Raw genomic sequence first — 70391 nt, 5'->3', positions numbered from 1 at the left:
AATAAAATATTAGTTTTGCTTAACATGAAGCTGTGTAAAACCAAAACTCACTAGTCCTGTCTTTAGAAGAGAGAAAGTCTTTGACTGATATTTACTCTTCTCTTGATATCCCCTTTCTTAAATACAATTATATAAAATTAACAATACTCAAATACTTATGTAAATGCAATTAATATTATGTTATAATAAAGCAATGAGAGAAGCAAAACCACAGATATTTGCTTAAAATATGTACATATATGCACAGATATATTCATAACAAAACCAGGAGAAAATACTTAGAACAAATTACAGTCCTCATTTCTGCAACTGGTCACCTGGTTGTAGCTGGTATGTATAACTATCTTCTACTGTTCTTTCTGTATTCCTTTTGTCTCCAGCAAGCAACTTAGCCAGTCATGTTTCTTTACCTGGTGGAGTGACCCAAGGTTGCATTCCTGAAGAGTCTGAGCTATTCATAGTCTTGCCTGAATTGGGTTATTACAGTTTCCCATAGACCTTAATCACAGGGCATAATTGTAACATTCTCCCCTGGGCCTGAAAGCTTAAGGGGATGAGTACTCCTGCCTTCTCAGGCCCAGTCTCAAGGTGTAAGGCCACTTGCATCAGCAGCATGTGTCGGTAAGATAGCGGAAGCAGAAAGAGAGCCGGCAGGAAGACAGCTATCCTGTGCAGAAGACGCATACCCCTGAAGATGGAGAGAGAGGCCATCCAGGTACAACACAGTAGTTATGTCAGAGTAGGACACTTCCTGTTTATAGGAGACTGTAAAACCTTTGCCCCGTCCTCATTTGGGGCTGATGCCATTTTAGGCCTCCTCCCACCTGCACCCAGGCACTCGTTAAAACAGCATGTTACTCCACACCTGTAGTGCTACAACTGTCCACTTTTGAGTGGTGCCTGCGTATAGTTTAGAACCATCTCTAAACCAGGCCCCAGTCTTTTCTTCCTTTGTGAACTGATCAGAAGATAGGCTTCATGTTGCCATAGGTGTAGGCTGGGAGAGAGAAGGTAGCATAGCAGGAGTAGAAACCATGGGCATTTTGGCCACTTCTTCATTTAAGTTACTCATACCTTTAGGATCTGCTCAGACTGGATCACATGTGTACCCATTCCATTTGATGATGGAGTGCTGATGTGCACACCCAACTTTACAACTTAGGGGGTCAAGTAACATCCGGTTCATGATGGGCAGCCCAAGTATCACAGTAAATTGGTGGTCCATGGTCAAGCCTTCAGCTTCTACTAAGATCTAGTAGCAGAATAAAATCTATCTCTTAAAAGATGAGCAATTATGTGCAGATAATGACAGGGCCTTTCTCCAAAATCCCAAAGATCTCTACTGTGATTTACATATACAGACTTGCCAAAGGCTCCAAACAGCACCCAAGTACCATTAGATCAACTGGATCATAATGCCCAGGTTGCAGTGCAGCTTCCACAGCAGCTTAGACCTGTTGCAATTTTTCTCCTGGTCTAGACCTCACTCAAAACTACCAGCTTTTTGGGTCACTTGGTAGATGCGCCAGAGTAACACATCCAAATGAAGAGACTGTGCCCTTCAAAATCCAAACAGGTCTGTAGGTGTTGTGCCTTTTACTTGGTTGTTGAAGGGGTCAGATGCAACAACTTATCCTTCAGTTTAGAAAGAATATTTCAACATGCCTTACACCAATAGAGTCCTAGAAACTTCACTGAGGTAGAAGGACCCTGAATTTTAGTTAAGTTCATTTCCCATCCTCCAGCATGCAAATATCTCACTAATAAATTTAAAGTCGTTGCAACTTCATACTCATTAGGTCTAATCAGCATAATGTCATCAATGTAATGGACCAATATGATAGCTTGTGGAATGAAAAGACACTCAAGTTCCCTGTGAACCAAATTGTTACATAGGGTTGAAGAACTGATGTTCTTCAGGGACCCCAAATGGAGAGACCGCCTGAAGCCATGACAGAAGAACATAAATTGTGAAGATTTCATGGACATTTATTAGTTCCCCAAATTTATACTTTCATAATTTTTTTTTTTTTTTTTTTTTTTTTTTTTTTTTTTTTTTGTGAGACAGAGTCTCGCTCTGTCGTCCAGGCTGGAGTGCTGTGGCCAGATTTCAGCTCACTGCAAGCTCCGCCTCCTGGGTTTATGCCATTCTCCTGCCTCAGCCTCCCAAGTAGCTGGGACTACAGGCACCCACCACCTCGCCCGGCTAGTTTTTTTTTGTATTTTTTTAGTAGAGACGGGGTTTCACCGGGTTAGCCAGGATGGTCTTGATCTCCTGACCTCGTGATCCACCCATCTCAGCCTCCCAAAGTGCTGGGATTACAGGCTTGAGCCACCGTGCCCAGACAACTTTTATAATTTCTTATGCCTGTCTTTACTGCAATCTCTGAACATAAATTGTGAAGATTTCATGGACACTTATGACTTCCCCAATCAATACCCTTGTGATTTCCTATGCCTGTCTTTACTTTAATCTCTTAATCCTGTCATTTTCGTAAACTGAGGAGGATGTATGTTGCCTCAGGACCCTGTGATGATTGCATTAACTGCACAAATTGTTTATAGAGCTTGTGTGTTTGAACAATATGAAATCTGGGCACCTTGAATAAAGAACAGGATAACAGCAATGTTCAGGGAACAAGGGAGATAAGACTTTAAACTCTGACTGCTGGTAAGCCAGATGGAACAGAGCCGTATTTCTCTTCTTTCACAAGCAAATAGGAGAAATATCACTGAATTCTTTTTCTCAGCAAGGAACATCCCTGAGAAAGAGAATGTGCCCTGAGGGTAGGTCTATGAACAGTCCCCTTGGAGGCAGCTGTCATTTACGGTCTTTTAGGGATGAAATAAGCTCCGTCTTCTGTAACTCTCCCAGGCTTATTAGGAGGAAGAAATTCCCACCTAATAAATTTTGGTCAGACAGGTTGTCTGCTCTCAAACCCTGTCTCCTGATAAGATGTTATCAATGACAATGCGTGCCTGAAAATTAATTCGCAATTTTAATTTTGCCCCATCCTGTGGTCCTGTGATCTTGCCCTGCCTCCACTTGCTTTGTGATATTTTATTACCTTGTGAAGCACGTGATCTCTGTAACCCACACCCTGTTCGTACACTCCCTCCCCTTTTGAAAATCGCTAATAAAAACTTGTTGGTTTTACGGCTCAGGGAATGTCATGGAACCTGCTGACATGTGATGCCTTCCCCGGAAACTCAGCTTTAAAATTTATCTCTCTTGTATACTTTCCCTTTATTTCTCAGACCAGCCAAGATGCTTAGGGAAATAGAAAAGAATCCATGTTAAATATTGGGGCTGGGGTTTCCCCTAATACACTTGATATACCACTGAGGTTGGGCTTTAAAGATGTATTACTAGTTTTTCCAGATGAAGGCAAACTGCTTCTGGTGAGCCTTGCAGACAGGATTGTTGAAAAAAGCACTTGAATGATCAATAGTTGCATACCAGGTACCAGGAGATGTGTTAATTTTCTCAAGCAATTAAACCACATCTGGTACAGCAGCTACAATTGGAGTCACCACTTGGTTAAGCTTATGATAATCCACTGTCATTCTCCAGGATCCGTCTGTCTTCTATTCATTAACCATCACATTTTTCAAACAGTATTTCAATTAATTTCTAGGTTACTCCTGCCCCGATTAATGGCCTATAACTGTAGGAAATCCATGCCTCATATCTCCATGATTTTGATTTGTTACATGATTTTATAAATTTACCCCAGAGATATAAAAGCCCTTTGCATTTTTCTATATTGGAGTCAAAGCTGTAATATAAAAATAAATTTATTTTGTCTGTTCACTGGCATTCCCAATATTTCAATGTTGGAAGAGACATTAGACATTTTCTGGTTTAACTTCTTCATGTTATAATTGTAAGTATTCAGGCCCAATTGAATTCTTAACCAAAAGTAACCTGTGGTCATCACAGCAATAGCCAGATAACATTTATTTAGGGTGATGACAAAAATAATGAAATATGATAGATGGTTTATTTCACACTGGGAAAGCTTGCTAAGAGAAATCATGACAGTCTCCATTGTGGGTAGTAGGGAGGCATTCACTACTTTAAAGGTTTAACTACTACCAAAACAGGAGGCCCATCATTAGTCATGATGCTAAAAAGCATGGGAACATACTTTTGATCGTTGAAATTTTTTTTAAACAATTGCTTTCTTAGTTATGGTAACTGGACATGAAATGGAGGGGAGTTCAAATTTAGGAGACTCTGATCTTATACGAAGTTACTGAAGATCAGTCCATCTTTCCCTGTGGAGAGTGAGAGATAGATCTAACTTTATTTTCAAAAGGAAGCGAAAGTCCCACTGGGAAAAATGTGACTATTTCCATAAAAATTGAACTCTACTTTAGTATTATATTTAAGTATTTATATAATTCTCAGTTCAGTTTATATAATTACACACATATAAAATAAATTTCAATTAAGAATATTAAACACAAGTGGAATAAACTTTTTTTTAGAAAAAAGTTAATCAGTAGAAATATAAAAACTAAAAAATTGTTCACTATTCTATGATTAGTTATCATTATACTTTCCCCAGTAACTGGGAAACCTCAGTCAATTGATTTATCTATTGATTGAACATAAGCAATACAAACTTCTACTGTATACATGCTTATAAACTTTGGATTTATTTCCCTGTGTGTGTGTGTTATATCTGTTTATTTGTGGATATGTGAATAATTTATTATGTAAATATAATTTTGTGATCGAAAATAAAATCAGGGATATTTAGTATTTCTTATTGATGAATTTTCAATTAGAAAATCAACAAAAATACTTGTGTCAAAGAAATATTTGTATACTGTTTCACTCTTACTAGATTGGAGATATGAATTTTAACTAAAGTCTTAGAAAATTCCTTAACTCAATTTGCTATTTACTTATATTTTTAATAAACATTATGTTTTTCTGAAGTAGTCAAGTTGGTATTAAATATGTATTCATTTTGTATTACCATTTTTACTTTTAAAGAACTAAGCTACCAGTTTTTACACAATAAGAAAATGAAAACATCATCAATTTCACCTAAGTTATCTGCCACAAAAGTTGCCAAACTCGTGGCTTAAACTCCTAACATATCACTCACTTTTGTGTAAATGAGTTGCAGAGTTGTAGGCTTTAAACATATCACATTTGCAAATATTTTCAGTACTAAAATTGTATCCTATCTTTAATAGTTGTTGAATTTAAATTGGGCTTCTATCAACTTAGTTTTTATTCTCCACATTAGTGCAGCAGGATTCAGACAGCTTAATATATAATAGAATTAGTGAAGACCTGTGTAGCTCCATCATAACTGACTTGTGGGTGTCATAATGCAGCTCTGATCTTAACAGAACTCATACTAGAGTTCTATACTGCTGGACATATATCTGCAGTTATACCTTGCACATTATAGATCATTATTATATAACATTCTCCTTGAAATAAGTTTCAAATAAGAGCAGAATCATATTAAGTGTTCTGAAAATAGTCAATTAAAAGCATTGTCATACCAATACAAAGAAGGAATGGTGTAAGAAAACTGCCTTTATTAATAGAAAATTGAAAGAGAACATTTTACATGCAAGATTTGGAAAACATCCCAGAGTCAACTCATGTATAAAGAACACTGAACCATGTTAAAGCAGGAAGGTTTATTTTCTCGTAACCTTCAATAACTAAGGATTCTATTGCGAGTCCTTCTAATGACTCACTGAAAAAGGTTATAGAAGGTGAATGTAGAGGTTACATAAATCAGATGTACTGATTCATCTATTTTGAACAGAAAGGAAAAAATAAAAATAAAACAGAAAACAAGTTAATGCCATTAGTTAAAAGGCCCAACAGAAAGATACTTTTCGAAAATCAAGTGTGCCCATATTTGTACTATAGTCATCTTTTGAATAATTTGGCTTTTTGGCTTTCCTCTGCTGGCATATTTGTGATAGGAATAGATGACAAATCTCACCTTACTTTGAAAAAGTATGCTTTTCCCAAATTCCTTCATCAATCTTGTGTATATACATATGTGTGTGTTAATACAAATGTATGTATATCTATGCACAGATATATCCAGATATAGATATACACTTTTTCTATAAGAGGATAATTTAGTTTAAAATAAGAAAATGTCACTAATTTTCTTTTGGTCTAGTTCTGTACAAATAAGTAATTAGCACGTGAATTCCTACTCTGTGGATTTCTTACTGTTCTTCCAAGTATTCAGGGAGTGTTTGTGCTCTATCAGGGGAAGTGTTGTATGTACTTTTCCCCTGGTTAAAAATGAAAATATGACAGGTCCTGATGGGATCGGTTTCTTCCTACAGCAGGTGTGTGGTATGAAAGCAACAGCCTGAAAACTCTCTCCTGAGAGTAGCAAGTTTTAAAAACACTACTGCTTGGTTCAGTAAAATGCCAAGGCCATGACAAATGGGCAAGATATCCATATTTGAATCTCTATTACTATCTGCTAATTACCTTATACTTCAAAATATATATTTTTACAGAGACCGTAATAAGTGTGTTTAGTCGTGAACCTAGAAGTGAAATGAAGTGTTAGAAAATAAAAGGAAGAATAAAGTAGTTGGGCCATAAAAGGTGGGGAACAAATGCTAAGAAAAGAACAGTCTTGAGGAAGGTGTTTGAGTTACTATAATAATCACCACCAGTGGGTAGATGCCATTATTACTGGCCAGTATATATGATTTAAAATATTAAGAAAAATCAGACCCAAAAGTATGCAATAGAGAAATGAGAGAAACATTGATCTCATCTGCTGGGTCTTCACCTAAATTTTGCTTCTAAAATTTTTCTTCTCTCATCCGATAAAGCTTAATTGTAAAGGCATTTAATCCAGGCGAATTGCTGTAACTCTTTTGTAGGTAGACAAATGTGAATTATAATATTCTTAAATATGTCTTATTTATTTTTTCTATTTATTGTACTGGGGTGTGTATGTGTGTGAAAGAGTAGGATTGTTATGTCCTAGAAATAGTATTTTGTAAACATAATTTCATTTATTTTCACAGAATCTACATTTTCTAAGTTTCAGTTGAGAAAATGAGTTTCAAATGGGTTAAATAATTTCTTCAAAAATACTTTCCCTGTACTTGTTAAATCATTTCGAGTATCTTAGCCTTTCTGTCTTGTAAATTATACTTCACTAGAGCTGGGTGTGCTACAGTATTTAAGCCTGCAGTAAGTTCTTTGTGGAACACTGCACTCAAAATTAAAAGGGTTTAAACATAGACTTATTTCCATAAATATATGCTTTGTTTTGAAGTATAGCCATACAAAAATATCATCATGAGAGTTTTTTTTATTTAGATACAGGATTTTTAAAATGCCAAACTTACTGTTTACTAAGTTATTCTGATGTGGTTGTGAAAATCTTCTCATTATGAACTAGTGATTATGCTGTTACCATCACCAGGCTCATCACAAATCCATCAGTTTCTTGTTTACAAGTAATCCTCTCCCCATGATTATCAGACGTGGGACCTCAGATTTTTTTTTTTTTTTTTGGTCTTCCCTTTCTCTAGATTTATGTCTAAGTAAAATTTTCCCAATTTCTTCAATAAGTTTTGGAAGCTAGGTTTCATTCTCCTATGCAAAAAACTAAATCACAGTAATATGCTGCATGTCAGTTTCTTCAAATGGGTTGTAATGGGTTTCTGATGAAAGTTCATAAGAAAGTCTTTTGATATTACTCAGAAATTCATTTTATTATGAATTGTCACTAAATGATAAGATAATTCTTTGTCTCAACTAAAGACTTGACTTTTCATAAAAAAAAACTAATTTTCAATAAAAAATTAGATTATTAAGGCTAAGTTTAGAAATAAAGGACTGTATAAAGAAAGGAATCATAACTTTTGAATTCAGTTTGTAATTATTGCTATACTCAGAAATAAAGGACCATGAAGATAAAAATAAACTTTTGAATTGAAATTGTATTTATATCTATGTCCACCCAATATTATTATTTAAAATAATCTCCAAGTTAGCATAGCAGAGATGATTATTAAAATTTTACATACACTACAGTATAGCTAAATTAACATATAACTTCAAACCATACATAATTATACATAATTTTATTTGAATTGGAATGCATATTTAAGCAATCTAAAACATACACATTCAATTTAAAGTAATTATATTCCTTCCTATATATGTTATTTCAATGTTCTTATAATAAAGTATGTGTGTACACACCTATGTAAAATACATATAGATTTGACCCTTCACATCTGTGTGTTCTGTATTCATGGATTCAAATCAATGATGGATTAAAAAAAATACTTAGGAGAAAAAATTCCACAAAGATCCAAAAAGTAAAACTGGAATTATGTATTCATCTAGCATTATGTGGAATCAATGCAAATGAAGTAATGTATAGGCATTGTATTACATATCATAAATAATCTAGACATAACTTAGAATTATTATGTGCATAGAATGCGCATAGGTTACATACAAGTACTGAGTCATTTCAGATAAGGGACTGGGGCATCTCAGGCTTTTGGTATCCACTGGGGAACCCAATACCCCATGCATACTGAGGAACGACTATATTTAGATACACATATATAAACTACATTCACCTAAAGATAATGTAATATAATTTTCATTGTTTTCTTCATTTATAAGGATATTACTTATTCTTTAAGTATACAACTTAAGAAGATATAAAAATAATACATGATTCAGAATTAATATATGTACATGGAAAATCACATGTGAGGTATTCAAAGCAGGGTGAATTTCCAAGAGTGTGTCTATTTTTTAAGTGCGGATATGGGTAACTTTTGGATGTATACTTTCTTCTGATTCTATAATCCCAACTCATTACCAGCAGATCCAGCTATTTTATAAATAGGGTCTAGGGTGGATTTCTAACAATGGCAGGATGTCCCCCAAGGGATTTCTGAGATCTCTGAGGCTTTCAGTTCTCGAGTTTAAGACACAGTGTTTAGGTGTCATTTTCTCGAGTTTTAGAATAGACTCTAAGGAACAGAAGTCTGAAGTGGCTAAGTTCTATGGCAGATCAAAGGAAAACACATGAATCTGAGGCTGTTTGAAGTGGTCAGACTGGTCTGCTGAATGGATACTACCAGGATCTAGAAAAGTCCTGACTTACTCACCTGCTTTGCACTGGCGTCCTGAAAGTCCGTGGTCTTATTTATACCAGTTTCATTATTGCTCTGAATATTCATCCTTGCAAGCTTTTAAAGCTGTCTGTATTCAAACAACATACAGTAGCCTCAGAAATAAGAGGCCCCTTACCATTCTCAATAGACAGGTCTATAATGGCCAGGTGCGATGATTTGAAGGCTATCTCCAAAACTTCTGTTGAAATTTAATTTCCATCTTGCTGGTGTTAAAGTGTAGGACTGTTAAGAGGTGATTAGGCCATGGGGGCTCCACTTTCATTAATGGATTAATATTGTTATCAATGGAGTGAATTCGTTGTCATGAGAATGGGTTAATGTAAAAGTGAGTTTGGCCCTCTCTCTCTTGCTTGCTCTTGTGTTTTCTTGTCCTGCCTTCTGCCATGGAGTGATGTGGCACTAAGGTCCTTATGAGATGTGAGTTCCACACTTAGACTTCCATGTCTCCAGAACCATAAAGTAAACCGGCTTATATTGTTAAAATTACCCAATCTCATGTATTCTCTTACAGTAAAACATAATGAACTAAGACAAAAAACTGGTTCACAGAAGTGAGGCTGTTGCTATAACAAATACCTGAAATGTGAAAGTAACTTTGAAACTAAGTCATCGTTAGAAGCTGGAAGACTTTGAAGGAGTATGCTAGAAAAAGTCCAGAGTGCCGAGAATGGAGTGTCAAGGGTGATTCTGATGAGGGCTCAGAAGTAAATGAAAAAGGTAGAGAAAGTCTAGAACTTCTTAGAGAAGAAGTTCTCTAACGTGATCACTTAAGTGGTCATGATCAGAATATTGGTGGAAGCAAAGGCGACTCTGATAAGGTCTCAGATGCAAAAAGGGAATGTCTTATTGAAAAAGAGAGAAATGCCCATTCTTGTTATGAAGTATTAAAGAACTTTAATGAATTTTGCACATGCTGTACAGCTTTATGGAAAGTGAAATTTCAGAAAAATGAACAGGAATATCTAGTGAAATAAGTTTCTAAGTAAAATATTGTAGAAATTGTCTACATACCTTTAACCACATACAATAAAAAGTGAGATAACATAAAAGACTTAAAGGTACAATTCATAATTAAGAGAGAAATGGCACAGAAAGATTTTGAATATTTTCAACCTGGTCTTGTACAGAATGAAAGAGCATACTCAGGAGCACAAACCAAGGACGTGGCCAAGCAACTATCTGCTAAAAAGATTAGTACAGAAAGAAGGGATCATAAAAATAATGGCAGAATGTCCCTAAAGGGGTTTCTGAGATTTTTGAGGCTGCTTTTTTTATAATGGTTCCAGAACTGGAGGAAGGCAGAATAGTTTGCAGAGACAGGCCCAGGTCACCCTCTAGGACAGGCTGCCCATAATCACCCCATGTCAATGCTCCACAAATTTTAGCACAGCTCCTTGGTTGCTCCAATCACAGCTCAAGCGGGTCCAAGTGCGGCTCCATCCACCATTCTAGAAGGTACAAGCTATAAGCCTTGGTAGAGTCCATGTGGTGCTAATTTTGTAGGTGTGCAGAATGCAGAGCCGTGGGGGCATGACTTCCTTCACCTCGATTTTCAGTGTTGTCCGGAACAGCCTAGGGGCCCAGTCAGTGACTTGTTGCAAGAGAAGAGTCACCACAGAGAGCCCCCACTAGGGTGATGCCTAGCTTAGCTGTAGTAGTGAGGTCACTATCATGACCTCATAACTGTAGAGCTACCACATTGCAGCATCAGCCTGGGAGAGCTGCAGGCACAGGATACCAACAAATGAGAGCTGCTGGATGAACTAAACATAGCAAAGTTATAGGGGTGGGGCTGCCTAAGGTTTTAGGAGTCCAACTCCTGTTCCACTGTGCCCAGGATGTTAGACTTGGAGCCAGAGGAAATTATTCAGGATCTTTAAGACTTGAAGTTGTTTTCTTTGTTGAGTTTTGGACTTTTGGGGACCAGTTACTCCTTTCTTCTTGTTACTTCTCCCTTTTGGACTCGGAATGCCTACCCCATATCTGTCCTATAATTCTACTTTGGATGCATGCATGTTAATTTCACAAGCTCACAAATAAATAAAAGTTCCCTCAGGCAGAATTGTGCCTTGAATCACACCCGTATCTAAATCAGATGAGAGTCTGGACTTTGGACTTTTGAGTTGGTGCTGGAACAAGTTAAGGATTTGGGACTCTTGGGGTATAATACATACATTTTGTTTGTGAGAAGGACATGAGTTTTAAAGGGTCAAGATTAAAATGCTGTGGTTTGACTGGCTCCTCCAAAAGTTATGTTGAAATTTAATCATCATGGTGACTGCATTAAGAATTCAGATTGTTAAGGGTGGTGAGTAGACAACAAGGGCTCCACCCTCATTAATGGATTAATGTCATTATTGTGAGTGTGGGTTGTTAAAAAAGTGAGTCTTACTCTCTTGCTTTCACATTTTCTTCCTCTTCAGCCTCCTGCCATAGAATGATGCAGCATAAAGTCTTTCACAAAATGCCTGCCCCATGCTCTTACAGATTTCATTCTCCAGAAACATGAGCTAAATAAACTTCTATTGATCATAAACTACTCAGTCTCAGTCATTCTGTAATCACAACACAAAGTAGACTAAGACATAGACTATAAATTTCACTGCACTCTTTTAAAAAGAATATCATGCTAAAGAGTCATAGTTTGCCAATTCTCTGAGATATGTATGAAAAACTCCAATAGTATGGCTGATGAAGTATCCTAAACTTTCTGATATAGGCAAGCCAAGAAAAATTATAACTACTAAAATAAAACTCTGCAGAAAAATCCAAGCAGTGAACTCCTTTTGAGGTCATTAAAAATCAAATAACAAGACTTCTTAGGTAGATATAAAGATATGATATACAGGTAGAACACATAAAAACAATAAGCAATTATGTAACTAATTTTCACCCTAAAAAATTCAAAGACAGAAAAAATCATGCTGCTATAAAGACACATGCACACGTATGTTTATTGTGGCACTGTTCACAATAGCAAAGTCTTGGAATCAACCCAAATGTCCATCAGTGACAGACTGGATTAAGAAAATGTGGCACATATACACTATGGAATACTATGCAACCATAAAAAAGGACGAGTTCGTGTCCTTTTGTAGGGACATGAATGCAGCTGAAATCCATCATTCTCAGCAAACTATCACAAGAACAGAAAACCAAATACCACATGTTCTCACTCATAGATGGGAATTGAACAATGAGATCACTTGGACACAGGAAGAGGAGCATCACACACCGGGTCCTATTGTGGGGAGGGGGGAGGGGGGAGGGGGGAGGGATACCATTAGGAGATATACCTAATGTAAATGACGAGTTAATGGGTGCAGCACACCAACATGGCACATGTATACATATGTAACAAACCTGCACGTTGTGCACATGTACCCTAGAACTTAAAGTATAATAATAATAAAAAAAAGAAATACTTTAAAATGTTAAAAAAAAAAAAGAATGTTGAAATTTAGTTGTTGAAATTAAGTGATGACATACTACAATTTTTTTAAAAAATATATGATTGTAAGGAGACATAGGAAACAAATGCAGGATGCTAATATATTAAAAATGAGGCCGGGCGCGGTGGCTCATACCTGTAATCTCAGCACTTTGGGAGGTTGAGGCGGGCAGATCACGAGGTCAGGAGATTGAGACCATCCTGGCTAACACAGTGAAACCTTGTCTCTACTAAAAATACAAAAAATTATCCTGGTGTGGTGGCACGCTCTAGTAGTCTCAGCTACTCAGGAGGCTGAGGTAGGAGAATCACTTGAACCCAGGAGGCACAGGTTGCAGTGAGCCAAGACCACGTCACTGCACTCTAGCCTGGGTGACAGAGCGAGACTCCTTCTTAAAAAAAAAAAAAAAAAAAAAAAAAAAAAAACTTCCAGGAGGAGAAAAGAATCAATTAAATGAGGAAAAAAAGTAAAGGAAAATAAACCTATAGTAAGAAATATGTGAATATTCATATTAAGGCTGAAAAAGTACCATATGAGATTAGTAAATATTTAAAACACATATATGTGAATATCCTAGGTATTTTTGCACTTGCAGTTCCACACTAAATTGTTATCTTAACCTTTGTTAAACAATGGGAAAGCACAAATTGCGAATTGGCATTATATCATAGTGATTTCATAACTATATCCTAGTGCTTAATTTCTTTATATTTAAATATAATTGTATTTTCCTGTATTAAACCTAAAGTCTGTGCTGTAGGATTTTAAATGTATAATATACAAGAAAAATAACTGAAATTACTTCATTTTAGTGTATCTGTCATTATTTGCTATATTCACTAAAATATCATCACTTTTATAGAAAACATATATTTAAAATATAATTATTATTTTCTGAGAAGATGTTAATATTCATGAGCCAGATTTAATTGATTCCTTGGGGTTTGACAAAGAATAAATATTCCTTTTTATATTTCTAATATTTCCTCCTATATAATGATAAATATTTATACACAGGTTTTACATTAAATTTTTCATGTATGACGTCAATTTCTTTTACTAATGTTCAAAATTGGAATTGTATTATGTATGTATGTGTACATGTGTAACTTTCAAAAATCATGAGATTAAGATCTTTACTCAAGTTTATTTTAGCATCTACTTAATGTAAATGAACTATGGAAGATAATTTGTCATTCCTTATGTTATTGTTTAAACACAAGATTTTGAATTATAAAAATCTGAACTTTTCTGTGAGCCCTCAGTACTATTTTAAACATAGACAGAAAAATCATGTAAAATAAAGTGGGAAACTTTTAATACTGAAAGAGTATTCTTCCATTTATTAGAAGATCTAATGTGTTAGACTAATTTTTTTTTTCTTAAAGAGGATAATTTGACAGAATAATTTACAGAAACCCCAGTCTACTAAAATTAAAGAGAAGGAAAAAAATTAAAATTCCCAAACACATTTATAAAGATTGTCAGAGGCCTTTGTAAAAATATTTTAACCAAAGTGCTTTTGTCTCAGTTATGAGGTCTATTATTTTAATTAAATTTCTGCTTTTAGGCTTCCTATTTCCTTTCTTTTAAATTTATGTTTCTTCTTTTGTACTCCACTGTTAGAATTATTCTTGCTGTGTTTCTTTTTTTCTGATGACTTGAAATATATAAATATTGTTTTTATTCCATTGTTTTTATGTTTATTAAATAAATTTGTGATTATATACATGAAAAGGGACTAAGCTATTGCAGGGTGGTATTAACACAGTATATATACAGATATATACACATATCTATATGTTCATAGGAAGCATGCAATTTATACCAACAATTTTGTTTTACATTTAAATTAAATGACATGAAAAGTTGTCTCGGTCTTTCTGTGGAGGAAAAAAATATATTTATGCTCCAGACACCCAACACTTACCTCGAATTGTAATAATCCCCAGATATCAAGGGTGGAATCAGGTGGAGATAATTGAATCATGGGAGCAGTTTCCCTTGTGGTGTTCTCATGATAGTGAGTTCTCCTGAGATCTGATGATTTTAAACGGGGCTTTTCCCCACTTTGCTCTGCACGTCTCTCTCCTGCTGCCCTGTGAAGAAGTACCTTCCTCCATATTGTAAGTTTCCTGAGGACTCCTCAGCCATGCAAACTGTGAGCAATTAAAACCCAGTCTTGGGTATTGCTTTATAGTAGCATGAGAATGACCTAATACAGTACATTGGTACTGGGAGTAGTGGGGTGCTGCTGTAAAGATATCCAAAAATGTGAAAGCGACTTTGGAACTGGGTAACAAGCAGCGATTGAAACAGTTTGGAGAGCTCAGAAGAAGACAGAAACATGTGGAAAGTTAATAATTTCCTAGAGACATGGAGGGCTCAAAAGACAGAAAGGTGAGGGAAAGTTTGAAACTTTAGTCTAGAGACTTGTTGAATGGCTTTGACCAAAATGCTGCTAGTGATGTGGACAATGAAGTCCTGACTGAAGTGGTCCCAGATGGAAATGAGAAACTTGTTGGGAACTTGAATAAAGATGACTCTTGATATGCTCTAGCAAAAAGACTGGCAGCATTTTGCCACTGCCCTAGAGATCTGTGGAACTTTGAACTTGAGAGAGATGATTTATGATATCTGGTGGAAGAAATTTCTAAGTGGCAAAGCATTCAAGAGGAAGCAGAACATACAAGTTTGAAAAATGTACACCTTGATGATGCAATAGGAAAAAACCCATTTTCTCAGGAGAAATTCAAGCCCTTGCTAGAAATTTGCATAAGTAATGAGGAACCAAATGTTAATCACCAAGACAATGGAGAAAATGTCCTTGGGGCATGTCAGAGACCTTCATGGCAGGCCACCCATCATAGGTTTGGAGTCCTAGGAGGAAAACATGGTTTTGTGGGCCAGACCTAGGGCCCCCTTGCAGCCTTGGGACGTGGTGCCCTGTGTCCGAGCTGCTTCAGATGGAGCTCTGATTAAAAGAGGTCAAGGTACAGCTCAGGACATTGCTTCAGCCTTGACGGCTTCCATGTGGTGTTGGGCTTTCAGGTACACAGAAGTCAAGAATTGACGTTGGGGAACCTCTGCCTACATTTCAGAGGATGTTTGGAAACACCTGGATGTCCAGGCAAAAGTCTGCTGGAGGAGCAGAGACCTCATGGGACACTTCTTCTAAGGCAGTGCAGAAGGGAAATGTGCAGTTGACGCCCCCACACAGTGTCCCCACTGGGACACTGCCTAATGGAGCTGTGAGAAGAGGGCCACTGTCCTCCAGAACCCAGAATGGCAGATTCACTGACAGCTTGCACTGCACATGTGAAAAAGCTGCAGAGACTAGACACGCCATTGTATCTAGGAAGTAACGAACTTGCTTTTGATTTTACAGGCTTATAGGTGAAAGGGACTTGCCTGATCTCAGATGAGAGGTTGGACTCGGACTTTTCGGTTAATACTAGAATGAATTAAGATTTGGGGGACTGTTGTAAGGGCATGATTGTCTTTTGAAATGTGAGGACATGAGGTTTGGCAGAGGCCAGGTGCAGGATAATATGGTTTTGCTCTGTGTCCCCACCCAAATCTCACCTGGAATTGTAATAATCCTCACATGTCAAGGTCAGGACCAGGTGGAGATAATTGAATCATGAGGGTGATTTCCCCGATGTTGTTCTTGTGCTAATGAGTTCTCAGGAGATCTGATGGTTTTATAAGGTGCCTTCCCCTTTGCTCTGCACTCTTTCTCTCTCCTGCCACCCTGTGAAGTGATGTCTTCTGCCATGATTGTTAAGTTTCCTGAGGCTTTCCCAGCTATGTGCCACTGTGAGTCAATTAAACACCTCCTTTTTATAAATTACCCTGTCTTGGGTATTTCTTCATAGCAGCATGAGAACGAAGTAATACACAAATGCACATCTTTTCAAAGGAAGAGAGAGAAGGAAAATAAAAGGATTGACAATTAACTGTATATAAAGCAAATCATTAAGGAACCACATTTTCTCAGGATCTAACCCATTGGTCTGGTGTTTGGTCAGAAGACCAGCGACTTTCAGATTTCTATGTTGATTTAGAGGCTTTAGACCTACTGAATTCAGATATATTTCCTAAATTCCATGCAATATACCTTCGATTTCATTGTGGTAGGAAATATATATAAATTTGTGTTGTATTTACAATGCTGAATTTTTTTTTATTCAAAATTAGAAACAGGTAGTGATGGTGAGGAAAATATATGATATATTCAAATGCTTTATAATAATATAAATTATTAAGAAAAAATATAATTCATGTAAATAAAACAGCTTAAATTTCTGATTTAACTTAATATAATTTTCTCTTACTTGAACTTAAGCTGCATGAGTACAAAGACTTTTGAATATTATCCATAGCACATATAATGGAGAGAGGTACATATTAGGCCTGCAATGAAAATATGCAGGAAATGAATATGCAGAGAATGAATGAGAGAATCAAGTAGTTATGACTCAGTGAAATGACTGAATGCTATAGGAGAGAAGCCAGTTGGAGAGGGCAGGAAAAAAAGAAATAAAACAAAGGAAAGAGTATGATCATGGAAAGGAGGGAAGAAAAAAGAAAAAAAGGAGGGAAAAATAGTATTATGAATTTTTTTGTCTTCTTTAAAAAAGCTATTACATTGTATATAAAAATTCATAAGCACCAAGCTGAATTCCTTTTCCCAGTTGGAACAAAAAAGATTCTTATGTCAATTTCAAATTGAAAATCTCATTCAATTCTTCAAACAGTTGGTAACCTGAATGTTTAAAATTTGAATAAAAAGTAGGATGATTTTGAAGGAGGAATTCAGTTTTTAAAATTCAGGTCTCTCAAATGGGAATAGAAGAGCAGTTCTCTGTGCAATGCATTGCCTGCTGTTTTCATTAAACAGTAACTGTGCTTTCTTTGAACCTTTGCCTCGTAAAAATAGAAAAAAAAAATCAAGTGAATTCAAGTCAAACAGTTGTAGTTTTTGGTATAGCTGTTGTATTTCACCAAAATGTCAAGTACTTAAATGCAGATGGTTTATGTGTTTCCTGCTATTTTCAGAATGACACTCCTTGGAATGAAGCTGGTATTGATGAAACTGATGCGCATTACCACCTCCTCAGGAACTGGAAGAACTCACCCATAGGAGAAGTATAAAAGCAATGAAAGCACCTGCTCTGAGCCAGAGAGGAAGCTGCCTGGAAATAGAAGCTCTGTTTGTTTCCTTATCTATGTCATCCTAACGACTTAATAAAAAGCTTCTAAGCAAATAAATCATGTTTGATCACAACTTACAACAAAAGCAGATAATTCAACAAGCACCCACATTTAAAATGTGCTTAATTATTAATTTATTTGCGGTGAAATTTGCAAAACTTCCTTATAATCACACACTTACTCTTTATTTTTCAACTAATTTAAATGTTTAATTTTTATAAATTGCTAAATAATAATATTGTTTAAAAGAGTTGATTACAAAATAGTAAGTTATGTTTTCATGTTTCACATTTTCAAACAAATGTTTTGTATTTAACCACAAATTATTAACAAGACCTAATCCTTGTATTTGTCTGCTATTTAAATTATGGTAACATGTTCTAATCTAGATATTTGGATAAAATATTTGGAATCAAATATTTTGGTAAAAGTAAAGAACTCATTTTCTAGTTGATCTTGAAAGGCATAGAGATTGGAGAGACTTTGGAGCCCAAGTGTCCAGAGTCATCCCCTTCCTAGATCCCACACTGACTAGCTTTATTCCTCTAGATAATTTACTTAATCATCTCTGAGCAAAATCTTCCTGGTTTCCAAAACAGAGATAAAACATTAAGTAGATCCCAGGTTTATTGTAAGTTAAAGAAGATACATGCTTATAACAGCACCTATGAAATAGTAATATATACATTCGAGCCTCATTATTTGTGAATTCTGTATTTGAGAATGCACATGCTAGCTAAGATTTATTTGTAACATCAAAATCACCTCTCAAGACACTTTTGCAGTCATTTATGGACATGTACAGTGGTGAAAAACTTGGGTCACTTGAGTACACATTCCCAGATGAAGTTAAGGCAAAGCTCTGTTGTCTTATATTAACTGTAATTTTTTTTTTTAAATATCCTTTATGCAGTCTGTGTAGTATCACATTTTTTACATCTTTTACTTTCTGTTGGTGATTTTGCTGCTTAAATGACCTGAAATATAATGCTTAAGTGCTTTCTGGTGTTCCCAAGCACAAGACAGATATAATGTGAGTTATGCAGAACATACTGTACTTGTGTTAGATAAGCTTAAATGAAGCATGAGTTATAATGCTGTTGACCATGAGTTCAATGTTTATGAATCAACACTACATTGCATAAAATGGCTTTAAGGAAAAACACACATAAAGCAAAGTTATATATTGATATGTTGAATAAAATGTTCCGATTAGAAGTTCACAAAAATCTAAGCTTGTAGTTTCCCTAGAAGCAATGTTCTAGTATTCACTAATTCAGAGTTAGTAACTATGCTATAGAACATAACTGCTAAGAACAAGAATCAACTGCATAAATAATATGATATACATCATAAGAATAACAAACACATTATAAACGTGTGTTTGCTACCTATGATGGTTAATAGTTTGTGTCAGCTTGATTGGGCCATGCAGTACTTAAACACTTGACCTAACATTATTCTGGCTGTATCTTTGAGGATGTTTCTGGATGAGATTGACATTTGAGTTGGTAGGTTTAGTTAAGGAGATTGCCTTTCCTAAAATGAGTTGGGCTCATCCAATCAGTTAAAGCTTTGAGTAGAACAAAAAGGCTGAAGTTTCTCGCTTAACTACTTTGATCTGAGACATTGGTCTTTTCTGGTTTTTGGACTTAAATGTCAACTCTTCTTGGGACTTGAGCCTACCAGCTTTTGGACTGGAGCTACACATTGGCTTTCCTGGGTCTCCAACTAGCACTGACTTCAAATCTTGGGACTTCTCATCTTCTATCATCATGAAAGCTAATTCCCATTAATAAATTTCAGGGCCCTTTACATCAGAGTACTGCAATGAATTTCTGTGGAAGGAGGAACATAAAGAAGAAGGTATTTACAAATAAATTAGATTCACATGGTTGCCACATTTTTTTTAATTGGCAACATTAGATGTTAATTGTAAACTCTAGTGGGGAAATAATTTAAGACTGGAATTCTGTATACAGGAAAAACAATTGTATAAGACTAAGTCAATAGTTTTGTAAAATGTATAATAGTAATAAAGAGTTAATTATGGTGCCTAACTTAAAAAACAATATGAAAACAAAGCAAGACTTCCAGGAAAGATAGAATTAATTTTTAAAAGGTAATTGAAAGAATGCTGAGTATTGTGATATATATTATCGGGAGAACCCACTCCTGATGTTTAAAGTGGGTTCTTTTCTATTTCCTGGGTGTCTTGGCTGGTTTCAGAAATAAAGGGAAAGAGCACAAGAGAGAGAAATTTAAAGCTGGGTGTCCGGGGCAGACATCACATGTCGGCAGGATCCGTGATGTTCCCCAAGCCGTAAAACCAGCAAGTTTTTATTAGCGATTTTCAAAAGGGGAGGGAGTGCACGAACAGGGTGTGGGTCACAGAGATCACATACTTCACAAGGTAACAAAATATCACAAAGCAAATGGAGGCAGGGCGAGATCACAGGACCACCGGATGAGGTGAAATTAAAATTGATAATGAAGTTTTGGCACGCATTGTCATTGATAACACCTTATCAGGAAACAGGGTTTGACAGCAGGCAACCTGTCTGACCAAAATTTATTAGGCAGGAATTTTCCACATCCTAATAAGCCTGGGAGCACTACAGGAGACCAGGGCTTATTTCATCCCTTCAGTTTCGACCATAAAAGATGGCACGCCTTGAGGGGGCCATTCATAGGCCTACCCTCAGGGCACATTCTCTTTCTCAGGGATATTCCTTGCTGAGAAAAAGAATTCAGCGATATTTCTCCTATTTGCTTTTGAAAGGGGAGAAATATAGCTCTGTTCTGTCCTGCTCACCGGCGGCCAGTTCAGTTACCTCCCTTGTTCCCTGAACATCACTGTTATCCTGTTCTTTTTTTAAGATGCCTAGATTTCACATTGTTCAAACACACACGCTCTACAAACAATTTGTGCAGTTGACACAATCATCACAGGGTCCTGAGGCAACATTCATCCTCCTCAGTTTACGAAGAAAATGACGGGATTAAGAGATTAAAGTAAAGACAGGCATAGGAAATCACAAGGGTATTGATTGGGGAAGTGATAAGTGTCCATAAAATCTTCACAATTTATGTTCAGAGATTGAAGTAAAGACAGGTGTAAGAAATTATAAAAGTATTAATTTGGGGAACTAATAAATGTCCATTAAATCTTCACAATTTATGTTTTTCTGCAGTGGCTTCAGCCAGTCCCTCCGTTTGGGGTCCCTGACTTCCCGCAACATATTAAGAAATAATTTTGTTCAAATTCTCACAGAAATTCAGACAATTCAGCCAACTCAGAGTACAATATCTTTAAGAAGAAACTGGATTTTTATCTTAATGGAAATAATAAAAAGGCATATACTTATTCTGTGAACAACCACTAATCAAAATGAAATTCAGAGGAAAACAAATCAGAAAAGGGCAAGAGATCAGGTGCAGTGCCTCATTCCTGTAATTCCAGCACTTTGGGAGGCTGAGGAAGGAGGATTACGTGGGCCCATGAGTTCAAGACTAGTCTGGGCAACTCCAGGAGACCTCATCTCTACAAAAAATTTAAAAAATCTAGTCAGAGGGGATGTGGCTGTAGTCCAAGCTACTTGGGAAGCTTAGATAGGAGGATCACTTTAACCTGGGAGGTCAAGGCTGCAGTGAGCCATGATTGCACCACTGCACTCCAGCCTGGGTGTCCAAAAAGATTCTGTCTCTTCAAAATAAAGGGGACATGGGTGGCACAAGAAAGATATTATCCATATAGAACATAAAACCTTTGGTATAGAACTTTAATTATAGTATTAAATACATATAAAATATGAGAAGGAAGATGAAGATTAGTATAAAAAGTTAAAATCTTTGTATTTCATAAGTATTTTTGTGGTTATTAAACACAAAATTCTATAACAACTTTATTAACTTTTGTATGAACAATGCTCACTATTAGGGGATTAATCAGTTAACGGCTGAATTGTGTCTCTGTAAAATTCATGTTGATATCTGAACCCAGATGACCTTAGAATGTGCCATATTTTTATACAGGGTCTTTACAGAGGTAATTAATTAAATTGAAGTCATTACTGTAGGCTCTAATGCAGTAAGATTGTTATCCTTGTAAGAAGAGAAAATCTGGGCACAGGTACTGAGGGAAGACACAGGGAGAAGTTGGCCAGCTACAAGCCAAGGAGAGAGTCCTGGAACAGATCCTTCCATTAGCGCTTCAGAAGGAACCAACTCTGCTGACACCTTGATCTCTGACTTCTAGTCTTCCAAACTGAGAGACAATACATTCTGTTATTTAAGTCACCAAGAATCTAGTAGTTCGTTATGGTAGCCCTAGCAAACTAACACAGGAGGAAGAGCAGAATCGGATCAATACAATTACCTCTAAAGTTGGGCCTGAGAATAGGGCAGGAGAATTTATCTATGGTGTTAATATATATTTTTTCTCTCTCTCTATCTCTGCCTCTAGTTCTACCTCTACCTCATATAATTGGTAAAATTAGGAAGCCACAGTGATAGGAGAGAAGGTGCTAAGATGAAAGAATCATTTTCTTTCTCCCCATGGACTCTTTCTGTTTTACTTCAGAGCATATGACAGATAAATCTCAATAGCAATGAAAACTGTTTTTAGGTAAGTTTGTCTGATTCTATCCTGAAGATGTTTTCTATTTCGCCTTTTTTAGGTTCACTTTCCATAGTTTTTTTCATTTTGTTTGACAAAATACTATTTGAGATTAGTCTCAGAATTTGTCATCAGAAACATCCATTATAAATGGGACTTGAAAGATAGATTGAAATTGGATCTATACTCTATATAATAGGAAGTTAAGTTAATGTCTTTTAATTAGAAATATACTACCCTAAATGACTGATTATTTTCCAACTATAAAATGTTCTTTTAGACATTGAAATGATAAAATTTTCATACATTTTACTAGCAAAGCAATCTAGTTATCTTAGTAAGTATAACTGACTTTTAACTTGTGACCTTTGCAAAAAAATTGTCCTGACTCTATGATCATTTACAAATATCCATATAGAAAAAAATAATCGTTTGTATTGATAAAAAATTTAAGTATCTCAGTGCATCTTTATTTTATTTTCACAATTAATATTCTTTAAAAATATAAATATTCTATATCACCTTTCTAAAATAAAAGATTCCAAAGGTACTAGAAGTATGACTTTGAAGGAAAAAGTTACTGGCATTTACATTTTTGAAAAATATTACCAAATGACAGCTCACTTATTTACAGAATGCTAAGCTAAATGATTTTAACTGACAGAATAAATGGTAATAAGTGATGATTCTATCAGGAAAACACAATCGCAAATCTAAGAATGATTATGGTAACATAATACATTCTCTTTATAAAAAGGAAAAAAAATACACTGAATGTGCCAAAAGATGTTACTATGTTTTTCTTATTATATATTAACAGTTTAGTGAAATATATTTTCTTTTATCTTTTTAACCTATACGTATAATAATTAAAATCAAAATAAAAATTAGGTTTAGATTTAAATTTATGATTTTTACCCTTAAATAGGCTCTACTAATTATAATCTTACCAAACCCAGAGACTACTCCTACTAATAATAGTGCTATTTTCATTCATTCAGTGTCCATTGAAATGTTACCTGTTCATATAATTAATCCTGCTGATCTTCATAAATCTCTTTGTTACAGATTAGGGATTATTTTTTCTTTTGGCTTTTCATGAGGAGGGATAGATCTGATTCCATAATTGCCATGTGTGGCAGAAGGAAAAAGAGTAGAGGATGCTGGGATGTGACAATGAGGATTGTTGCTATGTGGTACATGCAGAAAAGATGAGGCAAAGATTCTCACACACACACACACACACACACACACACACACACACACACACACCAGAGATTCAAACAGGATCACTTGAGAATTTTTTAAAAAATGAATCAAAGAGTAGATGAAAAGCAGGAGATATCAACTAAGAAGACATGGAAATTCAACTTAATCTTCTATAGCGCTTTGCAGTATTTACATTTTTTATTTCTCTTTCCAAGCCACTGCTGTTGCCACAGTTTCTTTAACACAGGTACAAGAGTGGTTTTCATAGAAAAATACCATTTGTATAAATAAGCAGTTCTTCAATTAAAATAGCAATGTCAATCACTATGGGCTATATTTAGGTTACATAAATTTAATAAAATTTATGTAACAAAAAGATATTTTAAGTAATAGAGAATTATAGGTTAACTTTTACTACAAAAAGAAATTAAATATATGCTAATTTGGGTCCTATGTCAATACTGATATGCAATGATATACTATTCAATATTACAACCAATAATTATAGCATATAATGCTATAATTATACATATATACATACATGATAAATAAAGTCTCAATATATCTTTGTTATATTTTCATACATACATATATACATATGCTATAATTAACTAGTTTGTTATATATATGTATATATACATATGCATGCTTAGATTACACTTGGATGTTTTTGTTTGTAACTTACATTTAAAATCTTCAGGGCCATTAATTGTACATGTTGTTTCTTTGCCTGTCAATAACTATTTAAAGACAAGATTAACTGTGATTGTCTGGAACCATCTATTCTCACCGTAATAACTAACATATGTGTATTTGTGTATTATATGCTTGATAGTGTGTAATATAACACTGGCTGAGCACTTAAAATTTGCCAAACATTGAACCACGTGTACTTTAACTCTCAAAACAGTCTTATATAAAATTATACTTATTGCCCCTCTGTAGATGAGGAAATGGAAAAGTAATACAAAGACAAATCTCTCTGATGACAAAGACCACTGATAATTACAATCCTCATCTATATATAAATATTTCAAAAAACAAAATTATTTTTAAAATACTGTATTTGTAATATTCTAAGAAAAGTGTAATGTCATATCTTTTTAGTACATAGACGTGCTTTATTAATTGACGACAAACTGAAACCACCTAAGTAATAAGTATAACTTATTACTTACCACCTTTGACCAAACTGTTATATGGTATTATCAAGACTCATAACTCATAGTATTGGGATTAACAAAACTAAATCTGTTAAATCTCCAAGACATACAATTGGAAATTATACAATTAAACTTAAATATATATATGTACTTCACTTTGGGAGGCTGAGGCAGGCAGATCATGAGGTCAGGAGATCGAGACAATCCTGACCAACCTGATGAAACCCCATCTCTACTAAAAATACAAAAATTAGTTGGGTGTGGTGGCGTGCACCTGTAGTCCCAGCTACCAGGGAGGCTGAGGCAGGAGAATTGCTTGAACCCGGGAGGCGGAGGTTGCAGTGAGCCGAGATTGCGCCACTGCACTCCAGCTTGATGACAGAGAGAGACTCTGTTTCAAAACAACGAAAAAAGTATGTACTTAATGATCACTTAATACTTGTTAAAATTGTGGATCCCTTGGTTTCACTTCTAAGAATATTAATAAATTAGGTTTGACAGAACTTTCCCCAAATTTGCACTTTTATTTGGGAACCCATATAATGATTCGTGTGATCCATGATTCATGTGATTCATGGATCACACTCTAATAAATAGTGTTATGAGTAAAATGACATCTTTTATCATCAACTTGGAAATAAGCTCTCGGTTCTTTTCAGTTTGCATTATCTTGAGCTACAGGACATGAGTGAATATCAATTGTCATAACTTTGTTGGGTCACAGGTTTAAGTTGCCTGTCTGGCCTAGATGCCCGTGGTCTACACCCTGGTTGACCCCTGTCTTTCAAGGAGGAGATAGAAGAAAGTGATTTTCCCCTTGTTTTATTGTTTAAGTATTGTTTGGGATCCAATTAAAATATATTATTTTCAAAAAAGTAAGAAAAGGATTGTGCAATGTTTTTTACAATAATGATTCAACTGGCTTTTTACCATATTTTATTGGCTATATTTGAATGATTCCTGATTCCCAAATGAATTTTAGTATTATTTCAGCTAGATAATCCAAAATTCTATTAATAATTTTAAGCATACTAAATATTTAAATTAATTTATATTAATAGCTTTATAATTTTACCATAAAGATAAAAGATTTTCACATTTTTGTCTTTTATATCCCTTTGTAAACTTTGAACACTCTTTTTATTTAAAGGTAGACATACATACAAAATTTGTTTATAGGTATTATATATCATGTTTTAATTGATACAATTTATCTAATTTTAACATTTCTGTGTTTGTTTTAATTGAACTTCAGGATTGGTAGAATAAAACAAATGTCTAGTGTTCTTTTAATATTTATTTATTTATTTATTTATTTATTTATTTATTTATTTTGGGGCAGAGTCTCTCTCTGTCACCCAGGCTGGAGTACAGGTGTAATTATGGCTCACTATATCCTTAATCCCACAGGCGCACGTGATCCTCCCACCTCAGCCTCCTGAGTAGCTGGGACTACCACCATGTGCCACGACACTTGGCTAATTTTTTTGTTTTTAATTTTTATGTTGTAGAGACAGAGTCCTACTATGTTGCTCAGGCTGGTCTTGAACTTCTGGGGTCAACTGATCCTCTCACCTCAGCCTTCCAAAGTGCTAGGAATATAGACATGAGCCATCGAACTTGGCCTCTTTTGAAATTTAGGTGTTTAATACTGAATGATCATATTTCACAATGCTTGAACACTTATATAAACTGTTACTTGTTGATAAGGCCAATGATCTTCTCTGAGAGACCTAAATTACATATGGAATGTTGTGCATTTTGGCCTATAACAATGACTTTCACATTTTTGTCATTGCACATACCTATCAGTACAAAGCAAATATTAATCATGCATCTGCAATATTAATATATTTACACATACATTTATTCTAATGCTAATCCATGCATTATATTGTCAAAATTTTTGTATTGCTTATTTCTAGATAGAAGGTAAACATAAAATTCAGTGTTGTCTTTCTATGCTTGTATGTTGTCTCTTGGCTGGATAACATTACCTAAACAATCTCAAAGTAATTTTCTGAACATATTCGTTCATGTCATTCACTTTTCAACTGAAGAAAAGTGACCTTTCAAGTATTTACATCATGTCACAGTGAATTGATGTAGCTTACAATGTAGGTTTTGTTCTCTTAATTGTTTTCCTTTTCTCTTCATCTTTTATCACTTCCTAATATCTGACAGCTCTACTCCTATAATATAATTATATTGAACTAATTTAAGATCCTTTGGAAATTATATTCATTCACCTTCCAATACCTTATATTTCTTATACCTGATTCATTTTTGTGTGGATTAAAATTTACTTACCACTCTAATCAGAAAATCTCCCCTTATCCTTGATGACTTGGCACAGCACTCTCACAGCATCAGAAAATGGTACTTTTAGAACACTTGATACACGGTATTTCAATAATTAACTCACTCCACATCTTTTTACTGCCTTCCTCCCTCACAGAATTCAAGCGTTTCTACACCCGTAACCATGCATGTAGTGCATTTGCAGTCAACAAGCTGAAGTCCCAGAAAACTGATGTGTAGTTTTATTCTGAAACTCAGTAGCTTTGAGATCCAAAAAGAACAGATTTTTCAGTCTGAGTCTGAAAAGACCAATGTTCTAGTGTAAAGCAGTCAGGCAGAGAGAGGGAGAGTTGACTCTTACTCAGTCTTTTTGTTCTGTTCAGGCCTTCAGTTGATTGGATGAGGCAAACTTGGCCCACCCGCCTGTTTTTGCAAGTAAAGTTTTACAGGAATGCAGAGATGCCCGTTTGCTTACGGATTGTGTGTGGCCGTTTTTGCTCTGAAAGGTCAAGATAGAGTGAGGTCTAAAGCCTCGCCAGGGCTGGTCCCCGGTCAGAGAAGAGAGCAGTGGCTGTGATGGGGCACCTGCTGCCTGGTCTCTCCCCAGCCCTGTTGTTAGCCACCAGGCATCCCAGGGACTCCTTTTCAGATTCTCGTAGGCACTTTGGTTCTTTTAGCAGATCCCCCCTCCACATCTCAGGTTAGCAGTCCCCAGGCATGGTCTTTAAAGGCTGGGGAAGAACCTGCCTGCGTGGCACCATGGGAGGGGTCCTCATAGCGGAGGGGCCAGCAAGCCATCTCTCTCCCAGGATGTGCTTGTTCTCCGTGGGCGTCAACTGGGCAGCTCTCCCTGGACTGCAGAGCACCTAGAACATTCTGGCCTGGGGTTGGTGTGACGGAGCATCTTCCTTGGAGTTGGGGAGCCTGGGTTGGACTCTGCCCACCCCGGGCCTGCCTCGTGACTTGGGGTGATTTCGTGTCCCTGTGAGCTGTAGTTTCTTCCTCTGTAAAGTAAGGGTGACATCCTCTCCCGAAGATGACAGATGTGGTGCCCCCGCCCCGTACCTGGTGCCAGGCCAGTGCAGTCAGGAGAGGTTGTGCCTGGCAATCTTCATCTCATGCTTATACTTGGTTTTTATTTTTAAATATTTATTTATGTATTTATTTGAGATGGAGTCTCGCTCTGTTCCCCAGGCTGGGGTGATTTCGGCTCACAGCAACCTCTGCCTCCCAGGTTCAAGCAATTCTCCTGCCCCAGCCTCCCAAGTAGCTGGGATTATAGGCACGAGCCACCAGCCACCATGTCTGGCTGATTTTTGTATATTCAGTAGAGATGGGGTTTTGCCATGTTGGCCGGGCTGATCTCGAACTCCTGACCTCAGGTCATCTGCCCACCTTGGCCTCCCAAAGTGCTGAAATTACAGATGTGAGTGTACTTAGCTTTTAGAAAGAGTATGCCAAGAACGCTTTTTTCTTCCTGCAGCTGCACTTAATTTCTTTTTCTTTCTTTTTTTTTTTTTCCGAGACAGAGTCTCGCTCTGTCGCCCAGGGTGAAGTGCAGTGGTGCGATCTCGGCTCACTGCAAGCTCCGCCTCCCGGGTTCACACCATTCTCCTGTCTCAGCCTCCTGAGTAGCTGGGACTACAGGCACCCGCCACCACGCCTGGCTAATTTTTTTGAATTTTTAGTAGAGACGGGGTTTCACCGTGTTAGCCAGGATGGTCTTGACTTCCTGACCTCATGATCCACCTGCCTCAGCCTCCCAAAGTGCTGGGATTACAGGTGTGAGCCACCACACTCAGCCAGCCGCACTTAATTTCTGTTAACGTCCACTTCTGGCCACACTCAGCCCTGTCAGCTTTTGGTGATGCGCCAGAGGCCGCTGAAGGCCGTGTGTATGGCCAGGAATGCCTCTCCCTTCCAGTCTCCTTGCTGCCACCCAGAGCTCTGGCTGACCCTAGCAGGACAGGCCCCCACAGGGTGTGTCTCCACCTCTGGGTGCTGGTGCTGTGGGAAGGGCAGGGCTTCCTGGGCAGCCCCCGAGTTTTCTTTCAAGAAACCTGAGACCCCTGCTTCTGAGAGGGCTCCAGTTCCTGCCGAGCAGAGCAGGACCCTGCAGCGACCTCAGCTTGGCAAGACCCCCTGTGGTGCACCTGAAGCATGTTTCTTCCCAGAGAAGCCGCTGGACCTCGTGTGAAGGGCCAGGTCATGAGACCACACACGTCTGCTTCTCACTAAGCTTTGAGTCATGCGTGGGGCACGGACCTCCCAAATTCCAGTTTCTGTGCTGGGTGAGGCCCAGAAGCAATGGAAGGGAGGGGTAGTGGGGAGGCAGCAGGCCTGGCGATCAGGGCGCAGGGTTCCCCCCGCTCTCCGAATCTGGGTGCCTTGGACAAGCCTCCTTGCTCTCTGGCCTCAGTTTCCCCATTAGTAATTGGTGACATCAAAGGCCTCTCATGGGCCAAAGACACCACACATCTGCATAAAACAAAACAGAAGAGAGAGTAGTGGTGAAGCTTTTGTGTGCGAGATCGGATAATTTCAGAGTAAAAACTCAGTATTTCTAATTAGGTTGATTGCGGATGTTGGTGCACAGAAAATTCTATGCCTTCGCGTCTAGATTTCTGTGGGGCAATTTGGCAGAGTTGGCTCAGGGCACCTCACCCTCTTGATTTCGTCCCCTCTGGTGGCACGTGTCTCCGAGCGCTGGGAGTGACTGAGAGCCGCAGGGCTGACCGAGCCTCTGTGCGGAGCTCCGGGAGCTGCGGGAGCAGTGGGCGGCAGCAGGGTTATGTTCCGTTCAGCATCTGGCGTGAGAGTTTGCCAGTCTCCACCCTCATTCCTCACTGCGGTTTTCCTTTTTTTTTTTTTTTTTGAGAGGGAGCCTCGCTGTATCGCCCAGGCTGGAGTGCAATGCACAATATTGGCTCACTGCAGCGGGGCTCTTGGGTTCAAGCGATTCTCCTGCCTCAGCCTCCCTAGTAGCTGGGATTACAGGTACCCTCCACCATGCCCAGCTAATTTTTGTATTTTTAGTAGAGACAGGGTTTTGCCATGTTGGTCAGGCTGGTGTTGAACTCCTGATCTCAGGTAATTCGCCTGCCTTGGCCTCCCAAAGTTCTGGGATTACAGGCGTGAGCCAGCATTCCCAGCCCTTCACTGCCATTTTCAAGGCTGCTGGTTGCATTAGGGACGTGTGCCTGAGAGGCTGGGGGACCCCCACGTTGCCCCTGCTGCTTTGCTGGGCAACAGCATGGATGGTGGAGAGCTGCAGCCGGAGTCTGGTGAGATGAACAGAGTGGCCAAGCTTGTTACCAGACTACTCTGAGCACTGCTTTCCTGACCAGATGTCCATCTGCAGCTGCCCTGTGGACTTGGGGAGTGGGCAAGCAGTCAGCTCTGTCCGCGGGGTCTTTTCTCCATCTCCCAGGGCTGTGTGTGCCCTGGCTCGGCGCTGCCTCCCATGTGCTCCCGTGTCCAGGGTCACCCTCTCCTTTGTGGTTTGGAAACTGCCCTGCCTGGCCTACGGCCCGTGGCTCCAGCTGAAAGCTGGGACCCCTGGAGATGGGTGGCTCAGCCCAGTCTGCTGGGCCCACTCAATGCCATCTTGGGCCTGGCCACAAGTAGGTCAGATGCCAATTCAGTGAGATGCGGGGAAGACGAGGGAAATGACTTATCAAGAAAACAGTCTTAATTATGGCTCTTTTACAAAAAAAAAACACCATGAACCTTCCTGAAAATCAAGTGCAGCCTGTGCTGGTTGTGTAAGCCGTGGAAGGCACTGGAAAGCCAGGAAGAAGAGCGCCCCCACGCCCGGCCCGCAGCATCTCGCTGGCTTCGTGGTGGCCTCTCCTCATCCCAGACTTAGAGGCGTGACCAGGCCGGGGCATCTTTCCTTCCTTGTATTGTGGGGGCTTGGGCAGGCCCTGCTGCTGGCCTTATGGGCAGCACAGGGGCCCTGCCTAGGTTGGCCCAGGCGCTGTTCTAAACCTCCCCAAGGTGACCTTGCTGCCTTTGTCTCCGTGAGCCTAGGAGTATATCCTGAATTTTGTATGATTTTGTGTTTCCCATTTTCCCATGTTCCTTAATTTTTTGTTGTTTCTGCATCAGGGTGGAGGCTACCGAGCCACATCCCTAACACCAGCAGTGAGCTGCCAAGGCCCTTGCGCATGGGCTAGGCACTGTCGGGGCCTGGGCTGGCGCCACGAGTAGCCCCCGCACGCGCTAGGCCTATCTGGAGCACGTGACTCACTTGAGCTGGGAGCACCAAGACCTTTGCCTACATGTGTGGAAGCGAGTCAGGCCACAGCAAGACCTGAACCCTGGTGGGATTTGGAGGTCCTGGTTTAAGACCTTGGCACTTCCTGTGGATGTGGAAATCTCCCATTGAAAGCACTCAAAGAGTGCAGTGGTGAGAGCAGCACCTCCACACGCCACTGCCTCCCTGCCCTGGCGCGGATGTCCCTGACCTTCCCCTCTGCCCAGACAGGGCCTGTTTCTCAAGGAACCACACCAGTTAGAAGGAATCCACAGGAAGAAATGGCCGGAGAGCTATAAGGCCAGCCACAGAGGAGCCAGTTTTGGAATTTCCCACCAAGGGTTCAGCCTGCTGCTCACCCTTCAGCCTCTGGTGCCCCACGGCTCAGCTGGGTTCTAGGGTCTACGTGGTCTCAGGGCAGGCCATGCAGGGCTCTGCAGTGTCACTCTGGGAGAGGGCTGTGGAGGCAGCTGCAGGCCCAGTGTGCCGAGTCCACAGAGTCTGGATGTGTCCTACATAGGCCCAGAGGTTGTGGGGCTCAGAGAATTGAACCACGTGGGAGGAGTGTAGTGTGGCAGGGGCCCCATATGAAGCCCGCTGTCCTGGAGGCACTGGGGCGGCGGCGGGGGTGCAGAGCGGCCGATAGCCTCCAGAGGATGTGGGTGAGGTTTTCATGTGTGTTTTCCTAGAGGTCTTGCAGTTGTGAGGACAGAGGTCCAGGGCACAGTGGCCTCACCTTGGAGTACACAGAGCCAGGCTGTCTCCATACAGAGAGACTTAAACTCACTTAGACCTGGGATGGTGGCTGGTCAGGGTTAGGCTGTAGGTGGCAGGACGTGGCCACACCGTCAGGGGTTTCCCGAGATGCCGCAGGCTCAGGTCTGTTGGGGAGAGGCCTGGGTCACCTGGTGCCTCCGAAGCCTCCTGATGTGACCGGGCCTTGGTGGACCTGCAGGAACTGTCGGCTTCTCACGGAGGACTCACCATGCTCTGCTCTCTTTAGGACGAAACAGGTGCCTATTTAATCGACAGAGACCCCACCTATTTTGGGCCCGTGCTGAACTACCTGAGACATGGCAAACTGGTGATTAACAAAGACCTCGCGGAGGAAGGTAAGCCGACTTTTGAGCATAGGTGCCTTAGCTTTGGGGGCAAGGGCCTGACAAAGGTGCCACGGGCTCCACTTAAGACGCAGATGCCTGCAGCCTGGGCCCCCAGGGAGGAGCAGGCCCTGTACTCTGAAGCTGGGGCCTACGTTCTGGTGCTGAGGCCACGGGCAGCGGCGCAGCTGCCGGAAGGGAGGTCTGGGGACCCTGTGGCTGTGGGGTCCTCCCCGGCTGCAGCTCCTTGGAGGGCTCCCTCTGTGCAGGCTCCAGCTGGCGACACAAGGGGGCGAGGGGCTCCTCCCTGCTGTGACTGAGGTGGTCTGAGCAGGTGTGTGAGGCACATGCCCGGTGATGCCCACGGTGTGGCTCAGGGCCCTGGTTCCCTGGCCTGCTCTCCCTCAGGGACAGCCCAAGGGTGGTATCTCTGTGCCATCACCTGGACTGTGCCTGCTGCTGCCAGCTGCCGTGTTCCATTCTGAGTGGTGGTGGTGCAGGGACGGCACCCACACGCGTGGGCCCAGGCTGGCCTGCCTGTGTGCTGTAGTGCTGGCTTGGCTCAGAACAGCCCGAGGCCTTGCCATGAAGACTGAGGGTTTCTGGGCACCTGCGTGCAGGCGTGGCCCTGCTCCCCGGCGTCCGTGTCTGTGCATCGGTCTGTACTGGGCAGCGTCTCACTCCGTTTTTGCTCTGGGTCTCTGGGCCTCGGTATCTGCCTGCCTCCTCCGAGTTCACGCGGGGCGCAGGGTGACGGGAGCTGTGGCCCAGCCCTGCTCCCGCTCTGAGACTGTGACCCACGCTGCCCACTCCTGTCTCTTTGGCAGGCAATGTCTTTCATATGCGCTCTCTCTGGTCGCCTGGGCAGCCCCTTGTGTTCTGCCATGGAGCCGTTTGAGTCCAGGCTTCACTTTATCTCAGTCTGCCCCTAGTGGGATTGGCTCAGAAACAGGCGCTAGACACAAACCGCCTGGGCTCGCTGGCCCGCCTCTAACCCGCCTCCGACGCGGCCACTCGCCCTCGGTGCTGGACAAGGGGGCTGTGCGGGACCCGTGCAGGGCTGGGAAGCCTGTGACTCTGAGGCTCTCATCTCTATCCTGTGTGGCTCTGTGCTATGTAGGTGGCGGAGTGTTGTCCTGAGCTACCATGTCCCATGTGTGGGTTCGTCTGGAGACCACCCGTGAGGAAGCCCTGAGGCTAGACCTGTGGAATCTGCTCTTAAGGCTCTTAAGGGAGGTGTGCAGTCCCTAAATGCGGCACATTTAGGATGGCAGACTTTGGGAAGAGCTGGAAGTGACCCTCTCAGCCAGCCACAGTCTTCCCTTTGAATGGGGTAAACTGAGGTGCCAGGTGACTGAGACATATACACAAGGCTGCAGGCCTGAGCCCCACACAGCACCCCACCCAGTGGCGTGGCCGTGAGCAGGTTCCCAGCAGGAAGCCTTGGCCTCCAGGCTTGGAGGGAAAATGCCAGATCCCACCCCTTGCATGCCGTGGCCTCAGTTTAGGCATGCACTGAGCTGCATGTAACCAGTGACTCCATACCTGGTGGGCCACTGGAGGTTGCTCGAAGTTGCCTAGGGTGACCTGAGCTGGAGGTATTTAGTCCACACGTCGGCCCTCTCGCCACAGCCCCTCCACCCATAATCCTGGAACCCCGCAGGGCTAACGTGTCTGCAGGAAGCCTGTTAGGATGGGGCCTGAGCAGCTCACGCTGGGCCGAGCCATGGGTCCTCATTGCAGGGGATTCTTTGGTTTCGTTTGGTTTAGTATAGACAATTTATTTTTCTTTATTCCAGGAGTATTGGAGGAAGCAGAATTTTACAATATCACCTCGTTAATAAAACTTGTAAAGGACAAAATTAGAGAACGAGACAGCAAAACATCACAGGTAAGAGAAATAACTAAGGCTAGAAGCTTTTATGGCTGGTGTGAAGGAATGGCTCCCTCTTACTCCCCCGATCGGCTGCCTCCCACATGAGTCCTGCAGTCTGGGGCTCTCCTGCCCTGAGACCCTTGTCCTCTGTCACCACCCCAGTGCCCGCCAGCTCCGTCTACAGCCTCGCCCCAGGGTCCCTTGAAGGATCCGTTCAGCCTGCCTGGCCCAGCCTCTGGGAGCCCCCAAAGGATGGTTGTAAGGGAGTTGGGCATGGGAGACGCGTGGAGGGAAGGAGGGCCCCATGAGGGCTGGTCTGGGAGACCCTGAGGTGGATGGCATCTTGTAGGGAGCAGAGGGTGCCAAGGGCCTGCAGCTAGCATGACTGGAGGGAGACAGCAGAGGGGTCATGTGGATCTGCACAGGCGTCAGAAGGACCTTGGTTTTATTGGGAAGAGGGGCGAGTCGCCACAGACAGACCTCTCACACCTAGCGCAGCCCTTCTGCAGCCCGGGGAGCCCAGGTTGTTGGTGGGCTGTGCCCAGTACCTCCTGTGGAGGGGCCACTGCTGGGCCTTGGGCATCAGTCTTGTCCCTGAGAGCTGAGCCTGCCCCGGCCCCAGCTTAGCATCCTTGGGAAGGCACCAGGAGTGGGTGTGGGCCACACTGTGGCTGTAGCTGCCATCAGAAGTCTCGGTCCACTTAGAGCCCTGGGCCCTATGCAGAGACTCCTAGCCTGGCCACTCAGGGCCACTGGCCACCTAGCGACATGCCCAGTTCCCCCTCCTGCTGGAGTTCCCTTGGCACCACTGAGGGATCTGGAGGGGCTCCTTATCTGTGGGGCAGGAGCTGTGTCCCACACCCTGGGTCACCTTGTCCAGCCTGCTTTTTTCCCTGTTGTGTGACCGGGCTGTGTGGGTGCTCCCTGCCTCAGTCTACCTGCCCGTATGACACAGGTGGGTGAGAAATGGTGCAGGTGGGAGAGTCCTTGCAGTCCAGTCTTGCTGTGACACACAGTAGCATCTTACTGTCTTGCAGAAGAAGGCACTCGGTTGTGTGACCTCGAGGCCACTGTGTGCCTTTGTCACTCATACATCCCTGGCATGAGTCACCATCTTAAGGTCAAGGACCAAGGATCCCTGAACCCTTTCTCACTGCTGTGTTTCCATCCAGCTCTGTCTGCAGCCGGAGTCCTCTGTAATGACTGTGTCTGGGACATGGGGCCGCCCTGCCCACTGGGGAGCAGCTCCATGCAGGCGGGTGGCCCTGGTGGCTCACCATCACTTCCAGGACCACAGCTGCCTAGAGGGGCATAGCAAGTGTGCCAGGCAGGTGGGGGATTAGGAGGTGGATGGAGTTTTGGGAAGCAGCTCAGCCTTGAGGAGGCCTGAGTCCAGGCTGCTGCGCAAGTTCAGGAGCCTCTTCTGGTAGCCGGGAGTGAGCTTTGTCTGCCACTGGCTCTCAGGGCCCTGCCTGCCAGAGCCTTTCCTGACCAGTGAATTCAGGGCTGCATGGTTCCTGCGTGCGGAGCAGAAATGGACGCTCTCGTGTCGTCATGTGGAGCCACAGGTGCTCTTGGGATTTCAGGAACATGACTCATTTTATTTTGGAACTTAGAAATAGAAATATTTTTGGAGGCGAACGAGGAAGCAGAAAACAGCAGCTGTTCGGGCCGCGTGTTTTGATTTTGTGGATGTGCTCAGGGTTGCTTTGGGCCTCGTGCCCTGCGCTGAGAACTGGAGAGTGAACCTCAGCCTCCCTGGGTCACCTGGGCTGGGGCCACAGGCAGCAGCGGGACATGGGTGGCCCGCCCTTACTTGTGCCCATTGTTCTTGCAGGTGCCTGTGAAGCATGTGTACCGCGTGCTGCAATGCCAGGAGGAGGAGCTCACGCAGATGGTGTCCACCATGTCTGACGGCTGGAAGTTTGAGCAGGTGAGGGGTCGTGGCCAGGCTGGCGGCAGCCATGCTGCAGCTGAACTTGTACTCACAGTGGCTCAGGGCTCAGTGCTCCTGGAAATGCAGACTTCGCTGCTGGCATCTTCCTGCAGTTCCGGGGGTGCTCACGACAGTGGCCTGCGCCCTGTTTCCACTGGAGGAGCCGTGGGAGTTCGAGTGTGGTGGGCAGAGGTGTCTCAGGCTCTGCCCCGTACCTTTCCCTCCTCCCTGGCCTGCCTCTTCTTCCCAGCGCTGCACTTTCTTCACATCACCTGGCACCTCTGTGTGACCAGGGGATTGGTGTCCCCAGAGCCTCCTGGCAAGCCCACCACTCAGTGCACGCCCCCGTCCCCCACAGCTCACTCCAGTGAAGCATATGGAGGCCCTGATGCCCTTCTCAGGCTGCCTCCCTTCCTGCCTGTGCTGGAAGGTGCTGCTAGGCCCCCGTGCCTTCTTTCCACCTGGCTTTACCAAGCTGTGGCGGGTGGGGTCTGATGGGTCTGTGCAGGGCGTGCCTTCTTCAGCAGCTTCCATGGGAGCCACCTGAGTGCTGCATGGGCCACTGTGCTGTGGCCTTGTGGCTTGTCATCGGGGACCTCAGGACACATGAGGCATGGCCTCTGAGTGGGGAACCCTTGCCCACGGCCTGGCTGCCACTGTTCCTGGTGCTAGGCAGACACTGAGGGTGGGGACAGTGACCTTGCCCAGCCCTCCCTGTCCTAAGAGTTTCCTCTGTCACTTGCTTCTGTCTGGGGCAGATTCTGTCCATGACCCAGTGGCCCTGCCAGGTTGTGGGAGTGACAGGCTCAGCCAGTGTCCCTCTGAATGAAAGCTACCTTTTCCTTTGAGTCTTTCAAAATAATCACATTGTAGGGTACTCTGAGCCTCCCCTTAAAATGTCGCCAAAGACATTTGCATCCCACCGTCCACCCTGAACCCCTAGGCTGGGGGCCGGGGTGACTGTGGGTCTCTGTGCTGACAGGGCAGCTGACCAGCAGCCTGGGCCCTGCCCTGCACTGGCGGCTGCATGTTTCTCATGCTCTGACCTCACCAGAATCGTGCCAGAGGCTCCCATGGGAACAGAAATCTCCACTGCTAGGCAAGCCCCACCTCCCCATTGTCAAGAGGCCCTGGGAAGCTGTGTCAGCAGCTCGGGGTCCGTGAACAGGGCTATCCCCATGTGGCACCTGTGCTCTTCTTGCAGCTGTCTTGTGACTTTTCTGTCTGGGAGGGAGCGATGTGTCTTGCCCGTAGTGGGCACCTCCCTTCCGGGGCGGCTTCAGGTCTTTGCCCTTAGCGCTTCTGGGTGGATTCCGAACCCATTGCAAAGAACGGGTGTCCTCCCTGTTCCTTGATTATGACCTGCTTGGCACGCTTCATCCCTTGGCGACCCCTTCTCCCAGTTCATGTAGGGAAGCTGCTGGGCTGACCAGCTGCCCCGGCTGTGGGGTGGGACCCTGCGGGGTGCTGGGAGGTGGCCAGACCGGACCTAGGGTCCCCAGTGGTCAGCAGGGGATTGCGAACAAGGCTTGGGAAGTGGCTGGGGTGCCTGTGAGGACACAGGGGCTCCGGTGGGCATGGCCATGAGTGCTCCCAGGGATACCCTTAGCTGCTCGGGCCCATGCCAGCACCCCTGTGGCCGCCTCACTGGGCTGGGTCCACTGTTGCCCACTGGGTCAGCCGCCAGCGGCACAGGAACAGCAGCTAACTGCGGGTTGCTCTCCCGGCCATTGGTCCAACTGTGCAGGTCATAGTGAGGCCAAACTGTGAGTGCCACCCAGCTGCTTTTTGGCTTGGTGGTGTGCTGCTGGCATGCTTTTTGTGATTTGCATATTGCATTTTAATTTTCCCTTTAAAAGCACAGAAGTTCCTAGGGGCCCAGATTAGCCAGCCATGGGCCAGATGCCTGGCCAGAGAGACAGGTTGGCCCTGGGCCTGCATGGCCTGGCCTGCCTGGTCACCTGGAGGGAGACAGGTTGGAGTGGCCCAAGGGTGTGCCCAGCAGGCTGCAGCAGACCCACCCTGGCCGAACTCCTGGGCAGCACAGCTCCTCCAGCGGCTTTTGGTCCAGTCAGCGGGCCCCAAGCTCTTCCCTCCAGGCTATCAGAGCTGCCCTCCACTCTCCTCCCGCTGCCCCTCTCCCTCCACCCCAGTTCAGGGACCCTTCTGCGCCCCTCCCCCTGGGGCAGCAGCCCCTTTTGTCCCAGCTGGAAGCGCCAAGGAAAGCTCAGGGTCCTCGCAGAGGACGAGTTCACCCCGTGCCGTGCCATGGTGTGGGGGTGCCGCACGTGTGCTCGTGCAGGCGTTCTGGGGCTTTGTTTTCCATCCATTTCCTCAGGCGTCGGCAGTCTTTGCTGCGGCTTTCGCGGTGGCAGGCACGTCCTGAGCCTGGGCCGGTCAGCCTGGCTGCGTCTCTCTCAGGCTTCAATGGGCTGCATCTCAGGCTGTGTCTTCCCTTGCAGCTGGTCAGCATCGGCTCCTCTTACAACTATGGGAACGAAGACCAGGCGGAGTTCCTCTGTGTGGTGTCCAAGGAGCTGCACAACACCCCATACGGTACAGCCAGTGAGCCCAGCGAGAAGGCCAAGGTGAGAGCTGGGATGGCCCCGGCCTGGGGCAGGCTTGGGTGGGAAGGCTCTTGCCCTCTCAGAGCTTCCTCCTCTCCTGCCATTCTCATCAAGCCCCCAGTGTCCGCCCCTGTGGCCTTGCTGACTGGTCAGACGCATGGTCTCCCGTGGGACAGGGTCTGTCAACACAGGCTCCCAGTAAGCTCCTGCGACCTCCCAGCCTGTACACAGAGCTGCTCCTGGAAGGGGCCCCTGGGCCTACTGCAGGGGCTGTGCTCTTAGGAATGCCACTGAGGGCTGTGTCTCAGGGGACCCAGGGTTCTCTGTTCCCAGGGCACAGCCTTTGCTGTGTGAGTGAGGACTTGGGACGCTGAGGCCTGGCTGGCATAGGGATCTGGGCCATCCCTGAGTGCAGGGATGTGGGGGTCCAGTTGTCGTGGTGGGGATCTGGGCCATCCCTGAGTGCAGGGGTGGGCACCCTGGCTCAGCCACTGTCTGGGCCTCATCTTTGTTGAGAGGAGGGTGTCCTGCAGGCCCTGGGATTCTCAGGCTGCACAGAGTGGGCCCTGTGTGGCACCCAGCCTGGCAGCACTGGCGCAGACTCTGCGGGGGTTCAGGCCCTTCTGTTTTCTGTGGGGCAGGCAGCTGGGGTGAAATTCAGGGACCCCTGCCTCATTTGCTTTCAGGTTGGCCCCGTGGCCCTGCCCACAGGTGACCCATTCTGGTGGCATTTCCTCTGGGCACATTCTTAAGGTTGAGACTCCAAGATGGACAAATGTGACCATCTGAGCAGAATCCGGCCTTGGCCTGGGCCAGCTCCACCTGGCAGGACTCCCGGACCTCAGAGCCAGGTGGTGGCTGGAGAGCCCTTGGCTGGGGTCTGCATTGGTCTGGGAGAGCCTGGGTGGTGGGGCAGGCTCTGTGGGGAGCCAGCCTGGGGTGAAGGCTCGGGGCATTGGCAAAGGATGTTGAGTGGGTGCCATGAGAGGCCAGAACTGGAAGGTTTTTAACTGGTGGCATTAAACCAGGGACACCTGGGCAACCGCAGACTCTTGGCTGGGGGCCTCTGGCCAGCCACCAGCAGTCCAGGACTGTCCCTGTGAGCCTCTCCGAGTCGGCCTTTGGAGGTATGCCTTTGGGAACAGAGGGGCGGGGCCACCAAGCACGTCTCCTGGAGGCCTGTGACCCGGTCACTGCAGCCTTTCCACCACGGGCAACTGTCCTGGCCCAGAGCCTCCCTTGCTGGCCGCCGGTTGCCCTCTTGCTGTGGGCAGAGGGCAGTCCTGCTCCACCACTGTTCCTCGAGGCCGGGGCAGTATAGGGCTAGGACAGGCCCTGGCTCGTGACAGCCAGGGTGGAAGCTGGGGTTTCACTGCCAGGCTTGGAGATGCTCTTCCATTTGAGTCTCAAGCCTAGGAGGCAACCCCTGGAGCTCAGTCACAGGGAGGCGCTTCTCTTCCTCTTGGAGCAGTCGTAGGGCTCTTTTCTAAATGGTTTTATTTTTAGAAGTTTTTTATTTCTGAGCTTAGTTTTTATAACCAAGCTCCCCTGGGCTCCTATCCCTCAGGTGGCTTGGCAGCTGCAGAAAGGACATGCTCTGTACTGTGAGGAAGCTCCAGGCATGACCCCAAATCCATTTGTGGTTGAGAATGTGGCCCTATTTCATTTTCCAAAAATACCTGCTCTGAAGTGGGGCAGCTGTGGTGGCTTCTTGATGGGGGTGGTGTCAGCAGTGCCCCGGAGGCAGAGCTCAGGCCAGGGCCTCAGGAGGCCGTGGGGAATTGCTGGGGCCACAGCTGGAGGACTGTGATGGAGGCACCCGAGTGTGGCTGGGCTGCACAGGCCGCATGGTCTGCAGGCCCTCGTCCCTGGTGTCCCTGCAGCATGTGTGGCCTGGTGCTGCTGGGCAGCTGTCCACACTTCAGTCAGCGGTGGCAGGAGCAAGGGGTTGCACTTGTTGCAGGCGAAGGTGGTCCACACATGAGCACACCTGCTTCCCACGCCAGCCCCTCAAGAACTTGTTAGAAGGACGCGCAGAGCTCACAGAGCGCTTGAACTCGGGGCTGCTGTTTATTCCCAAGGAACAGAGAGACAGGTTCAGATCAGCAAGGGCGGGCGCCTGGGCAGAGGCCAGGGTCTCCCCCGGCGTCGAGCAGTGCCCGGGCGGCTGAGGAGGGGGTTTTTGGTGTTTTTGGGGCTCCATTCCATAGCCACGCTCGATGGGTAGGTCCGCCGCCTGCCACCATGGCTGATCCCAGTCTTACCTCCTGTCACCCAGGGCCCCACCCTCTCTCCCGCAGCAGTGGGGCCAATGCAGTGGGGTCCACAGAGCCCAGGCAGCAGAGGCCCTCCTATCAGGCCAAGATCTGCGAGCTAGCGCCATCTGCCAGGAGTGGGGCCGGAGGCCAGGCGCCTCTGGACAGGGTTCAGCCCCTCAGCATGTGGTGGGACAGGACCAGCCCCAGATCACGAGATGCAGCTGCCTCACACAGGGAAGTTTCACCTCTGAGATGTGGCAGAGCCCCTGAGCCTGTGTGTCTCTTCATGGCGTGGCCTCACTGGAGGGTCACCGGGTGTGGGGGTTTGGGCCCGGGGTAGCCGCCCACCCGCACTGTCCTGACAGCCTGTCTTCTCCCCTACTGCACGCTGCACGCCGCCAGAGTGACGACGAGGACGAGGGGCACCCAGGGAGTGGCTCAGATTAAGTGTGAATGTCATGGTGAGCTCCGTGGCCTCCTTGACCCCATGGCCCCAGCTGACCCTTGCTGCAGACCCTCCCTGTGTGTCTGTCTCTGCCCCGTAGTTGACAAGAGCCCTCCACACTCCACGCCAGCTGTAGATCCGAAATAGCACTTTCTGGGGGGCGGTGGGGCTGTTGCTGTGGGGGCAGACGCCCAGGGGCAGTATTGGGGCGTTTGTTGGGATGACTGGAGGGTGCCTGTGTCAGGCCAGGCTGTGGACGTCAGTAGTCGCGAACACAAGAGCCCTTCCTGGAGGCTGGGCAGGGAGTGCCACTCCTGCTGGCAGCCCTAGTGGGTGACCTTGTCTGGCTCAGGCCACAGGCTCAGGGCCAAGGGGTCAGGACCACTGCAGCAGACAGCAGACCCCGATCTCAGCTGCCAAAGCCCACGGCATCCCTGCTGTGCTCAAGCCTCCCAGACCAGCGTGTCCTGCAAGCTCCTCAGCCACCCGTGCCTGCCTTCCTGTGGGGTGCCTGGCCATGGGGTACAGCCTCAAGGGCCCCCTGGTTGGTGTCTGCAGTTGGGCCTTCCTGTGGAAGATGGCTTAGGGCGAGAGTGTGTCCAGAAGACGTGGGTCTCAGCCTGGGGTGAGAGTAGACAGAGTAGCTAGTGCTGCCCCGGCCAGTCTTGGGAGGGTGAAGGACAGCACTTTGGCTGCAGGTCTCCAGGGGGTCTCCTTCCCGCATCAGGAGGGAGCTGTTGGGGCTCCCGGATGCTCCGATGCCACGCTGCTCGTGGCCTGTCCACTGCGCTGCTTAGTTTTACACAGGGCTGGTGGGGGCTTGGGAGCTGCACTGTCTCCCTGAGTCAACTCCAGACATCCCAGTAAACTTGGGTATCACCCTGGCCCAGGGATGTGCTGGCCTGCGGGATGGGCTCCTCCGAGGCACTGGAGAGTGAGTGGGAGCCTCGAGCTGGAAGTGGCCCAGGGCACTGAGCCTCAGGTGCACCGTTGGGGGTGGAGTATTGGAGTTAGGCTGAGCAGCTCAGGGGACATGGCCTCCGGGAGCCTTCGGAACAAGCCTGGGGCGGCATGCACCTCTCACCACTGCCCTCTTTCTGGTCAGTGCAGCATGGCAGTGACCTTTGGGAGGCTGTGCCCGGCGAGGGCCCGGGCATTGCTGCCCCACCTGGTGTTTCGCAGCCCTCACGTGACACATGGAGACAGCCGTTGTGGGCCACGCACAGTGAGGCTGGCTTGCTCCGAAGCTCCCTGCCCGGAAGCGTGGGCTGGTTTCCCCTCCACATGGTCTCTGGGGCTGCCGTGGCTCATTTTGGGAGTTCAGCTTAGCAGCATTGACCAGCGCCTGAGCCTGTTCTCAGGGGAGCCCAGGCCGACTTGGGGGTGGCCTCGGGGGGTTCCTGGATGCTGGTGAGGAAAGTAGGGAGGGTACCCCAAGGAAGAGTTCTGAGGAGGTCAGAGGGTGGGGAGGGCAGGGGCCGAGGGGCGGTGGACTCTGCAGGGCTGCCGTGGTCCAGATGAGGAGGGGTCCCCACAGCGTGATCTGCACTTGGGGTAGGCCTCTGAGGGCTGGCCGGTGTTCCATGGGGCAGCCGGGAGGGGCCGGCATACGAGGTGGACTGGCCAGGCTGAGGTGCGGGGCCGAGGGCTTGGGCAAGGGGCATCTCCAGGAGGGTCTGGGTGTCGGGGTGGGGGTGGGGGCTGCAGTAGGCATAGAGGAACGGAGGGAGACAATCGGGGAGCGGGGACTGCTGAGGGACCCACGGGCCGAGTTGCATTTCATGTCTGAAACCCAGGACTGAGTGGGTGAGAGGGCCAGGAGTCAGCACTTTTGGGTGGGCCTGGGAGGGGCTGCCGTGCACAGTGAGCACTTCCTGTGTGGGGCCTGGAGATGTGCCGGTCACCCCGGTGAAGGTCCTGGGCCTGCCAGCTGAGTCCCCAAGAGCCTGGCCGGTGCTTCTGGGTTCTCAGGGCCCCCCGAGCTGACCCCAGGCCTGTGGGCTCTGTTCTCTGGAGCAGGCGCCTGGTCAGGGCCACCTCCCTAGCCCAGGGCCCAAGTCCTCATTTTATGCATTTGGTGTTTTTCAGATTTTGCAAGAACGAGGTTCAAGGATGTAAGGGACATAGTATTGACAGCTGAAGAAATGATTTACGTTTTCCCAAGATGTAATGAACTGCCATGTCCAGGAAGCTTGGCTGTGAGAAGAAACCTGCTTTTGATCATTTTTCTAGAGATCTGGGTGTGAATCCTTTTTTGCCTCTGAGGTGGGTGGTGAGAGACGGGCCCAGCTGTCCAAGGCCAGACGTCCCCAGGTGGGGGGAGCGCAGCGGCCGGGTGGGCACTGCCTCTCGGGGGGGCCTCGATCTGTTTTTTCCAAGTGCCACATGGGACTGAGGCAGACGCTCCCAGTCAACCCGCTCAATACTGAAGATGGTGTGAAGGAAGCGTTCTTGGTGCTACACAGTCTGGAAAAGCAGCCTGGGCTTCACTGGCAGGAAGCGGCCGCAGCCGCATCGGTGTCCAGCGCGTCGTGGCCTCTGGTCCAACCGCCAGGCCCTAGTCTCAGTCAGGGAGTCTGCTCTGCCTCGCAGGCGGGATCGCTGGTTTCTCTCCACCTCGCAGAGCTCCTGACACAGGTGGCTTCTACGTCGTCACTACTTCCCGGTGTCATTCCGAGGCTGGGCCTTCTTCTGACACAGGCTCCAACCCCGCCTGACCAAGCCTGGGATAGTCAAGGCTTCTCAATTTGTATTTCCCAGGCGAGAGAACTTTGTACCCCTTTTCCGTGTGGATAGACTCCCCAGTGTTTATACTCTGGAAATGCCCACAGGGCTTGCTGCGTGCAGACTGATCTGTTCCACCCGTTAGCGTGAGGTAGCAGTGTCGCCTCGTCCCTCCCACTGCGGGCTCACGGGGAGCTGGCGCCTGTCAGTGCCTTGTTGCGCCTGGCATAGAGGTTGAGCTGGAGGCCTGTCCACTGGCTTCTGGAGCTGAAGGTCTGGGTCACGGTGAAAATTCGGGATGTTTACAGAGCATCACAAATGCCTCTCTCTCGCCGCTCTCTCATTTTCTTTGTGTAACTATGCAGCCTTTCCTCTCTTTCTGGGATGTTTGGGACTTTACTCGACCTGCATGGGCTCTGCCCGACATGCCGTGGGAGCTGCTGGGATTCCTTTAGAAACCGCTGCCCGCATGCTTTGAAAACAGACCTTTCTCAGCTGGCTGTGGGGACCTGTCAGAGTCTGGGGACCTGGTGTGCAGGGCAGGCTCCAAGCGCTTTGCTTCCGGACCTCAGGCTTCCCAAGGGGCGCTGTGCAGACTGACCACCGGCCTCCCGCCTGCAGGTCAGAGGCTCTGACACTGTCTGGTTTCCAATGCTTCTGGAGACTTCCTGCCTAGGCCTCATCCTCTTCTTTGCCAGTCACCTGATTAACCAGTTCTCCAGCATTAGGACTTACCTCCTCGTTTTTGTAAGGTCTCTTGTATGTTGTTACATGTTTGGCTTAAACAATTTATAAAAGCCTTTCTAGAAGGCAGACTTAGCCACGGTCGACCCTGTCCTCCCCAGCAGAGCCCGGGAGGACGACGGCCGCTGGGGCTCCTGGGCATCCTCTCTGGGGAGCTGCTGGCCGCTTAGCGTTGTTTGACTTTTGACCTTGACATAGTAGATAGGCTTGTGGTTTTTTTAATTTAAAGATATTAAGACTTAATTCACTAAAATTTATTCTGAGGGGATATTTATACTTTTATACTTTTTTAGGTATTGTATTTTATCAGCTTACAGTTTAATGCCTAAGTTTCCCCTGAAAATAGCAAATAAAATTGTGTATTTATGAATGAGCGTAGCAGCTGTTAATGGTCTTAAGATGCAGGGAAATGCCAACCCGGGTCGCTTGGACCAAGGTGCTGCCTCTCCAAGCCGCCCAGCCCCACTGGCCGCCACGGCTCACTCGGGGCTCTGCCTCTCAGTCGATGACCGGGGCAGAGCCGGGCAGTCCACGGGGTGCTAGCTTGGCTGGGGCCACTGGATCAGAGCTGCACAGCCTATCCCTGCATCCTGCTCCGCCTGGACACCTCACCTGCCTCCAGCAGATATCATACCCCCATCCTGGGGGACTAGAGACCATGTACAAGGGCCTTTTTTTTTTTTTTTCCTTAAGAGACAAGGGTTTTGCTACGTTGCCCAGGCTGGTCTTGAACTCCTGGGCTCAAGTGATCCTCCTGCCTCAGCCTCCCAAGCAGCTGGGATTCCAGGCGTGAGCCATTGTGCCCGGCTCAAGTGATGTTTTTTTTGGAAGTCCTGATACCTCAAGTCAATGTCTCCTCCCTCACTTTAGCCTGCAGCCCAGGTGGTGACAGCAGGAGCTTCCTGAGAAGGTCCTGGGGTCCTGGCACCCCCTCCCCAGCTGCTATGACTTCCCCTGGTGGCTGCTCTGCGAACCTGGTCCTTGGACTCCCTGCCCCCCTGCAAGGAGATTCCCATTCATGGTGTCCCCCAGGGCCTGGCTGTCTGAGGTCACAGAGCCTCAGGCTGTAGTGGCCTTGTCCATCCTGTTTCCAGGTGTGTGGCTGGCCCAGCCTGACCGCAGCACCCTGGTGAGGGGTGGAGTGGGTGACTGGGCTTCCAGGAGCCCAGCATGAGGCCGGCACAGGGGTTGGGAGCAGGGGAGAGACCCAGATTCTGCTCCAAGGGGTCTTCCCACTGCCTGACTCCCACCAGGAGCCTGGCTAGGCCTTGCAACCCCTTGACCGGGTAGAGTTGTGGGCACTTGGGAGAGGCCTCAGCATGGCAGGCATCCCTAGCCAAAGCCCAGAGCAGGTCTCCCATCCAAGCAAAAGGCTGGAAAGCAGACAAGCCGTGCAGTTTGGATCCTGAAGCCGAGGACGCTTAGGGCCGCTGGGTCTGCTGGGCAGGGAGAGAGCCCTGTTCCTCCTCAGACCTAGGGCTCCGGCATAGCCCACCCACTGTGGGGGCTGGGGCCCCGCCCCACTCCAGGAAGCCCAGTGTGAGGGCAGAAGAGGAGGCAGGGGCGGGGCACGTGCAGATGCCTCGCGTGTGTGCCCATCCCCCCAGGCTTCCTGCAGAGCCCATGACTGGAGCCCTCCAGCAGCTGGCACCACCCTCGACATCCCTGCATTTATTGGTGTCCATTCAGCAGGGACTTCTGGCACCCTCCTTCCTCCTAGAGCGCATGGCAGTGGCTGGCTGGGGTAATAAAGAGCTGGCCCCACAGTACGGCCACCAAGGCCCTGATGTGGCGTCTGTGAGGGGTGGTGACTTCCGGCACCTCTGCACTCTGAGCTATGTCCCCCAAGATGGGTCAGTTTGCCCTCAGACCAGCCCTTCCTCCCCAGCGTTCCCAGGCCTGGGGCTTGGCACAGGGAGGCCCAGCCTGTGGCTGACCCCTCACCGCAGTTCACCGCTCCCGAATGGAGCCCACAGACTTCTTTCCCGGCGCTCCCGCTGTGTGTGTGGTGTGTGTGTGTGTGTATATGTGTATGTACGTACTGGCTGTACATGGTGTGGGTGTGGTGTGTGCCTGTGTGCGCATAGTGTGTGTGGCATGCACATGTGCTGTATGTGATGTGTGGCATGTGGTGTGTGCCTGTGAGTGGCATGGGTATGGTGTGTGTGTGTGTGTGCGCGTGCACACATGGGCCAACTGAGCCTGGGGATGAAGGCTGCCACCCGCTCTGCCTGCCTCCCTGGGAGCCACAGAACTTGCACAGTCCTGTGCCAGGCTCTCCCTCGAGTTCCTCCTGGAGCTGGCAGGGGCCCTGCTGCCGCCCACCTGGCAGATGGCTCAGAGCCCTGCTTGGTGGCAGCGTGCAAAGTCTGAGCTGCACCCCCGCCCCAGGGTGGAAAAGCGACCTGTGGCAACCTGGACTGGTCCCTTCCTAGCGTCCTTCTCACAGCGTGCTTCGTGGGAGCTGTTAATTGCATGGAATAGACCTGTTTTCCCTTCTTAACCCCTAGTCTCTGCAGAGAGTGTTTTCTGCTCCCCTCCCATGGGCATCCGCCTGTTGACATCCTGGGTCTGGGATCTCAGCACAAAGCAGGGGCTGCCCTCCTGAGACCATCTAACCTGTAGCCTCCCCCTGACCATGGGGGCATGGGACTCCTTGCACAGCCCAGAGCAGGGTGCAGGTTCACTGGGGGCTCTCCAAGGCTGCGAGGCCTGGCCAGTCCCTGCTCGGCTAGGACCACCCAGTGCTGCTGCTCCCCGGGCCTGTCTCTCCCTCTGCCTGGGCTTTGTGCATCTGCTCCACCATGGGGCTGTGCACACAGGCCCCCTAGACCTGCCCGCCCACCCCTGGGCTAGATGAGTGCAAGAAATGGCCCATGGGGACCACTGGGCAGCCCTTGGGGAGGTGGGTTGGGCCCAGCGGGGAATTCCTTCTGTTTTGCTCCCCATGGTGTCCCCAGGGCTGGTCCCCAGCAGCTGCTTGCTGAGTGGGTGTTGGTTTGATTCCTCGGTGAATACCCCGGGCCTGTGTGCATGTGAACAGGTGTGTGTGGGTGTGATGTACTCGTGCGCATGTCCAGCCTAACCCCCTTGCCACCCCCTTGCCACCACGTGCTGCTCTGGACTCCGGCATGGGGGTGGAGACTGAAGAATGGGGCAGAGGAAGAGGAGCCAAGGGTCAAGGGGAGACACCAGGACACGGAGACAAAGGGTGCCAGGAGCAGGAAAGCACAGGTGTGGGCACCCACCCGAGGGGACAACTGTCACCACTCCTGCTGAAGTGGTTAAGAGAAGTTGGGTGGCACCAAGACATGGGCAGCCAGAAGTGCAGGCTTGGGAGGCTGAGGTGCTCCTGCCCAGCCAGCCCCTCCATGCCCTCCTCTCCCCCAGGCACGGCTCCTGCATGGCCCTGAGGGCCTTTCCACATGTGTCTGTCGCTGTCCGCAGTGTCCACCCTGGGGCGGCCTTCGAGGTGAGGGAACAGAGGAACAGGTGGCAGCAGGGGGCCTCCTGTGCGAGGCGCCTGACAGGGGTCCCATGCTCTGGTGCCGCCCTCCCCTCAGACACCAGCTGCAGCTCCCTTCCGCTGATTCAAAGATGACCAGAGCCCTCCACATCTCCCGCCTGGGCCTTGTTCTGCAACTCACAGCTCCTCACCAGCTGGGGTCGCCCAAGGATCCCCACGTGGGCAGCTGGCACACAGGCTGGGTTTTTATTGGAGGAAACATAAATAAAATAACGGTATTTGAGAGGGGAGGAAGGAGCACTATTTACAAATGAGTCTGGTGGGGCTCAGAGGTGCAACAGCAGCGCTGGGAGAACCAGCAGGATGGTGTGGGCAGCCAGGCTGGGTGCAGAGCTCTGCTCAAGGGGCTCCTGGCCCCGAGGGTCTGGCTTCTGGCCGCCCGACCTCGCTGGCTGGAACTGCAGTGTGGGGATGACCTGATGGATCCAGTTGTGGTGGGCGGTGACACGGATGTAGACACCTGGGCGGTTCTGCTGGGCGCAGCCTTCACCCCAGCTGATCACCCCGGCCTGCAGCCATGACTGACCCACGAGGCACACCAGAGGGCCGCCCGAGTCGCCCTGTGGGGGATGCAGAGGCACTGTCAGCCCACCTTGAGTTCCCGGAGACTCAGTTGCAGCCGCACAGGAGGCATGTAGCTCCACACTGGACTCCTCTCCATCCCAGAGCCTCCATGCCTGGCTCCCCCTCTCCTGCCAGTTGATTGACTAGAGTGCCTATTTTTTTAGTGTCCCCAGATCAACTAGGGGGTGTGTGCGTTGAAAATGCAGTTTCCAGGCTGGGCGCGGTGGCTCAAGCCTGTAATCCCAGCACTTTGGGAGGCCGAGACGGGCGGATCACAAGGTCAGGAGATCGAGACCAGCCTGGCTAATACGGTGAAACCCCGTCTCTACTAAAAAAAAATACAAAAAACTAGCCGGGCGAGGTGGCGGGCGCCTGTAGTCCCAGCTACTCGGGAGGCTGAGGCAGGAGAATGGCGTAGACCCGGGAGGCGGAGCTTGCAGTGAGCTGAGATGCGGCCACTGCACTCCAGCCTGGGCGACAGAGCGAGACTCTGTCTCAAAAAAAAAAGAAAATGCAGTTTCCTGTGCCCCACCCCAGAACCACTGACTCCTGGGATGGGGTCCAGGAATCTGCTTTTTCTTTTTTGAGACAGAGTCTCACTGTCGCCCAGGATGGAGTGCAGTGGCGCGATCTCTGCTCACTTCAAGCTCCGCCTCCCGGGTTCACGCCATTCTCCTGCCTCAGCCTCCCAAGTAGCTGGGAGTACAGGCACCCACCACCACGCCTGGCTAATTTTTTGTATTTTTAGTAGAGACGGTTTCACCGTGTTAGCCAGGATGGTCTTGATCTCCTGACCTCGTGATCCGCCTGCTGCAGCCTCCCAAAGTGCTGGGATTACAGGCATGAGCCACCGCGCCCAGCCCGGAATCTGCTTTTTCGAAGCAAGCTGCTCAGCTGGTGGAATGCACAGCCCATGGAGCAGGGCATGATCCCACCCTGCCCTGGGCCCGGAGGCGGGGACTGAGTCCCCGTGGACACCACATTGCTCCCACCTTTCAGGCGTCCTTCTTGCCCTCCTCAAAGCCGGCGCACAGCATGTCATTCTTGATGGTTTTAGGTTGATAGCCAAATTCGGCGTCTTTGCTGTAGAGCAGGTTGCACTTGGGCGTGTCAATGATGGGCACAGCGAGTTTCTGCAGGATCCGCGGGTTGGGCAGGCGGTCTGGGGAGGGTCAGAACGGCCTGGGGCTCAACAGACTTCCTCATCAAGAACCCACGGCCTCGGGAACCACCACTCCTTCCTGCCTGCCCTTTCCTCATGTTTAGACTATCTCTGGCCTAGGGCACTGTGGGGCAGACATCCTCCCTCCTTCCAGGCAGCAGGCTGGGCCCTTTCTGTCCCCGTCTCCCTTCACCCCCTCTTCCTTCTGGGTCTGCTGCTGCTCCCCTCAGCCCCACCTATGTGAACAGAGACCGGGTGTGTGTATTAATACAGCAACAGGAAGACTGTGGGTTCAGAGTGGCCCCCAAGCCGCCCTGGGCCTTCTTGAGGCACATCCCTCATTATTTCCTAGCCGTGTTTCCTTACCTTGTTCACTGGAGCTGCCCCAGCCAGTGACCCAGCAGTTCATGCCCGTCTCAAAGATCACCGAGGGGTCGGGCAGGCGCACGGGGAGGATGTAATTGGTGAAGGACACTGGTTCCTCCAGCTCCACGAGGGCCACGTCGGCACTGGAGGCCATGCCCTCGTACAGGGGGTTGCTCTCCACCCGCCTCACCCGGGCATACACAGCGTGCGGCCCTGGCTGCACTAGCTGCCTTGCCCCCAGCAGGACCTGGTACAGGGACATCTCAGAGGTGCTGGCGGGAGAAGCAGAGAGGCCGTGTGAGGCTGCCCCTCATGTGGGGACAGGCCCAGGAGGGGCTGGGGCTCCTTCTCTGGCCACCATCGTGCCCCACACCTCTCTCTGCATGCTGTCTTTGAGAGCCATCTCTAGGACAGCCAGGTGTAGCAGTGATGCATGTTTACATTGAAGCCAGACCACCCTCCTCAGATTTCCACCTCCACCCCTGGCCGCTGTGTGACCTTGGGGAAGTCACCTAACAAGTTCTCTGTGACGCAGCTTTCGCATCTGTGCTATGGGGACAGCCACAGTGCCTACCCGAAAGGCTGGCTGGGAGAGAACTACCCTCCAGGTGCAGCAGGGCCAGCACCACCTGTGGGCCTCTGGCAGGTGACCTGCCCTCTCTCAGCCCAAGTTTCTGATTTTTTTTTTCCCCTTAGAGACAGAGTTCTCATTCTGTCACCCAGGCTGCAGAGCAGTGACACAATTGTCGCTCATTGCAGCCTCCAACCCCTGGGTTCAAGCCATCCTCCCACCTCAGCTTCCTGAGTACTTGGGACCACAGGCACCACTGCACCTGGGTATTTTTTTTTTTTAAGTAGTACAGATAGGGTCTTGCTATGTTGCCCAGGCTGGTCTTGAACTCCTGGGTTCAACTAATCTGCCTGCCTTGGCCTCCCAAAGTGCTGGGATTATGGGCATGAGCCACCGTGCCTGGCCATGAGTATCTGAATTTAAGATGTGGGTTTTTTGTCATGATACTCTTTTAAAGATGAAGAAGAAAAAAGAAAAAAGAAAAAGATGTGGGGTTTAAAATAATTAGAGCTGTGGTGGTGAGGTGTGAGGTGAGGAACTTGAGACACACAGAAGGTGTGGGGCCAGGTGGTTCATACACGGCAGAGGGCTGGGTGGCCTGGCCTCTGCTCAGGGCTTTCTGGGGTGGCTCATGTGGGTGAGGGGAGGAAGGGCCATTCTGTCTGGTCCTTGGGCTTTGTGAGCAGAGTTCCTCCTGGGAAGAGTGTCGTGGAGCTGAGGTGTATGCGGGATGGGGAAAGGACAGGACAGGCCGGTGTGCAGAACCTGCCGGCGGCTTCCGCAGGGACCCACAGGGAGTGGGTGGAGGGGATGGAGGGGGTTGGAGGCCGTGCGAGGCGCCTCCCGCGGGCGGGAGCAGCGGTTGCAGTTGGAAGTTAGCCCTGGGGTTGGACCTAAGGGAAGCATCTGGCTGGAAAGGAGGCGGGGCTGGACCAGGAGCCCCCAGGGAGGTCACCCGCAGGACTTGGCGCGGCGGGCGCTGTCCGCGGTGCTGAACCGGCCGCGCGCGGGGCGCTGTCAGCGCTGCGGGCGGGGGCAGGGGCGGGCGGACTCACTTGGGGAAGCAGTGCGCGGCCGTCAGGACCCACCGCTCCGCGATGAGGCTGCCCCCGCAGAAGTGGCTTCCGTTGCGCTGGATGCTGACTTGCCAGGGCCACTCGCCCTCCTGCGCGTCCTGCCCGCCCACCATTCGGTTCAGCATCCTGGTGTGCCCACAGGCTGGGGGAGCATGGGGTGTGGGTGGGGGCGCTCACTGGGGCTGGTTCCATGGCCGAGGCTCAGCCCTCAGCCTCACACTCCAGTCCTCGGCCCTCCTGCCCCCGACCTGCCCGAAGACCTTGGGGAAGTCCGAGGCCTGAGCTTCTGGGCAGCCTGGGATACAGGCAGACCCTCCCTAGTTGCCCCCTGAGTCTGGCTCTCCATGCGGGGAAGGGCAACCTAACAGCTGCCTCGTGGGGGCCACAGAGACACTGAGATAACCCGGGAAGGGTCTTGTCCTAGGGCCTGACCCAAACAGGCACCTGGAAGGATGGAACGGGTGTCATGCCCTCTGCAAGGGAGCCACCCAGAGGGGGCCGGTCAATGCTCTGTGCTGGCCATCCTGCTCCCATGTGGACCTTCCTCCTCCTCTCCTTTCTGGGCTCCAGTTCCACGCAGCCCCCACTTTCCCCTCCTCTGGAATTCTCCAGTGCCCTTTGCGTTCCAAATTCCCTCTCGGTGTGAGTGTCCCTGTTTCAGTCCAGCCGGCTCCTGTCCCTCCCACCCCAGGGCCTTGGGTGCTTACCTGTTGCTGCCTTGGCCACCTGAGACCCTGGAAGTGAGGAGAGGGTGATCAGCCAGGCCAGGTGCAGCCTGGCCTACCCTCCCCAACCATGCAGCCCCTCTCCACTGACCCTCCCCTGCTCCGGAGGACTCCAGAAGGACAGTCCACAGAGGGACCTCACAGGAGAGCCCAAGGGCCTGCAGTTTCCCCCCAGGGCTGGCTCTGCCATATGCTCAGGCCCAGGCCCATGGGCCAGAGCTTATCTGCAAGGGTGGATGCTCCTTGCCACATGGGGAGCCGGTCAGGAGGTGCCAGTGAAGGGATCCCCAGGCTAGATGTCCCCTTCTCATCCTGGCAAGGGTTCTCTCTCTCCACACTCCCCACCCATCCTTGTCTGGAAGTTTCTGGGGAGGGTCCAGCCTTCAGCCCTGACACTGTGGGGTTGGCCTTTTCTCCTGGAACAGCTTGGAGCAGAAGAGGCCCAGGAACTGTCTCTGCATTTGAGCTGCCCAGGCTCTCTCACAGTCTGCTCCAGAATGGGCAGGTCTTCTTCCCCAAGTCTCACTTTGGTCCTGAGGCTGAGGCCTGAGCCCCACAGGCTTCTCCCTGGCCTCAGGGGGGTAGAGAAGGTACAGTGGTCTGCATTGGCCACCAGAGATCAGCCTTGTCAAGATTCCAGAGTCCCAAGAGCTGACCCCTCTCCCAGGCATGCAGCAGGCTCTGCAGGCGAGACCCAGGACCCCCTGCTGGACTGTGCAAGGGGGACTTTGGGGCGGATACGGTGAGGGGCCAGGAAGAGAAGTAAGGTATGGGATCGTTCAGGGGAACCAAGGATGGGACATTGCCTCCCACACCGAGGACACAAAGGACCTCTTGCTGGGCCTTTAACCAAACACTGGAGCCTCTACCCCAGCTTGGAGACCCCAGTCAGGACCACAGTGTACAGCCCCAGGGGTAGCAAAGCCTGGAACTGCCTGGCCTTGAGTCCTCTCACCACCCCTGCACTCCGTGCGTCTGCTTCTGTGGGGGCAGATTTGCCCGTAGCTGGGCGGGGGGTTAGAACAGGCACCTCCCCACATCTCGGCCCTCAGCTTCCCCTTAACCTCCAGTGCCTTCTGGGACCCAGCCTGGCTGCTATGGACCATGTCTTCGCTCCGCCTGGAAAAGATAACCAGTTCCCTGAAGTCAAGGGGCTGTGGGGACAGGAAGTGGCCATGGAGTGCTCAAGCACCCCGAGGGTTTTTACGGCATCCTCTTCCTTCCTGTCTGGCTCACAGTCTGGGGGGCACCTTCCCCAACACCATTGGTGGGCAGAGACACCCCTGGGGGGTGCTGGACAATAAGGCAGCAAGCTGCGAGGGGGCAGCTGTGGATGGGCAGGAGGAGGAGGTAGAGAAGGTGCAGGGCAGGCAAAGGGGTCCCCTGCAGATGCGGGGTCAGGAGCAACGGGAAATGGAGAGTCTGCCCTGGATGCTCTGCTCATTAATTTGTGCTAATTAGGTGCCCTTTTAAAATGCAAACACCCCCAGGAGGGTTATTCCCTGACCCCCCCCCAACCCCGACCCCTTGCTCCTTCCAAGCCTGAGGATCCTGCTTGCAGAAGAGCGCATACTGTCAGGCCTTCTCACCCTCTGGGAGTCTGCAGAAGCTGTGTCTCTATGCTCCCGGCCTGAGCACTGCCCCCTCCAGCGATGCCTCCTCCCCGTGCAGATCCTTCCTTCCTGAAGTGACCCTGTACTTCTCATTTAGGCAGAGTCTTCTGGCCTGTGAGTGCTTGCTCCCCTCACCCCACAATCTGGATGCCCTTCCCCTAGTCTCTGTAAATCCTAGTCTTCTTTTTTTTTTTTTTTTTTTTTTTGAGACAAAGTCTCACTGTGTCACCCAGGCTGGAGTACAGTGGCACAATCTCAGCTCACTGAAAGCTCCGCCTCCCGGGTTCATGCCATTCTCCTGCCTCAGTCTCCCAAGTAGCTGGGACTACAGGTGCCCACCACCGCGCCCAGCTAATTTTTTGTATTTTTTAGTAGAGACGGGGTTTCACCATGGTCTCGATCTCCTGACCTCGGCCTCCCAAAGTGCTGGGATTACAGGTGTGAGCCACGGCGCCCAGCCAAGTCCTAGTCTTGATCTAGAGATCAAGGCCCAACTGAATGCTGCCTCCTCCAGGAAGCCTTCCTTGCTGCTTGCATTGTCTATCTTGGAAGCCCCATACTCTCTCTCTAGCTCTCTGTCCTTCTGATGGGAGCTCTGCCTACAACACCCTGGAGCCAGAATCAAGTCTTATCTTAGCCCAGGAGCTCCAAGAAGGCAAAGGCTGCGTCTGGGGGACCTGAGCTCAGGAAATGTGTGGAGAGACACAAGTGTGGCTGTGGGGGCTGATCGGAAATGGGTGATGTGGAGAGCTGAGCCCTCCAGGGTGGGCGCCTTGTGGGGGCTGGAAGCAACAGACAGGGGTGCCGGGGATGTCGGGAGCATTGTTTGGGGCCTGGGCCTGTGATTCGCTGGTAGCTGGTGGGGATGGTGAAGCCTAGGACTCTAGTGGGTGCCAGCCAAAGACCTGGTGGGGGTGCCACCCTGGGGCTGGGGGTGAGGACGCATCCAGGAGTCCAGCCTCTGGTCATAGCTGTTGGTGAACCAACTGCTAAACTCATTGCCCAAGAGTTTTGGCAATGACCTTGGTTCCTCACCCCGCTCAGGGGCAGTCACTGCCTTCCACCTTCTGTGCAGATGGCTCGCTCAGAAGGCACCATCATCCTTGTGCTGGGAGGCTGGGGGGGATGGGGTGGGGGAGGCCGGGCCAGAGGGGCCACTCTGGTGCCCTCCTGCCCAGGAGAACTAGGAAGCCAGGAGTCCTGGCTAAGCTGCAGCCTGGGATGACCCGACCCAGCCCCGGGAGGTGACTTGAGGACAGGGAAGTGTGGTGGCTGCCGGGCTGGCCAGGCTAGCCCAGGAATGTGAGAGGGTTTCCCTGACAGAGAGTGTCCTGACCTGCAGGGAGGACCTGGCAGGTGGGGCCCCCTGGTTGGCACCTGCTATCCCTGACCCAGGACTGGGAGACGGCACAGTGGCGCATTGCCAGTTCCTCTGTCAGCAGGGGATAGGGCCCTCTGCCACCTGCACCCCCTGCCCCCAGCTCTCTATTGAGCCCGCAGCCAGCCTGCTGGGGCTTCCAGGCACAGGCAGCAGCCCTGGCTCGGCCACCCTCCCACCCCAAGAATGATGGTCCAGGCACTTGGAGCCTGAGTTCACATCCTGCACATACGAGGCTTCTGTCCTCACCTAGAGAATGGGGGGAGAGGCTGGAGAGAATGAAGTGGCAGGAAGCAGGGAGCCTGGCCAGAACTGGCACACCAGAGCCCACGGAGAGGCATGGGAGGAGGCCTTGCCCAGTTATGGCAGTGGGGTCCTCTGCGGCCTGTGTGCACACCTCCCACCCTGCCCTCCCCACTTTGGGCTCCCCAGTTGACACATCTAGAGCCTTCCCACCTGCTCAGGGGCAGGAGGGATGGCCTGTCCCACAGCCCTGGCCTGTCCCAGGGAGTAGGGGGCTGAGCTGAAGCCTCAGGCAGTGCAGCGGGGCCTGTTGGGCGACTGCAGCTCCCCGACCCTGCACCTTTGTCACTCACCAAAACACAGCAGCAGCAGGAGCGGCACCGCAGCGGGACGCCTCATGTCCTCAGGCCTGGCTGGGGCACAGGGCTGGGGTCGGCGGTGGCAGAAGTGTTGAAGCAGGAGCGAGGTGCAGGCTCCATGAAATGCAGTTTTATGCTGGAGATGAGCACAGGCCCGGCTATGCTGCCCAACCCGATGGCCCGGCCTGTCCAGCTCCTCTCCTCAGGAAGGAAGCGCCCAGAGCCGACTCCTCTGTGACCTGGCCCTGAACCCTGAGACCCCCGGGCAGACCCCTCAAGTCAGCGCGGCGCGGGGTGCCGTTGGCCTTGGTTCCTGGACCCTGAACACCCAGCACACCCCAAGCTGACCGCGGTGCACGCGAAGTCCGTCCAGCTTCATTCATTATTATTATTTTATTTATTTTTTTAATTTTTTGAGGCGGAGTCTTGCTCTGTCGCCCAGGCTGGAGCGCAATCTCGGTTCACTGCAAGCTCCGCCTCCCGGGTTCAAGCCATTCTCCTGCCTCAGCTTCCAGAGTAGCTGGGACTAAAGTCACCCGCCAACATGCCCGGCTAATTTTTTGTATTTTAGTAGAGACGGGGTTTCACCATGTTGGCCAGGCTGGTCGCGATCTCCTGACATCGTGATCGGTCCTCAGCCTTCCAAAGTGCTGGGATTACAGGGATGAGCCACCGCGCCCGGCCTCATTCAGTATTTTATTGAGCGCCGACGGAACACAGTGGGGCTAGGCAGCGCTGGTGGGAAAGTCAGGGACAGGGGTGTTTGTGGGGCCAAGGGCAGGGGAGGCGATGGGACATGGGGCGGGGTCCGGGGTTGGCCCCAGCGACCCTCCTCCCGGGACACCAGGCCCCAGAAGTCCCCCAGGCGCGCGTCAGCCCGGCCCAGGTGGCCGACACTGGCTCCGGCTGCCGTCCCTCGGGTGGGACGGGTGCTTCCCGGCACCAGGCGGGGCGGAAGCGGCTCCGGGAAGGCCGGGCCGTGGTGACAGTCTCGGTGTTGCCGCCTGGCTGTGGGCGCGGCGCCGCGGCGTAAGAGACTCGGGGAGGAAGTTATTTGGGGCACGGAGCTGACGTCAGAGCCAGAGTGGGGCCGGGCCGCGGGGTCGGGGGCGCCGGGCCTCAGTTTCCCCGCCGGCGCCGGGGGTGTACTCGTGGGCGGGGCGGGGCCCGGGCGGCTCCGGGCGGGGCTAGGGGGTGAGGGCGTTCCCGCCTCAGCCTTGTCCGCGCGCGTCGTGGTGCTGCCCTCTGGTGGGCGCGGGGCGCGGCGCAGACGTCCGGGGCGCGGGCGGGGCTCTCCCAGCCTCCTGGTCGCGGCTCCGGCTCCCTGAGCAGCCCTCCCTAGCCCTGCCCTCCCACCTCTCCGCCTCCACCGCCCCCTCCCACCCTCCCCGCCCCTCCCGCTCTAGTCCCTGGAGTTCCCGGGTCGGGGGTGGGAGGCGGGCTGGGCAGTCCCTGGGGGGCTGGAGGGAACGAGGGAACGAGGGAGGGCGGAGTGGGAAGAGGAGACTCCAAACGTATTCATTCATTTATTCATTCATTCAGTCAATCATTTCTGAACGGATTTGAGCCCAATACCGTCCCAGGTTTGGGGAATACAGACGTGACTCAAACAGACCTCACCTCACAGTGTGAGGGAGAGGACAGGACATCATTTAGCAGATAATCTCTAATTATAAACCGCGATGGGCCAGGTGCAGTGGCTCACACCTGTAATCCCAACACTTTGGGAGGCCAAGGCAGACGGATCACCTGAGGTCAGGAGTTCGAGACCAGCCTGGCCAACATGGTGAAAGACAAAATACCCCATCTCTACTAAAATACAAAATTAGCCGGACATGGTGGTGGGCGCCTGTGATCCTAGCTACTCAGGAGACTGAGGCAGGAGAATCACTTGAACCCGGGAGGCGGAGATGGTAGGGACACAAGATTACACCACTGCACTCCAGCCTGGGAGACAGTGAGACCACGTCTCAAAAAAAAAAAAATTAATAATAATAATAATTATTATTATAAACCACAGAAAGTGTTTCAAAGTGTCTGGGTGACCACATTTCTCCAGCACCCGATGGTCGGGTCACTGGTGGGCTCTCAGAGGCAGTCTTAGAGCCTCTCAGGTAACTACTTCCTCTTGGCACCTTTCTCTGTGTTCCTTGGTGTCTGCTCCCTAACCCTCCTTTTAAGCCCATTCTTCTAAGGGTGGCTCCGCCTTAAATTCAAGCAAGTTGGCCGGGCACGGTGGCTCAAGCCTGTAATCCCAGCACTTTGGGAGGCCGAGGTGGGTGGATCACGAGGTCAGGAGATCGAGACCATCCTGGCTAACACGGTGAAACCCCGTCTCTACTAAAAATACAAAAAAAAAAAAAAAACCTAGCCGGGCGTGGTGGCGGGCGCCTGTAGTCCCAGCTACTCGGAGGCTGAGGCGGGAGAATGGCGTGAACCCGGGAGGTGGAGCCTGCAGTGAGCCGAGATCGGGCCACTGCACTCCAGCCTGGGCCACACAGCGAGACTCCTCTCAAAAAAAAAAAAAAAATTCAAGCAAGTGACAAAAGTCAAGAGGACGACAGGGAAAGCTGGGCTCTTGAGGAACAAGGCACAGCCACGCCGGCGATTAGAGAATCAGGAACCCAGACTCGCCTCCATGTCCCTGTGCCTGGAGCCCACGGACCCAAGGCTGAGAACAGGCCCCTTCCTCACAGCAACCACCCAACAAATGAAGAGGGCGTTAAAATCCAGAAAGATTTTTATGGTTTTTTGTTTGTTTGTTTGTTTGTTTTTGAGACAGAATCTCACTCTGTTGCCCAGGCTGGAGTGCAGTGGCACAATCTCGGCTCACTGCAACCTCTGCCTCCCAGGTTCAAGCGTTCCTCCTGTCTCAGCCCCCCTAGTAGCTGGGATTGCAGGCACATGCCACCACGGCCAGTTAATTTTTGTATTTTTAGTAGAGACAGAGTTTCGCCATATTGGCCAGGCTGGTCTCGGACTCCCGACCTCAGGTGATCCACCCGCCTCAGCCTCCCAAAGTGCTGGGATTATAGGCGTGAGCCACCGTGCCCAGCCTGTTTCCACCTTTTGGCTTTTGTGAATAATGATGCTTGAACTTGGGTGTACAGATATCTGTTTTAGACACTGCTTTCAATTCTTTTGTGAATATACCCAGAAGTGGAATTGCTGGATCAAATGGGAATTCTTCATTTAATTTTTTGAGGAATAGGCAAAATGTTTCCCAAATTTTTAAGAGAAAATTAATGACTAAATATTGAAGATAATCCAACTTCTAAAAATGCCCTTAATTATTATTATTATTATTAATTTTGGAGACACAGTCTTGCTCTCTCACTCAGGCTGGAGTGCAGTGGTGTGATCTTGGCTCACTCCATCCTCTGTCTCCCAGGGTCAAACAATTCTCCTGCCTCAGCCTCCTGAGTACCTGGGATTACAGGTGCCCACCACTACACCTAGCTAATTTTTGTAATTTTAGTAGAGCCAGGGTTTCACCATATTTCCCAGGCTGGTCTCAAACTCCTAACTTCATGTAATCTGCCTGCATTGGCCTCTCAAAGTGAGATTACAGGCATGAGCCACTGCACCTGGCCAGCGGCCCTTAGTTATTAATATTCAAGTCCATTCTTTTTTTTTTTTTTTTTTTTTTGAGACGGAGTCTCACTCTGTCGCCCAGGTTGGAGTGCAGTGGCCGGATCTCAGCTCACTGCAAGTTCTGCCTCCTGGGTTTACATCATTCTCCTGCCTCAGCCTCCCAAGTAGCTGGGACTACAGGGGCCCGCCACCATGCCTGGCTAATTTTTGTATTTTTAGTAGAGACAGGGTTTCACCGTGTTGTTCAGGCTGGTCTTGAACTCCTGACCCCAGGCGATCCACCGCCTCGGCCTCCAAAAGTGCTGGGATTACAGGCATGAGTCACCACGCCTGGTGGTTTTTTTTGTTTGTTTTGTTTTGTTTTGTTTCTTTAAGTTATAGTATGTTCGTTTTTTGTTTTTTGTTTTTTGTTGAGATGGAGTCTTGCTCTGTTGCCCAGGCTGGAGTGCAGTGGCATGATCTTGGCTCATTGCAGGCTCTGCCTCCCGGTTCACGCCATTCTCCTGCCTCAGCCTCCCGAGTAGCTGGGACTACAGGCGCCCGCCACCATGCCCAGCTAATTTTTTTGCATTTTTTTAGTAGAGACGGGGTTTCACCGTGTTGCCCAGATTGGTCTTGAACTCCTGACCTCAGGTGATCCACCAGCCTCAGCTTCCCAAAGTGCTAGGATTGCAGGCGTGAGCCACCGCGCCGGCCTCTACCTTTTTTTTTTTTAAATATAATGTATTTAATTGTAGGCTTATAAAATTTATTTATTTATTTATTTATTTATTTATTTATTTATTTATTTATTTTTTGAGACGGAGTCTCGCTGTGTCTCCCAGGCTGGAGTGCAGTGGCGTGATCTCGGCTCACTGCAAGCTCCGCCTCCCGGGTTCACGCCATTCTCCTGCCTCAGCCTCCCAAGTAGCTGGGAGTACAGGCACCCACCACCACGCCTGGCTAATTTTTTGTATTTTTAGTAGAGACGGTTTCACCGTGTTAGCCAGGATGGTCTTGATCTCCTGACCTCGTGATCCGCCTGCTGCAGCCTCCCAAAGTGCTGGGATTACAGGCATGAGCCACCGCGCCCAGCCCGGAATCTGCTTTTTCGAAGCAAGCTGCTCAGCTGGTGGAATGCACAGCCCATGGAGCAGGGCATGATCCCACCCTGCCCTGGGCCCGGAGGCGGGGACTGAGTCCCCGTGGACACCACATTGCTCCCACCTTTCAGGCGTCCTTCTTGCCCTCCTCAAAGCCGGCGCACAGCATGTCATTCTTGATGGTTTTAGGTTGATAGCCAAATTCGGCGTCTTTGCTGTAGAGCAGGTTGCACTTGGGCGTGTCAATGATGGGCACAGCGAGTTTCTGCAGGATCCGCGGGTTGGGCAGGCGGTCTGGGGAGGGTCAGAACGGCCCGGGGCTCAACAGACTTCCTCATCAAGAACCCACGGCCTCGGGAACCACCACTCCTTCCTGCCTGCCCTTTCCTCATGTTTAGACTATCTCTGGCCTAGGGCACTGTGGGGCAGACATCCTCCCTCCTTCCAGGCAGCAGGCTGGGCCCTTTCTGTCCCCGTCTCCCTTCACCCCCTCTTCCTTCTGGGTCTGCTGCTGCTCCCCTCAGCCCCACCTATGTGAACAGAGACCGGGTGTGTGTATTAATACAGCAACAGGAAGACTGTGGGTTCAGAGTGGCCCCCAAGCCGCCCTGGGCCTTCTTGAGGCACATCCCTCATTATTTCCTAGCCGTGTTTCCTTACCTTGTTCACTGGAGCTGCCCCAGCCAGTGACCCAGCAGTTCATGCCCGTCTCAAAGATCACCGAGGGGTCGGGCAGGCGCACGGGGAGGATGTAATTGGTGAAGGACACTGGTTCCTCCAGCTCCACGAGGGCCACGTCGGCACTGGAGGCCATGCCCTCGTACAGGGGGTTGCTCTCCACCCGCCTCACCCGGGCATACACAGCGTGCGGCCCTGGCTGCACTAGCTGCCTTGCCCCCAGCAGGACCTGGTACAGGGACATCTCAGAGGTGCTGGCGGGAGAAGCAGAGAGGCCGTGTGAGGCTGCCCCTCATGTGGGGACAGGCCCAGGAGGGGCTGGGGCTCCTTCTCTGGCCACCATCGTGCCCCACACCTCTCTCTGCATGCTGTCTTTGAGAGCCATCTCTAGGACAGCCAGGTGTAGCAGTGATGCATGTTTACATTGAAGCCAGACCGCCCTCCTCAGATTTCCACCTCCACCCCTGGCCGCTGTGTGACCTTGGGGAAGTCACCTAACAAGTTCTCTGTGACGCAGCTTTCGCATCTGTGCTATGGGGACAGCCACAGTGCCTACCCGAAAGGCTGGCTGGGAGAGAACTACCCTCCAGGTGCAGCAGGGCCAGCACCACCTGTGGGCCTCTGGCAGGTGACCTGCCCTCTCTCAGCCCAAGTTTCTGATTTTTTTTTTCCCCTTAGAGACAGAGTTCTCATTCTGTCACCCAGGCTGCAGAGCAGTGACACAATTGTCGCTCATTGCAGCCTCCAACCCCTGGGTTCAAGCCATCCTCCCACCTCAGCTTCCTGAGTACTTGGGACCACAGGCACCACTGCACCTGGGTATTTTTTTTTTTTTAAGTAGTACAGATAGGGTCTTGCTATGTTGCCCAGGCTGGTCTTGAACTCCTGGGTTCAACTAATCTGCCCGCCTTGGCCTCCCAAAGTGCTGGGATTATGGGCATGAGCCACCGTGCCTGGCCATGAGTATCTGAATTTAAGATGTGGGTTTTTTGTCATGATACTCTTTTAAAGATGAAGAAGAAAAAAGAAAAAAGAAAAAGATGTGGGGTTTAAAATAATTAGAGCTGTGGTGGTGAGGTGTGAGGTGAGGAACTTGAGACACACAGAAGGTGTGGGGCCAGGTGGTTCATACACGGCAGAGGGCTGGGTGGCCTGGCCTCTGCTCAGGGCTTTCTGGGGTGGCTCATGTGGGTGAGGGGAGGAAGGGCCATTCTGTCTGGTCCTTGGGCTTTGTGAGCAGAGTTCCTCCTGGGAAGAGTGTCGTGGAGCTGAGGTGTATGCGGGATGGGGAAAGGACAGGACAGGCCGGTGTGCAGAACCTGCCGGCGGCTTCCGCAGGGACCCACAGGGAGTGGGTGGAGGGGATGGAGGGGGTTGGAGGCCGTGCGAGGCGCCTCCCGCGGGCGGGAGCAGCGGTTGCAGTTGGAAGTTAGCCCTGGGGTTGGACCTAAGGGAAGCATCTGGCTGGAAAGGAGGCGGGGCTGGACCAGGAGCCCCCAGGGAGGTCACCCGCAGGACTTGGCGCGGCGGGCGCTGTCCGCGGTGCTGAACCGGCCGCGCGCGGGGCGCTGTCAGCGCTGCGGGCGGGGGCAGGGGCGGGCGGACTCACTTGGGGAAGCAGTGCGCGGCCGTCAGGACCCACCGCTCCGCGATGAGGCTGCCCCCGCAGAAGTGGCTTCCGTTGCGCTGGATGCTGACTTGCCAGGGCCACTCGCCCTCCTGCGCGTCCTGCCCGCCCACCATTCGGTTCAGCATCCTGGTGTGCCCACAGGCTGGGGGAGCATGGGGTGTGGGTGGGGGCGCTCACTGGGGCTGGTTCCATGGCCGAGGCTCAGCCCTCAGCCTCACACTCCAGTCCTCGGCCCTCCTGCCCCCGACCTGCCCGAAGACCTTGGGGAAGTCCGAGGCCTGAGCTTCTGGGCAGCCTGGGATACAGGCAGACCCTCCCTAGTTGCCCCCTGAGTCTGGCTCTCCATGCGGGGAAGGGCAACCTAACAGCTGCCTCGTGGGGGCCACAGAGACACTGAGATAACCCGGGAAGGGTCTTGTCCTAGGGCCTGACCCAAACAGGCACCTGGAAGGATGGAACGGGTGTCATGCCCTCTGCAAGGGAGCCACCCAGAGGGGGCCGGTCACTTTTCAGGGTGATCCTCAGACCCCGCCACCCTTGTCCTGCGCTGCGCCTCAATGCTCTGTGCTGGCCATCCTGCTCCCATGTGGACCTTCCTCCTCCTCTCCTTTCTGGGCTCCAGTTCCACGCAGCCCCCACTTTCCCCTCCTCTGGAATTCTCCAGTGCCCTTTGCGTTCCAAATTCCCTCTCGGTGTGAGTGTCCCTGTTTCAGTCCAGCCGGCTCCTGTCCCTCCCACCCCAGGGCCTTGGGTGCTTACCTGTTGCTGCCTTGGCCACCTGAGACCCTGGAAGTGAGGAGAGGGTGATCAGCCAGGCCAGGTGCAGCCTGGCCTACCCTCCCCAACCATGCAGCCCCTCTCCACTGACCCTCCCCTGCTCCGGAGGACTCCAGAAGGACAGTCCACAGAGGGACCTCACAGGAGAGCCCAAGGGCCTGCAGTTTCCCCCCAGGGCTGGCTCTGCCATATGCTCAGGCCCAGGCCCATGGGCCAGAGCTTATCTGCAAGGGTGGATGCTCCTTGCCACATGGGGAGCCGGTCAGGAGGTGCCAGTGAAGGGATCCCCAGGCTAGATGTCCCCTTCTCATCCTGGCAAGGGTTCTCTCTCTCCACACTCCCCACCCATCCTTGTCTGGAAGTTTCTGGGGAGGGTCCAGCCTTCAGCCCTGACACTGTGGGGTTGGCCTTTTCTCCTGGAACAGCTTGGAGCAGAAGAGGCCCAGGAACTGTCTCTGCATTTGAGCTGCCCAGGCTCTCTCACAGTCTGCTCCAGAATGGGCAGGTCTTCTTCCCCAAGTCTCACTTTGGTCCTGAGGCTGAGGCCTGAGCCCCACAGGCTTCTCCCTGGCCTCAGGGGGGTAGAGAAGGTACAGTGGTCTGCATTGGCCACCAGAGATCAGCCTTGTCAAGATTCCAGAGTCCCAAGAGCTGACCCCTCTCCCAGGCATGCAGCAGGCTCTGCAGGCGAGACCCAGGACCCCCTGCTGGACTGTGCAAGGGGGACTTTGGGGCGGATACGGTGAGGGGCCAGGAAGAGAAGTAAGGTATGGGATCGTTCAGGGGAACCAAGGATGGGACATTGCCTCCCACACCGAGGACACAAAGGACCTCTTGCTGGGCCTTTAACCAAACACTGGAGCCTCTACCCCAGCTTGGAGACCCCAGTCAGGACCGCAGTGTACAGCCCCAGGGGTAGCAAAGCCTGGAACTGCCTGGCCTTGAGTCCTCTCACCACCCCTGCACTCCGTGCGTCTGCTTCTGTGGGGGCAGATTTGCCCGTAGTTGGGCGGGGGGTTAGAACAGGCACCTCCCCACATCTCGGCCCTCAGCTTCCCCTTAACCTCCAGTGCCTTCTGGGACCCAGCCTGGCTGCTATGGACCATGTCTTCGCTCCGCCTGGAAAAGATAACCAGTTCCCTGAAGTCAAGGGGCTGTGGGGACAGGAAGTGGCCATGGAGTGCTCAAGCACCCCGAGGGTTTTTACGGCATCCTCTTCCTTCCTGTCTGGCTCACAGTCTGGGGGGCACCTTCCCCAACACCATTGGTGGGCAGAGACACCCCTGGGGGGTGCTGGACAATAAGGCAGCAAGCTGCGAGGGGGCAGCTGTGGATGGGCAGGAGGAGGAGGTAGAGAAGGTGCAGGGCAGGCAAAGGGGTCCCCTGCAGATGCGGGGTCAGGAGCAACGGGAAATGGAGAGTCTGCCCTGGATGCTCTGCTCATTAATTTGTGCTAATTAGGTGCCCTTTTAAAATGCAAACACCCCCAGGAGGGTTATTCCCTGACCACCCCCCCAACCCCGACCCCTTGCTCCTTCCAAGCCTGAGGATCCTGCTTGCAGAAGAGCGCATACTGTCAGGCCTTCTCACCCTCTGGGAGTCTGCAGAAGCTGTGTCTCTATGCTCCCGGCCTGAGCACTGCCCCCTCCAGCGATGCCTCCTCCCCGTGCAGATCCTTCCTTCCTGAAGTGACCCTGTACTTCTCATTTAGGCAGAGTCTTCTGGCCTGTGAGTGCTTGCTCCCCTCACCCCACAATCTGGATGCCCTTCCCCTAGTCTCTGTAAATCCTAGTCTTCTTTTTTTTTTTTTTTTTTTTTTTTGAGACAAAGTCTCACTGTGTCACCCAGGCTGGAGTACAGTGGCACAATCTCAGCTCACTGAAAGCTCCGCCTCCCGGGTTCATGCCATTCTCCTGCCTCAGTCTCCCAAGTAGCTGGGACTACAGGTGCCCACCACCGCGCCCAGCTAATTTTTTGTATTTTTTAGTAGAGACGGGGTTTCACCATGGTCTCGATCTCCTGACCTCGGCCTCCCAAAGTGCTGGGATTACAGGCGTGAGCCACGGCGCCCAGCCAAGTCCTAGTCTTGATCTAGAGATCAAGGCCCAACTGAATGCTGCCTCCTCCAGGAAGCCTTCCTTGCTGCTTGCATTGTCTATCTTGGAAGCCCCATACTCTCTCTCTAGCTCTCTGTCCTTCTGATGGGAGCTCTGCCTACAACACCCTGGAGCCAGAATCAAGTCTTATCTTAGCCCAGGAGCTCCAAGAAGGCAAAGGCTGCGTCTGGGGGACCTGAGCTCAGGAAATGTGTGGAGAGACACAAGTGTGGCTGTGGGGGCTGATCGGAAATGGGTGATGTGGAGAGCTGAGCCCTCCAGGGTGGGCGCCTTGTGGGGGCTGGAAGCAACAGACAGGGGTGCCGGGGATGTCGGGAGCATTGTTTGGGGCCTGGGCCTGTGATTCGCTGGTAGCTGGTGGGGATGGTGAAGCCTAGGACTCTAGTGGGTGCCAGCCAAAGACCTGGTGGGGGTGCCACCCTGGGGCTGGGGGTGAGGACGCATCCAGGAGTCCAGCCTCTGGTCATAGCTGTTGGTGAACCAACTGCTAAACTCATTGCCCAAGAGTTTTGGCAATGACCTTGGTTCCTCACCCCGCTCAGGGGCAGTCACTGCCTTCCACCTTCTGTGCAGATGGCTCGCTCAGAAGGCACCATCATCCTTGTGCTGGGAGGCTGGGGGGGATGGGGTGGGGGAGGCCGGGCCAGAGGGGCCACTCTGGTGCCCTCCTGCCCAGGAGAACTAGGAAGCCAGGAGTCCTGGCTAAGCTGCAGCCTGGGATGACCCGACCCAGCCCCGGGAGGTGACTTGAGGACAGGGAAGTGTGGTGGCTGCCGGGCTGGCCAGGCTAGCCCAGGAATGTGAGAGGGTTTCCCTGACAGAGAGTGTCCTGACCTGCAGGGAGGACCTGGCAGGTGGGGCCCCCTGGTTGGCACCTGCTATCCCTGACCCAGGACTGGGAGACGGCACAGTGGCGCATTGCCAGTTCCTCTGTCAGCAGGGGATAGGGCCCTCTGCCACCTGCACCCCCTGCCCCCAGCTCTCTATTGAGCCCGCAGCCAGCCTGCTGGGGCTTCCAGGCACAGGCAGCAGCCCTGGCTCGGCCACCCTCCCACCCCAAGAATGATGGTCCAGGCACTTGGAGCCTGAGTTCACATCCTGCACATACGAGGCTTCTGTCCTCACCTAGAGAATGGGGGGAGAGGCTGGAGAGAATGAAGTGGCAGGAAGCAGGGAGCCTGGCCAGAACTGGCACACCAGAGCCCACGGAGAGGCATGGGAGGAGGCCTTGCCCAGTTATGGCAGTGGGGTCCTCTGCGGCCTGTGTGCACACCTCCCACCCTGCCCTCCCCACTTTGGGCTCCCCAGTTGACACATCTAGAGCCTTCCCACCTGCTCAGGGGCAGGAGGGATGGCCTGTCCCACAGCCCTGGCCTGTCCCAGGGAGTAGGGGGCTGAGCTGAAGCCTCAGGCAGTGCAGCGGGGCCTGTTGGGCGACTGCAGCTCCCCGACCCTGCACCTTTGTCACTCACCAAAACACAGCAGCAGCAGGAGCGGCACCGCAGCGGGACGCCTCATGTCCTCAGGCCTGGCTGGGGCACAGGGCTGGGGTCGGCGGTGGCAGAAGTGTTGAAGCAGGAGCGAGGTGCAGGCTCCATGAAATGCAGTTTTATGCTGGAGATGAGCACAGGCCCGGCTATGCTGCCCAACCCGATGGCCCGGCCTGTCCAGCTCCTCTCCTCAGGAAGGAAGCGCCCAGAGCCGACTCCTCTGTGACCTGGCCCTGAACCCTGAGACCCCCGGGCAGACCCCTCAAGTCAGCGCGGCGCGGGGTGCCGTTGGCCTTGGTTCCTGGACCCTGAACACCCAGCACACCCCAAGCTGACCGCGGTGCACGCGAAGTCCGTCCAGCTTCATTCATTATTATTATTTTATTTATTTTTTTAATTTTTTGAGGCGGAGTCTTGCTCTGTCGCCCAGGCTGGAGCGCAATCTCGGTTCACTGCAAGCTCCGCCTCCCGGGTTCAAGCCATTCTCCTGCCTCAGCTTCCAGAGTAGCTGGGACTAAAGTCACCCGCCAACATGCCCGGCTAATTTTTTGTATTTTAGTAGAGACGGGGTTTCACCATGTTGGCCAGGCTGGTCGCGATCTCCTGACATCGTGATCGGTCCTCAGCCTTCCAAAGTGCTGGGATTACAGGGATGAGCCACCGCGCCCGGCCTCATTCAGTATTTTATTGAGCGCCGACGGAACACAGTGGGGCTAGGCAGCGCTGGTGGGAAAGTCAGGGACAGGGGTGTTTGTGGGGCCGAGGGCAGGGGAGGCGATGGGACATGGGGCGGGCTCCGGGGTTGGCCCCAGCGACCCTCCTCCCGGGACACCAGGCCCCAGAAGTCCCCCAGGCGCGCGTCAGCCCGGCCCAGGTGGCCGACACTGGCTCCGGCTGCCGTCCCTCGGGTGGGACGGGTGCTTCCCGGCACCAGGCGGGGCGGAAGCGGCTCCGGGAAGGCCGGGCCGTGGTGACAGTCTCGGTGTTGCCGCCTGGCTGTGGGCGCGGCGCCGCGGCGTAAGAGACTCGGGGAGGAAGTTATTTGGGGCACGGAGCTGACGTCAGAGCCAGAGTGGGGCCGGGCCGCGGGGTCGGGGGCGCCGGGCCTCAGTTTCCCCGCCGGCGCCGGGGGTGTACTCGTGGGCGGGGCGGGGCCCGGGCGGCTCCGGGCGGGGCTAGGGGGTGAGGGCGTTCCCGCCTCAGCCTTGTCCGCGCGCGTCGTGGTGCTGCCCTCTGGTGGGCGCGGGGCGCGGCGCAGACGTCCGGGGCGCGGGCGGGGCTCTCCCAGCCTCCTGGTCGCGGCTCCGGCTCCCTGAGCAGCCCTCCCTAGCCCTGCCCTCCCACCTCTCCGCCTCCACTGCCCCCTCCCACCCTCCCCGCCCCTCCCACCCTCCCCGCCCCTCCCGCTCTAGTCCCTGGAGTTCCCGGGTCGGGGGTGGGAGGCGGGCTGGGCAGTCCCTGGGGGGCTGGAGGGAACGAGGGAACGAGGGAGGGCGGAGTGGGAAGAGGAGACTCCAAACGTATTCATTCATTTATTCATTCATTCAGTCAATCATTTCTGAACGGATTTGAGCCCAATACCGTCCCAGGTTTGGGGAATACAGACGTGACTCAAACAGACCTCACCTCACAGTGTGAGGGAGAGGACAGGACATCATTTAGCAGATAATCTCTAATTATAAACCGCGATGGGCCAGGTGCAGTGGCTCACACCTGTAATCCCAACACTTTGGGAGGCCAAGGCAGACGGATCACCTGAGGTCAGGAGTTCGAGACCAGCCTGGCCAACATGGTGAAAGACAAAATACCCCATCTCTACTAAAATACAAAATTAGCCGGACATGGTGGTGGGCGCCTGTGATCCTAGCTACTCAGGAGACTGAGGCAGGAGAATCACTTGAACCCGGGAGGCGGAGATGGTAGGGACACAAGATTACACCACTGCACTCCAGCCTGGGAGACAGTGAGACCACGTCTCAAAAAAAAAAAATTAATAATAATAATTATTATTATTATAAACCACAGAAAGTGTTTCAAAGTGTCTGGGTGACCACATTTCTCCAGCACCCGATGGTCGGGTCACTGGTGGGCTCTCAGAGGCAGTCTTAGAGCCTCTCAGGTAACTACTTCCTCTTGGCACCTTTCTCTGTGTTCCTTGGTGTCTGCTCCCTAACCCTCCTTTTAAGCCCATTCTTCTAAGGGTGGCTCCGCCTTAAATTCAAGCAAGTTGGCCGGGCACGGTGGCTCAAGCCTGTAATCCCAGCACTTTGGGAGGCCGAGGTGGGTGGATCACGAGGTCAGGAGATCGAGACCATCCTGGCTAACACGGTGAAACCCCGTCTCTACTAAAAATACAAAAAAAAAAAAAAACCTAGCCGGG

The 70391-nt window shown here is 49.9% G+C and overlaps 2 protein-coding genes and 1 pseudogene across 2 annotated transcripts; 1 reads left to right on the top strand and 2 right to left on the bottom strand.

The window, feature by feature from the left end:
- The first annotated feature begins 32274 nt into the window (after positions 1 to 32274).
- On the top strand, positions 32275 to 45315 carry LOC139358377 (BTB/POZ domain-containing protein KCTD5-like). Its single transcript, XM_071078915.1, has 7 exons — positions 32275 to 32289; positions 32414 to 32522; positions 34310 to 34401; positions 36224 to 36319; positions 38785 to 38910; positions 41550 to 41608; positions 43681 to 45315. Exons 1-6 carry the CDS (start codon positions 32275 to 32277, stop codon positions 41592 to 41594), a joined length of 483 nt encoding a protein of 160 aa, XP_070935016.1. The 3' UTR covers positions 41595 to 41608; positions 43681 to 45315.
- Positions 45316 to 48770: 3455 nt separating this feature from the next.
- LOC139358897 (serine protease 27-like) lies at positions 48771 to 56683 on the bottom strand (annotated as a pseudogene).
- A 4763-nt stretch (positions 56684 to 61446) lies between these two features.
- Positions 61447 to 68039, bottom strand: LOC139358896 (serine protease 27-like). The gene is made up of 5 exons (XM_071080938.1): positions 67994 to 68039; positions 64387 to 64413; positions 63607 to 63769; positions 61980 to 62251; positions 61447 to 61613 (listed from the first exon to the last, which is right to left on the bottom strand). Exons 1-5 carry the CDS (start codon positions 68037 to 68039, stop codon positions 61447 to 61449), a joined length of 675 nt encoding a protein of 224 aa, XP_070937039.1.
- Between the last annotated feature and the right edge of the window lie 2352 nt (positions 68040 to 70391).

The sequence above is a fragment of the Macaca nemestrina genome, chromosome 15 (genome assembly GCF_043159975.1).
Source record: "Macaca nemestrina isolate mMacNem1 chromosome 15, mMacNem.hap1, whole genome shotgun sequence".
Classification (NCBI taxonomy): Eukaryota; Metazoa; Chordata; class Mammalia; order Primates; family Cercopithecidae; genus Macaca; species Macaca nemestrina.
The sequence above is the reverse complement of the archived record's forward strand: the minus strand, read 5'-3'. Positions and strand labels throughout refer to the sequence as shown.

What these genes read in the sequence shown, in the direction of transcription:
- LOC139358377 (XM_071078915.1), top strand. An exon ending in CAAAGACCTCGCGGAGGAAG is followed by an intron (nt 32,523 to 34,309) that starts GTAAGCCGACTT and finishes TCTTTATTCCAG; the next exon opens with GAGTATTGGAGGAAGCAGAA. An exon ending in AGCCCAGCGAGAAGGCCAAG is followed by an intron (nt 38,911 to 41,549) that starts GTGAGAGCTGGG and finishes GCACGCCGCCAG; the next exon opens with AGTGACGACGAGGACGAGGG.
- LOC139358896 (XM_071080938.1), bottom strand. Translation starts at nt 68,039, where the DNA reads ATGAGGCGTCCCGCTGCGGTGCCGCTCCTGCTGCTGCTGTGTTTTG. An exon ending in CCTGCTGCTGCTGTGTTTTG is followed by an intron (nt 64,414 to 67,993) that starts GTGAGTGACAAA and finishes CCTCACTTCCAG; the next exon opens with GGTCTCAGGTGGCCAAGGCA. An exon ending in GGTGGCCAAGGCAGCAACAG is followed by an intron (nt 63,770 to 64,386) that starts GTAAGCACCCAA and finishes ATGCTCCCCCAG; the next exon opens with CCTGTGGGCACACCAGGATG.